This window comes from Galendromus occidentalis, unplaced genomic scaffold (genome assembly GCF_000255335.2).
Source record: "Galendromus occidentalis unplaced genomic scaffold, Mocc_1.1 scf7180000077384, whole genome shotgun sequence".
Lineage (NCBI taxonomy): Eukaryota > Metazoa > Arthropoda > Arachnida > Mesostigmata > Phytoseiidae > Galendromus > Galendromus occidentalis.
Window position 1 is genome coordinate 738,007 of NW_003805372.1, and position 69,896 is coordinate 807,902.

At 51.2% G+C, this 69,896-nt stretch overlaps 4 protein-coding genes across 4 annotated transcripts; 3 read left to right on the forward strand and 1 right to left on the reverse strand.

The window, feature by feature from the left end:
* Window positions 1-4,536: 4,536 nt before the first annotated feature.
* sl (small wing phospholipase C gamma 1) lies at window positions 4,537-36,553 on the reverse strand. The gene is made up of 20 exons (XM_018639167.1): window positions 36,316-36,553; window positions 32,006-32,155; window positions 28,462-28,637; window positions 21,693-21,838; window positions 19,754-20,038; window positions 19,478-19,633; window positions 18,139-18,358; window positions 15,445-15,714; window positions 14,672-14,848; window positions 11,151-11,329; window positions 10,745-10,885; window positions 10,477-10,614; window positions 10,134-10,271; window positions 9,254-9,632; window positions 8,727-9,036; window positions 8,389-8,540; window positions 7,280-7,394; window positions 6,577-6,824; window positions 6,257-6,426; window positions 4,537-4,720 (listed from the first exon to the last, which is right to left on the reverse strand). The coding sequence occupies exons 1-20, from the start codon at window positions 36,551-36,553 to the stop codon at window positions 4,699-4,701; spliced, it is 3,810 nt and encodes a 1,269-aa protein (XP_018494683.1). The 3' UTR covers window positions 4,537-4,698.
* Window positions 36,554-39,492: 2,939 nt separating this feature from the next.
* Window positions 39,493-40,677, forward strand: LOC100899551 (cytochrome c oxidase subunit 4 isoform 1, mitochondrial). Its single transcript, XM_003742395.2, has 3 exons — window positions 39,493-39,577; window positions 39,918-40,018; window positions 40,183-40,677. The coding sequence occupies exons 2-3, from the start codon at window positions 39,922-39,924 to the stop codon at window positions 40,593-40,595; spliced, it is 510 nt and encodes a 169-aa protein (XP_003742443.1). The 5' UTR covers window positions 39,493-39,577; window positions 39,918-39,921; the 3' UTR covers window positions 40,596-40,677.
* Window positions 40,678-42,503: 1,826 nt separating this feature from the next.
* LOC100903554 (multidrug resistance-associated protein 1) lies at window positions 42,504-50,337 on the forward strand. The gene is made up of 17 exons (XM_029111197.1): window positions 42,504-42,512; window positions 44,111-44,286; window positions 44,650-44,829; window positions 45,100-45,274; window positions 45,383-45,637; window positions 45,769-45,972; window positions 46,059-46,290; window positions 46,461-46,654; window positions 46,751-47,515; window positions 47,627-47,928; window positions 48,064-48,229; window positions 48,365-48,564; window positions 48,694-49,014; window positions 49,138-49,308; window positions 49,391-49,575; window positions 49,688-49,832; window positions 49,934-50,337. Exons 1-17 carry the CDS (start codon window positions 42,504-42,506, stop codon window positions 50,109-50,111), a joined length of 3,858 nt encoding a protein of 1,285 aa, XP_028967030.1. The 3' UTR covers window positions 50,112-50,337.
* A 10,123-nt stretch (window positions 50,338-60,460) lies between these two features.
* LOC100903697 (multidrug resistance-associated protein 1) lies at window positions 60,461-68,222 on the forward strand. Its single transcript, XM_018639170.2, has 18 exons — window positions 60,461-60,533; window positions 61,745-61,929; window positions 62,020-62,139; window positions 62,650-62,829; window positions 62,959-63,133; window positions 63,235-63,489; window positions 63,579-63,782; window positions 63,890-64,121; window positions 64,273-64,466; window positions 64,556-65,302; window positions 65,575-65,876; window positions 65,995-66,160; window positions 66,277-66,476; window positions 66,579-66,899; window positions 66,981-67,151; window positions 67,227-67,411; window positions 67,520-67,664; window positions 67,768-68,222. The coding sequence occupies exons 2-18, from the start codon at window positions 61,769-61,771 to the stop codon at window positions 67,943-67,945; spliced, it is 3,936 nt and encodes a 1,311-aa protein (XP_018494686.2). The 5' UTR covers window positions 60,461-60,533; window positions 61,745-61,768; the 3' UTR covers window positions 67,946-68,222.
* The last annotated feature ends 1,674 nt before the right edge of the window (window positions 68,223-69,896 follow it).

The following is a 69,896-nucleotide window of genomic DNA, read 5'->3' on the forward strand; positions in this document are numbered from 1 at the left end:
CCGACGCGGCTCGCAGGAAAACAAACGCGGCTCCCGAACTCGGGAAACACCACCACCGACTGACCTGCATCGCCTTGATGAGCATTTTTTGGATTCAGTCTCAAAATCAGCTCGAGCTGGAGCGCGTGGCCCGAATGAGCTCGTATTGTATGCCGACTGGATACATACGACGATTCACCTTACCAGGAACTATGCACACGCGACCAGATGGAGTATACCGAGCCGAGATCAATCAATCGAAGGGCACGGTGACCTGTCCCTCTCTCGGGTTCTCCGATTATCCTCCGTCTGTTCCTCCGGTGATTAACCGTCTGGCAGAGCATCCTGACTTGATTCCCGCGGCACAATCTGCAGATGACGCTGTGGTGGCTGATGAGTTAGCGGAGCCAAGCCGAGCTGGCCGAGACGAGGCCGCTGTGGTCTCAGCATCCTGTGGCAAAGTATCAAATCTTCTTATTGTTTCGCGGGAGCGGACGACTCAATCAGTCACGCAGGATAGCAATGACAACATCGACCAGACACACAATCAGCGTGACTCGTTGAGCAGCAGCCTTGATCTCCGACGTCTACGACGGTTCGGTATAATACGTAGCCTTCGAGGCCCGTGTATGAACCCGCCGTCATACTCGCCTGTGCATTCGTTTTGTCCTGGGGGAGCTCGTTTGAGATAGCTCGGCTGGTTCAATTTGAGATGAGCAATGTAGAGTTGCCGCAAGATAATTTTCCTAAATACCTAGACTCGAACAGGAACGAAAATCTGCTGCTGAAGCTGTTTTCGACGAGGCTTCTCGTTCCCTCCCATAACGACAGAAATGCCGCAAGCAATTCGTGGCAGAGGAAAGTAAGCATCAGCAAATAAGCGACGTCATGCACTCATTTATATTCGGCTCCCTTATCGCCGATTGGCACATACGCCGAGTCACAGCCACCTAGTTCAAACACGTGCCGAGCCAACCCCAACATAAGGTCCCGAGCAGCTTAAGCACACAAAACAATGGAAGCGACACGACCGAGGGAAGCGACTCAACAGACCAAGGAATCAAAGCTGAAGGCAATCAGACAAAACGGGGATGTGCCGCATGCGCAATACGAATAACGCGCTGGAACATAAAATCCTCGTGGTCATTTGGAAAGTTCTCGAAATGAATTTAACGACGTGACTGAGGAGGACTCGCTGAAGGCAACGGCGACACAAGCGAGAGTAATTCGACATCGAACTTGAGCTGTACGCAGCCGGACTCCGGCCTTTGCCCCTTTCCGAGCAGTAGCGGCCAACCGCCCACACACCCCTACGCAGTCAGTCAATCACTCGAAGCACAGCAATAACGGGCAAGCCGGGCAGCTGATCAGCGTAAGGAGGAGCAGTGGAGGGAAGCGGAGCACGGCAAAGCAACTTAGCAGAACTTTGCCCTCGAGACAAGAGCCTTCCGGACCCAAGGGGCCAACGGACAGCTTAAGCCTGGACTTCCCTGGTAATGTGCGACAGTATTGATGTACATCTAGTCTGTGCCATGTGGCCGTAGGGATTTGGCCGGAGGCGGCGCTATGGAAAAACAGAGCATCACAGCAGGCAGGGCACTCATGCTCTGCCCGGCTTTCCCGGATCCATGTGACTAAGGAACTCATCTGAAAGAACGACCTTCGATGGGGCTTTCATCAGAAGGACCGTTCCTCATATTCTATACCCACAGAACGTAGATTCGTAGAATTCAAGCCTCGTATGGCAGAAGATGAAGCCCGAATCCTCTTTCTCGGAAAGCAGAACCTCTCGAATTCGGAGTCTATTGGGGAAGTTGCCGACCCATAGGCGTGGGCGGATAAGGCGAGCTCGGCTTGTTTACAAAAGGGTTCCGATCAATGCGGCGCGCCGCTCAGACCTGAGCTGGGGGGGGGGCCACTCTCTCGAGCCCAATCTTTCCAAGGGGCGGGACCTCGCAGTAGCTCATTTCATTTTTGGATCTCGTATCAGGGATCATTCCTGTTAACGGATCTCAGAGATCGAGTTCCCGCGGTGAGGATCGAAATACCTATGTACGTCCATCCAACAGCTCGAGTCGGATGTTCTTGGACAACCGCCCCGGATATTTCCCACGTCGTGGAGAACTCTTCAATCAGGTGACTTTGTGTCGACGGAATTAAAAAAAAATCATCCCATGTGTACCTGACAATTTCAATCAGGACAATAGAGAACTTGGTGGCTAGTCCAACCGCGGGCCGTAATGACTGAGCAAGCCTGACTCACGCGGGTTCGGATAGCCCATCTGGAGTTCTCGGCTCCTGTATGCGGGCGACTAGATCCAGAACCCCAGGGGAGATTCGGACTTCTGTAGGCATGGAATGTCAAGACACGCTGGCAGTATCAGTCCTAGTCGTATCGGTGAGTTTTCTGGAGGTCTTGGCTGTCATTTCCGCTTCGTCCCGAGAGAGTTCCGATGCGAGAAGGGCGATCCGCGATTTTACCCCCGTGAGGCATTCCGGATGGACTTAAGAGGAAAGCATTAAAGAAGGCCCGCAAAGCACGTTCGCAAACCAGAGCGACAGGGAGCTTGACAAGGGACGAGTGCGTCGTCTGGGAAACTCGAAGCGTACGCTCGACACTTGCTCGTTTTTCGCCTCTCGGAATCATAATCTGTGAATATATTCCTCCCAGGCAGCCGAGACGCAAGAGTCACCCGCAAACTGCATGCGGCATTAGGGACTTATACCCCTTCAAGCCATCATGTCTAGCAGAACTAGGCACTTAGTCCCTCTTTTAAGTAAACCCACCAAAGGGACTTCGATCGGTGCCCTCCGACCTCGCAAACTTGCGGCAATGAGTTTTCCGGGACACTGGCGAGATCGTATGAGTATTAGCTGCCCCGAACATCAGCGTATCTCCCGTGAATCCTACGTTCTGACCTGGCGTGACTTGTGCTCTTCAGCTAGCGCCCTAGGTCTTTCGCAGCGAAGCGCCGGTGTCGGCCGAACTGGGGTATTCATCATGATGGGAAGAGCTGTGGGCCTGATTCAGGAGAGTCGGGCATTGCGAGTGCAGCTGTGCCCTATCATCATGAGAGACCAGGAACTTTCGTTGGTCCAAGCAGCAGTGAGTTCCTCGGAGCGAGCCCCGTTCTGGAATGGGTACCCGCCTTCCCGGCACTGCGGACGAACTCTTGCGCTTCTCACAGAACATGTACATGCAAGAAACATGAGTCGAATCCACTGAGCGCGTGTCGAGATTTTTTCGGGAGTCACGCAACACTTCTGTGTGTGGCGTAATATTTCGAGAGAAGTTCTGAGTTCTATCGCTTTGCGCGCGCCAAGGACCGAGACTGTGAACTCCAGTGGAGTACTCAGCCGGAGAAGCGCCTGGCGCTGATTTCAGCAGCTCCGCTCAGACTAAATCAAAAATGGAATGGTGCCCCTGAGTAACGCAAAAGTCATCCTACACAAGTTCAAGAAGCGATCTATTCGATATAACCTTGGATGGGCATTTCCCTCCATTTTTATTCTGCAGACTCCAATAATCCAATGTCAAGATCTACGGCGTAAATGCTAATCTGATTTTTTTTCAGTTCCGACATCGGTGATCAGACCCGAGACATGGAGAGCTGGTCATTGCTACCCGTGAGTAACGACGGTATCAAATTTAAAACCTCCATAACGGTCTAACCGATATACCTACATAGGCTATCCCAGGGTCACACACTGGGGGTTACGTCATCAGCATAGTCAACATGGTTTTTGGGTGCTCAGAGTGACAATAGATAGGAATCTCCCCACAATTCCATTCGGATGATGAGTGATCAGTGATCACCTTTCAGTGTGAGCGATAACAATTGCCAAGTTCCTGTCCTTTAAGAATAGTTTTCGAGTATTGTATCCATTTTCATGATGGTCGTCAGCTTCTCAAAATATTGAACTAAACCCATGGCTCTGTCTCCAGAAGCACGAATTCAGTTTTTTTTCCCCAAGCATGTAAACCCGATATCGAGCATCCGTCTCCGGATGCAGAACATGCGTGGACTCGGAGAGTCCTAATATTTCCCGCTCGGGAGAGATCATTTTTTTTGTACAGTCAAGGAAGAAGAGATCTCAGGCTTCGATAGAATCGAAGAATCGGGGAAGTCCGATCGGATTCGGATCTATCCTTTCCGAAATCAACTCAAGTCCAAACTACCTGTAGCCGCTCGAAATGATTGACCGTTCCAATAAATCTTTCGACCCATAGAATTGCGGTCCGAAATTTCATCGGATCGAACCACAAGCTCGGAATGGAAGTCACAATATGGAGCACCTCACCGAAATAACAAGACCTCCCGAAAGATTGCCGAACCTCCCTAGGAGACACTAGCGATCTTATTCGCCCGATGACTCCCCGAACCTAAATTATTCATTCTCATCCAACCCCACCTACTCCGGTGAACAGTCGCTACAGGAGTGATACGTATGCAAAACTGTAAGGATCAAACATTTGGCACCGTCAAACAACAATAACAACAAACATGGATCGTTGAATGTTTCCTCCACTAGAGGAAGGAGACGGAGACGACGATGTCAGCGTTTCGGTTTCACCGAAGACTCGATTCGTCGAGTACGGCACGTCGATGATAGAGCAGCATCGGATCATAGCTAGTCCATGAGGTTGTAACGGAATCTCCGCTTGCGAATTACGCGGTTTCGCTGTAGAGTCGTACTCGCGTTGATGTTGTATCCTTATCAACATTGTAGGAGCAGCTGCCTGGTAAAGAGAAAGCGGAAACAAGCCTAAGATTGGATCACTACATTTCGAAGCTGTCTTCCGAAGGGAACTTTCTTCGATTCGATTATTGTTATCATTCCATCATCAAATTGAGGCGGGAAGAGAAAGGTTATCGACATTCGAAGGCACTCCTCTCAGAGGGAAAAGTGTACAAGCATCAGATCGGTTCTTGGATATGTATACCCGCAGATTATCCGGATCCATCCTTCTACCCCGACCGAAACGAGATTCCTTCCCGCGGATTATTCAAGGCAGAGGGATGCGGAACGAAAAAGATAGGACGGGAGCCCAGGTATGAACTCTTCGCATTCGAATCTCATGCAGCAAGCGAGTCATCGAGTTCCGCGGGAAAAAAGTTCATCGATCAGCAGTTTGAAGTTCCCACTGCTGAAAAACTGCATCTAATCAGGCTAAGGGGAGTTCCACTCCCGGGACGTTTGACGCCGACGCTTGTCGTAGGAGTAGCCAGGCGGCTGGCGGTTTTCTGTATTCTTTCGCCCCCGCAATCCCCCGTCGAGCCCGCTTCTTCGGGCCAGATTGGCGAGCGGAGAAACGCGGTCAGAATATCTCCGCGTCCTCCAAACCGATATCCACTCCTAGTGCGCAGGTTACTTGCTTGGGCTCACAGCACGACAAACCGATTCACGCACTCTTCGGGCCCAAGCCACACAATCGCCGACTGACCTGCATCGTTCTGATAAGCCTCCTCTGCTCCAAATCTTCTTCACCCGCTCCGATCCTGACGATTCTCTCGTGAGAAATTGTCCTCTCTACAAGCTCTCAGCCCTCTCTTGTCCTAAACGTCATTTCTTCGAGGAAGCTGCAGGCATTGAGCGACATGGGACAGGCAGAATCCATGCCGAAAGCCGTCCATCGGGGCTACACGCGACCTCTCTTTCTTTACTCTCTTGATAATTTCCACTGATTGAGCGTTTTGCAGCGTCTTCCGAGTTGGCTCCCGCGGCATAGTCTGCGGATGACGCCGCAACGGCTAATGACTTAGCAGCGGCAAGTGTAATTGGCCGAATTGAGTCCGCTCAGGTCGCGGTATCTCGAAATAGAGTAACGAGTCCGCTTGATTCTTCTCGGGAGCAGGCAGCTCAATTAGTCGTCCAGGTAGTCACGACAACTTCGAGCGAGCAGACAATCACCGGGACTTGGCGAGCGGCGAGCTCCTTGCAGAGCTTCGGCGTCTACGGCAGATAGGCATCGTTCCAGTAATGCATAGAATCTGGTATAACTCACCTAAACGCCTACTTTCTCCTGGAGCTGCTTGCGTAATTTGAGATAAAACACGTTGTGAGAGCCCAAAATTATCATGAGTACCTAGCTGCGAGCAGTAACGTAGAACTGGGAATTTCTTCCCACCGATACCGGGAGCGATGCGCGCCCAGCTGATTGCACAACAGCGAATACCAAAAATCCACATTCTGCTTTGGCATCATCGACTGGCACATACAACCATTCGTAGTGAACTAGTCTGAACCCGTGTCCAGCCAGGGCCTTCGTTCCTACCTTCTATGGTCGTTTTTCGTTTTGAGTTGTTCCTTCATTTCCTGTAGGGTGTTCCGAATCTGGGAAGCAGTTTCAGCGTCGAGACCACCGTCAACACCACCGAGACGAGCGTCCAATTCGCGAGTTTCATCCCGCAGTTTTTGAATAGAGGCGTAAACTTCATCCTCGGGCTGGGGGGAAAATGAAGTTTACAACACCAGTCTTCCTCGAGAGCGTCGGGCAGCGTTGTCAGGTTGGAAACAACGTCTCAAATTCGACATCCGAAACGGGAATGATGAAAGGAGAGGCTAGGTGGCAAAAGTCGTACAGAGTTCACTAACCTTGGCGGGAATCATGTCGAAATGTATCAGTAGAGAGGCTAATTCTAGATCCTCACTGTATTCGTTTCTCAGAGGCACACTTCTGTAACCAGTCCGGAGACACAAGATTGGATATGTGGCTTGGCCCAAAAAGTTCGGGTCACCAAACATGTCTACGTCGAATACGACGAACCGGAGCAGAGCTAATTCAGGGTTTGCGACGTCCAGGAGGAAGGTTTCGTTCCATACAGGGTTCAAACCGTTGTCAGCTGGGAAAGGAAGAGAGTTCGATTTAGTAATTGTTTCGAGTAATTGCTGTGCATCGTCAGTGCTTTCGGAAACGCTTCTGCTGTGCCCCGAAAAACTCTTTTCGATACCACACAATAACGGTCATTCTCCGCTCGCCGCTTCGTCTGTTGCTGCGGAGGGAGAATTTTCGCAGCAGAAAGCGGAAGGAGACGGGTTTTCGATTCGGAGTCGAATTATTCTCGACGATCGGAGGCAACAGGGGACTCCATCGAAAGAAAACAATGCGTCCGCGGAGGAGACAATTCCATGAACCCGATTTTTCGCCCCTCGCGCTTCCCGGTGACAATCGTGCTGTCTGGCGTTCGAAGTCGCCATCGTTCATCGCTCAAGCACCCCGTCTAGCTCGATATCGTTTTCCGATGGCGCATTCCTGAGCGGAAGCGAGGTCAGACAGCTCTCTCTCTCCACAACTTACATATCGTGGCGGTCTTGACCTTAGCATTATCGTAGTCAGCTCCAACGAGCTCGATTTCCACGAACGGACTCACGATACCGCGACCTGGTTTCATCAGATGACGACCTCCAATAACCTGCGGAATCGAAGTCTCGTTAGTGGAATAATCGACACATTATGGCGCGCACCGCGGGTATTCCATTTCCTGGAATCTCGAACATGAAAATCAACGAATGGGAGTTATCGAGAGAGCCGAGCGTGTGAATCTGCGATATGACGTAAATGCGGAACGACGGACGCTTCGCCGTCGACACTTCAGGGTATTGTGTTTCGCCAGCGTCTAGGAACGATAGTGTCCTGGAAATTCTGATTGGCGAATCGAGTCTTCTGAAGTGGGTTCGCGATACCGCTGAGGAAATCTCGGACGTCATCGATGATGGCGTAGACTTTCGCGGAATCCAAGATATGTCGCTCGAACGACGGGAGCTGAGGATGGATTCCCCACGAATGGTTATCCCGGATAATGTCGGGAGAAGTTCGAACACCCCAGAAATCCGAAAATGGCTTAGTCCGTTCTCCTTCCTTCGAAATCTCATTTCCTTTGGAATCAGGCTCCTTGGAGTGGTTTCGCTCACGAGGCTCTGATGTGACCACCAATCAAGAATAGCACCCAGTATGGTGCCGAGAAGGTCTCTTGTCATAGGCGACGGACGGATCCCCAGCAAAATTATCCGAACGAGAGTAAGCGGAAATACAAAGCTCAAACTGCATTAGCTCCGGAAAGACAGTGTTCCGACTGCGGTTTAATGAGATGAAGCCGCCTTGAGCACTTCGAGGGTATCTCGATGCAGTCGGTTTCAGACCCTGTTTCGACGCCTAGATTAATGCGAGCCTCCTTCCCAAATATGACGTCTGCATGTCACCGCGGGAAGGTATCCGTCCAAGCTGTTTGTATCGCTGGACCCATGTTATGGGCGACGGAGATCGATGCAAAATCACGATCATAGTGGAACCCCAGCCGTAGGAACATCAAACAGAATCCGAAAGCCACGCAATCGGTCTGATTTCAGGGTTCGCCCCAGTTGACTTGCGATAGTATTGTGACGATTGATAATAATGCGGGGGTTTACCTTAATTGTGAGTGTATAAGGCTGCACGCTAGCGGGTAAGCTCTTCCGGTCATAAGGGTCGAAGTTATCGATGAACATATATTCCGGGCGGAGCACGTAGCCGCACTTTCCGTTCGTTATGAAACGACCCTCGTTCAGTTGCATGGGTCGATCTGCAATGAAAGCAGCGGCGAACTTGAGCGAAGACTAATCGTCATCGATGATGAGCGGGGTGTCAACTCCACCGTCCCAAGCAGACTCTCAGCATCGCGAACTCTAAGCAGGGAGGCGCCGTTGGCATTTATATCTCGACCCGAAAACCGAAGTAGATCAATATCGTATTTTCTCGAGAAACTTACCAGGGGTCTGATAATTGAGAGCTACCATCTGGCAGCCTACATTCCACAATCTAATGGGATCGTAATTCGACGAGTCGATTCTGCTGCCTTTGGGATAAACTCGACTAAACTGTAATCTATGATATCGCATGAAGAATTGCACTTGACCGGGAACCAGTAGACGTTCGACCTTGGTTTCGGGGAACGAGGACATTTCGGAAAAATTCCCAATCCGCTCTGGACACCATTGTACGGACCGACAATATATGATCAGGTTCGACAGCTCTTTCGCCAAACGGAGGCTGCGCTCCATCTCTTTGCGCTGCTCCAGCTGAAAGAATCCAATTCGTTAGGAACCATGGCGGATCAGGGAATCAGGTTCTCAGTTTGCAATATTATTCGAGTATTTCAACATCAAAGGCTTCAGGTCTGGGTGCCCCGGCAACGAGGTAACTCGAAGCTGCCCCAGGGAGAACCCCACGTAGCACGAGCGCACGGCGCGCGCCATAGCGGCCATGTACGTCGGCACGACGGGGAGCCTCACTCACTTTGTCATTCGCCGACTGGGCGATTTGTCGAATTTTCTGTACCCACTCCTCCATTTCCTCGTAGGAGGGCGCGGCGATGTCTTTCTGCATCGACTTCGTCGGTGAACTGATCCGGAACACGTAGGGACCTCTGCTTTGCAGAATTTCTACAGAGCAACCCGCGATGTCTATGAAGCCTTTTTGGAGGCTTCCCAGAGGGGACATTTCAGCCCCGTCCTCCTCGGTCTGGCAAGAGGGATCGACTTCTTCAACAAAGTTGGCCGGAAAATAATGCTCTTTCTTCCCTCCGTAGTCCCCCTTCCACCAGCCGCCGTCCTGTTTCAGAACGTTCGTGATGATCGCATGCTTTGGAAACGACAGTTCGTCGGGTTTTTGTGCTCTGCAAAGGAATTGGTGAGCATCAATTTCGCAAATTTTGCGGACCGCGAAATTCGAAAACGGACTACGGCGTTCATCGAGCCCAAGGTCGTGCGTTGACCCCGAATCTGGGGAATATTCCGAGCAGGAGAAACGAGGACCGAGATCAGCCAAGTCCATGATTAGCTGCGCATTGATTGAATGACGACGCGACCTCCCGAAAACGCGTGATCGGCAGAAAACGGACTCAACGGCGATTGGAAGCCTGTTCGCCGCATTTCTCGCTTCCAAAGAGTCTCGATAGCAGCGGTGCTTGCTCAAGATTTTCCGGGATTGAATCTGAATCACCAGGAGCCCTTAATGAGCGGAGTCCCGTTCAGATCCGCTCAGACCGTAGAGCGATATTTGACATTCAGAAACCGCTTAGAGCTTTGCTTTCCTTCCGAATTCTTGTGTCCGATGCATGCCGCAACGAGAAAGGTCAGGTAGTTTCCTCCGAACTACTAGTGAGTATGGGCCTAACCTGTAGTCGTAGAGAGCTTTCACTGTGATTTGGCTCTTGAAGTTGTTTGGGTCCATGTATTGACCTGCGTCTGAATGGAACGTTGAACTGGACGGCTCGTCTCTCAAACGGTTGACAGCTCCTTCACTTATAGGGTACCTGGAGGAATGTTCCATGAGAAATGTCTCTATCACTAATTCCCGGGGTTTCCGAATTCATATTATCGCCTAATACAGCCTCCTGCATGCCCCTTAGATTCGTCCACGAGAACGACGAGTAAAGGATATCCGAGTGGCGCGGGAGGATCTCGGTGGACGGATACTCCCCGCATTGCATATTGAACTATCCGAATCGGTGAACTTACTTGAGTTTTACTTTTTTGTACAGTGGATTCTTCTCGTAGTACGAAACTAAATCGACAAGACTCTCGAACTGGGCCGTGCCGATGAGGAAAAGTCGGCCTTCTTGTCGAATTCGGCAATGCTTGGTCTGATCCTCAGCTCTGGAAATTGCGCGTAAATTACTCAGTCCCGGCTCCGAGAAATCGTTCCAAGGCAGAGAAGGAATCCGAGCCAAGAGCGAACCGTACATTAGCGAGGATATACTCGCTGACTTCGTCTATGTCTAATCACCTAAATGAGAGTGCGAAGCAATTATCCTCCTTGTTTTCGGATGGTCGAACTAAGAAGCATCCGTCGCAAGGTGCTTTTTTCAGTAATTCGTCAGCTTTCGATTTGCTCGTTGTCGCGTGATACCATTCCTTTCCTTCGTGGCTGAAATGAGAATTTCCTCGACCATAAAATCACACCATCGAGAGGGAGGACTAAAAGTCGAGAACATACCTCGTCCATGCCATGAATTCGTCAAGGGAATGGGTGACCTTGCCTAAGGCCTAGCAAACTTTTATGGCTTCCGAGATTCGTAACTTGTGCGTTTCCGAGAGGGAAACTTGAGGCAAGCTCCCGCTGTGAATTCTCAACGGTCGCTGGGAACTTTTTACCCGGTAGTGATTTTCGCTTATTGCCGCACTTAGCTCACCTGTTCGGTTGCGGCACCGTTTCGTTCAGGTACATGTAGAATTCCTGCGATCTCAGAGAATGCGTTTGATAATGGGTGACCAACGAGTACAAAGTGTCGAAGCACATCGTGTCGATGAGATAATATTTGGTTTGGCCTCTTTCTTGCTTGGTTCGGATCCGGCTGTGGTACACTTTGCCCTGGAATTCCGAATGAGAAACCAAAATTACAACAGACCCATTACGTGACCAAGTTTCTCTTTCCGGGACCCGTCTCCCGCTTCTACCCCCGCAGAAGATGATGGATGCGATGCTGCAGATAACTTTTCCGAACTCGGCATCGTTGTGATCAGACTCTCGCCGGCCTGTTCTCATCACTACTGCCGCGTGGTAACTGCAAACCACGCATTCCCTCACGCGACCCGAGCGGAATAGTCTCATTCGGACGACTACGCAGGTGAATCGAGGAGAGGCTCCGTGCGCCGAGTCACCGACATTGACGCATTAGTCGACTCGACATCTGAATGCTGATTCAGAAGTTTTGTTGGAGAGCTCGCGAGAAGCGATCAGGCTCGGCGTTTCGAAGGGATGTCGCTTGCATCAGAAGTCGACAACTCCGAGCGGGGAGCTCACGGGCGACAGGCGGCTGACCGGCATCAACGAGATAGATGCGAGAGCAATGAACACTTGGGACACTCGGGCGCAAAGCGGATTGTTCTGATGCATCAGACGAACGGAAATGTGAGCGAAGCGAAATTAGTCCCATCACGAGCCAAATTCCACGGTGGCGAATGGAGAGCTCCGGTTACCAGACGAACTAGAAGTCCGAGTATCTCAGATTCTGAGGTGACGAGCGCGGCCGAAGTCACAATTGAACAGCGTTCGGATTCGAAATTTACCAGGTCCGAGCGACGGGTATTAGATTCCGAATTCTCTGCGCTAATGACTTGGACGAGCGGGCATCCGGCCTCTCTTTCCCTCGATTGCGAGTTCAGCCCAGACCCATTCTCAGAGAGTTCTTCGCAGGCTATCGGCACAGCAGATGGACACGTAGGTCTCATTGAATAGACGTGCCGTGTGATCTGCGTCGCAATCCACGGAAGCCTGCAATATGCTCTGATCGCCGAACAGGTCGTCGGATTGAAGCGCTACGCCGGGGCCACAGATCGGCGAGCGGTAAGTTCCGGACTCGCTATACCGAGCCACGGACCCACATGATTCGGCTCTTCGAAGCTTCGAACGACATTCGGAAACTTCATTGACGGAGATATCTCCGGGGAGACGGATCTGCTCGATCCTCTGTGTTCCCGATGAAGGACAGAGGGGCTATCCGTCTTGTTTCACGCTGAGTCCGCGGACTAGAGGGGAAGAAGAGGACTCTCTTCGAGGACGAGGGTTGTGTAAACTCGCCTCGAGATAGGCTGCGGTGTCGACTCGCAAAGAACAACATACAAGGACTGCACCTGGTCTAACATTGAGCCCTCGGGGCGATGTAATTCCCAGCCCACGAAGGCAATAAGTCAACATTGCCAAGAGAGGGAATACCGAATTCTTCCACGTGTAGCGCCGCAGATTCTATATTCTTCTTGCCTGGCGGAGTCCTCTTTCGCGTTCCCGTCAATACTGTGGTCGCCTGATACTCCTTACGTAAATACGAATTCAGACTGCTCAAAGAGATCTGCTGCCGAAGCCTCCTGCTTCAGAGACGTGTTCCTTCTAGACCTCTGGCAGTTCTTTCTCGATTAATGTTATTCCCGAGCCCTAATCTTGTTCCTTCCGACCGTTTCGTAACACCCTCACCCTTTTGCGCCTAACGCCCACCTCGCTGCGTCGCTTGCCAGATTTCAGTCGTGCCCTCTTTCTTGTTCGTTTTTCCGGCCCGAAAACGTAAAACGGAGAAGCAAAGAACAAAGCTGATCCCCTAGATAGATCGCTTATCAAGAACAAGATGAGGAGGTCTAACTCTAGAAGAGCAACGAGGTATATGGCTCGGCGATTCTTTCAGCTGGTTACTCCTGCCCGGAGATTTTCGAGAGAGCGACGACGCCCAGCGTGGAGACAGTGCTCCAAGAAAAGGAAAATTCTGTTTGCGGAAATAATGGGCGACTAGGATCAGGATGATAGAGAGCTACCTAATAGATGTAAACGTTTCGGAAGGAGGAATTACAATGAGCTCTCTATATCTTCTAACCCATCGCTGCTTCGCTAAATAATCAGGTAGAGACTTTCTCCCTCGACTTGGCCGTTGCGATTGTCGAGAAGCCACGGGGGCTTCTGAGCCGTCTCCTTCCCGGAACAACTTCCACACTTCAGCCTCTTATCCCGCTCCGGGTGCTCTCAGTGAGTTATTTGGGGAAGGTTCATCTATCTAACGAGTGTGACCAGTAGAATGCTTCACAGTGAAGTGGTTGCTTGTTGGAACAGTATGTCTTGTCACTGACTTGGCAAGATTCGTTCACCGCGGACTTCCACGTCGTATGCTGTCAAGTGAATGGACGCGAACTTTTCGAGCGAACTATTCTTCTGTAGGGAGTTGAACAAACAAAGCATCCAGCTCGCCTGTCACTGACAATGGATATCAAGTCCATTCGACGACAGTCAGATCGACCGTATAGCGAAGCGCGCGACTAGTGCTCGAGCCGGGCGAAGGGAGGCGACATGTCTTCAGAACTGCCGCAACTCGCATCTCCGACACGCTGATTCTAATATCAACCGAATCTCTGATAAGCTCTTAGACTGAGCCCGTTGAAGCCCGCTCAATGCGATTCACGTTCCGGGACGACTCGATTTGGAACCGCGTATTGACGGAAACGTTCCGCAGAGAGTTGAGGCATACGATTCGATCGATGTTTCGGACTTCCGAAATTTCTATACATAGAGAGGAATCTGTAGGGAGGGAAGACGATGGAGGAGAGAGGTGTTGGAATCGATAATCCTTTGGGTTCCCCAAGGGAATTGCCCGGGCGTGAGGCTGTAAGTGGTCAGCTCGCATGAAATATGAATCCAGCGATTTTCCCCGGTGGATGTTCGGAATTCAAATTGGCTCCCGGGGAATTTCGGGACGGGGGAACGAGCGGTCCGCCTCATATCGAGCTAATCCCTCACCAATCAGAGGATAGTCGCATCCGTGGTGAATCCCCAGCTCGTCAATAAAACACCGAAGAATAAATCGGTCAGCGGAACGGAATTTTGAAACGAGCGTAGCTCATCCAGCCAAATCTCCCGCTCGGGGAACGATGCTATAAGCTTCCAGAATCGGATGCCCGGGGATTGCTTCATAGTTCATTTCCTCAGACGATATCTTGTAAGGAATCTTGAGAGGAATAAGTTCAGAAAAACTTCATATAATCGAGCAAAGTGGGCTTTGACATCCCAAACGTCATCGAAGAGCCTGAATTCGAATCATGTCTCATTGGGCTAGAACGACGTCTGAGGAGAAGCTGCTACGAAGAGTTGCCGAGCAGTCGTGCGAACAAGGCCCTGGATTCTTCCGCCCTCCGAATTGAATTCCTCCCAAGACTCCCTCGCGGTTTCTGAACTTACCTGTCTCCAGAAAGACAACGAGTAATCTCCTACGAACGTGTCTGATTCTCTGACAAGGAAGGTTCCGTCGCCAAGGTACGAGTACTCTTGTAGTAGTTCCGCTGCCCTCTGTCGTCCTCCGGGCAGCTTCCCGTGGAACCAGCGTTCTCCGAAATGCAACTCGTCCGAAGTGGTACCCTGTTCGGATAAAGACAAAAAATGAGAACGATCAGAAGCACAACGGTGGCGCTAAGCTCCGGCGTTTCGAAAGTCATCATTACACGCCCGTTCCGGTACATGATCAATGATATCAGAGAGCCGTTATTATCTATGGTTCCCGATGGTCCCCCCGAGAGCTCAACGAAATGACCGGCTCTCGCAATGAATATGTTCTTCCGGACTTGGCTCGACTAACATTGATTTTTCACTTCCACCGAGTCGAGAAAACTCGGTGTCGCAGGCAGAGCCCAGGCGGCTTCTTGTAGTTTGTGGCATTGGTTCCGCTAATCAGATAGGGAGCGTTTTTCGCGGAAGACCTCGCGGAGGGGAAACTTAAGCCATCGATCCCGGCGAAGAGGGAGGGAGAAAGGGTCTCCTGGGAATCCTCTCAGACGCAAAAAGTTGAGCTACTACCGCTCATGGATCTTTGCGTTCGAGTCGTTCCGCACGATTCTCTGGCTGATGAGTGAGGCTGGCGTTCCAAAATTTTCAGGATCTATCCGTTGGGAGAATGAATGCCCAGAGCGCGCTGAATTCATTTCTGCGCGAGAAATGTAATGCTCAGGGACACGTACCTCTCTCTGCAGGATATTCTGCGTGGCCTGTTCCTTCTCGGCGTCCTCTTCCTCCTCTCCAGGTGCAGGTGAAATTTGCTCCTCTACGGCGTAGTACATCCTCGATTGCGTAAGCGTGAAGAAATGCGACTTCCATTCTTTTTCCGACGGATCTTCAAGATACAGAATCCCGTTTTTGACTGAGTTCGAAATGTCTGTCTCCTGAGGTCCGATCGAATCCTCCCTAGTCACAACGAACTTCTCATCACATCCTTCAGGGAGTTTTTTGTGCTGGAACAAAACGGCCGATAAGAACAGTATCATAAGATACGGATAGAAACTTGAAGAATCAATTGGAATCTGAATTCTAGCATGCGAATCCATGCATCCGCGCTCCGCATAATCTCTGGGGTAAGCTCCGACTTGGACTTCGAAACAGACTTCGATTTTTTCGAAGGGTAGGAAACGATTCTGAATCGTCCCGAGCCCGACCCTTCCAGGCTCGGGTCTCATCCAGATGAGGATTTTCAGCATCGCTCCCCTGCTGTCCCAGTACAGCGACTCTGTGTTGGACCAAAACGTAAAAATGACGAATCTCCCACCATGGCGAGGGGCTGCATGCGTCGCGCGCGCTAAACACGTGGCCATAAGGTGGAACATTCTTGAAAAGGAATCCGGAGGCTCTAAACCGACTGCTCATCCGTCGACTTGATGGCTGGATGGATAGCGTCGCTGACTTCCATCGATTGCGTCCTCGGCGATTCGCGGCTTCGAATCCGGACGCTGGCCGCGCCTGAATGCCGGGCCTGTCGGCTTGGGACTGTAACCGAGCCTTTCCGCACCAACAATATCAAAAGTTGGAGCGGATGCCGAGAAAATGGAACGGAAGAAGGTCGCGAGTCGCGACCCTTCCAGGCCAATCCTTCCCTGAGTTCGTACACAGCCTAGAAGACTGGCGCTGTAAGCGAAAAAATGGGAAACGCTCCGAGGATGGGCACGACGCGGCTCCTTGTTCACGGGGCTCGTCACCTCCGACCAGCGGGGCCAACCCGAGGGTCCACCGACTGAGACAGATCGTCCTCCGGTAGTTCGGTCTATCCTGAGGTATCGAGCGGTCCCCCCCTCTGTTGAATTGGATTGGATCGACCACGCAGTCGAGACCAGACATCCTCAGCTGCTTGAGCAGAAAGGAGCTAGGAGCTCAAGTCGTTTTCCAGTTCGCCCATGAGTTTACCGAAGATACGAATGAAGCCTGGTCACAACTATGAAATCTCCACAAGCATGAGGAGAGAAATTGAGGAAACCCCAACCGAGCGATAAGGATGACCTATGCACTGACGAGGTCGATTGAATGATGACAACGATAAAGATTAAATGAAATCAGGATGCGAATGAGCAACAGCTGATTCCCCATCTAGACTGGGAGCCGAGTTCGCGCTTGAGAAACTCGTTCTCCTCCCACGCGACAGTCATCTACATATATTGTCCGGTCGGGCCGCAGGCGTCAAGCACGAGTCTTAAAGGAAGTGGTGGTCGTCGAAAGTAGGCCCGGAGAGCATGAGATGTGTGGACTTTGAGCTCAGTAAGAACTCAGTCTGTTCCTGCTCGACGGACCGCGACCGGATTCGGAACTCCCTAGAGATAGTACGTCATCTCAGCGTCATGTCGATCCGACTCCTGATCTAAGTCGACGGTCTGATGAAGCCCTTTTGTTGGCTATTTTCGGAGCCCTAGCCGCCAGCCATGCATCCCATCTCCGATCTGTAACATAATCTCGTATCGGACTTCCGATACGTGTACATATTTTGTTGCCTTTCGCGGGACCTCGGACGTAGACTGCTGAAAGATGACAGTGAAATCATCTGGTGCGACGACAGGCGGGCACTAGGTTGGAGCAAAGAACCAAGCTGTCGCCGCAATCGTTGGCAGAGGAGCCCTGCCCGTGGCGGCGCGGCGCCAGGATTTCGGCTGTGAGAGTTCTATGTGGGATTTGGGGACTAGCTCCTAGGCTCAATGCCTCGTAGTAGCCCGTGGACGATTTCCCTGGCGCCGACACCGAGCCCTGCCCTGGGACGGCTCCCCTTGGACCTCTGTAACCTCTGTTTGAGCATGCCCAGGAGCTCGAGATCGAGAGATTCTAGAAGAACGGTCAGCTCTTCCGAACGACTCCGAGAGTTTAGTGGGAGTCGTCTGAGATTTCTGGAGCGTCACGGGAACGTTCGAATCGGGTTCTCTCATATGCTCAGCCCAGCAGCCTCGTCGATGCGTCGCGTCGAAACCTTAAACAATGCTGGCCCGTGGGAAACAGTGTTGGGCTCTCCATTGACGAGTTCTTGCCCTTCTGCTGCTCTCCCGACGCCGGCATTCCTTTTTCCCACACTAGCGCAGGCGTACACGCTCTCACGCAACCTTACCATGAGTCCTGCAGGCGGAGACATTCCGGTTCGGATTTGACGAAGACGAATCGTCTCCCAACCGAGATACATCGACTGCCAGCTCGAAGGTTGGCGTATCCTACGATGCCATCGTACATAATCCATGTTGACTCGGATGGCATACCGGGGATCATCACGACACTGAACTCGTCGCATTCTGGACTGGACGGGATTGACGAGAATGCTCCTAGCTCGGACCGTCGGTCAGTTCGGGATAGTCTGGGAGGTAGCTTTCGTGCCACGAGCGCACGCATTCTTTCTCTAATAACTCCTCACTCACCTTTATGATGATTTTCCTTTTCAACTGTAGAGGTGAAGGCATCTCTCGTGCGTCCCGCTCGATGGGCAGAATCAACAACATATCTCGGAAAACTTCTTGAAACAAATTGGCCATCTGACGCTGTTGCGGTAGTGTGCAGTGATTTTCAATCGACAAAATCAACGGGAACTCAGACGCAACGAAAGCGTGTTCCTTGATTGTGTGCAGCACGTCGATGAACCTGCAATCCGCGTTTGTTTAGCCAGCCAGACAATCAACTCAGTCAGACATTCAGTTATATTGGCTCCAGTTCCCTCATGCATCGATGCTTTGACTTTATTAACCCTATCCCTCTTTCATATATTATATCGACGATCATCATCACGCGAGTATGAGTCTTCCTAATTGTCCTCCGTCCCCTAAAAGTTCCCACGACTCCGTGGAAACAAACCAGGATCGGTCACTTCGACCGCATCCCGAGAGATACGAGAGGCAAGACAGAGACAATGAAAGGCATGAGTATGTCGAGGCCACCACCTCCATTGACAGCTCGTTATATTCGGGTAGCGGCCCCGTGATCCATATCGAAGGCAATGAACTGTCCATTATCAAATTGTCCATTATCCGAACGGCTTCGGCTGCCACGAGCGGCGCTCGCGAGCCGCGATAAACGGATAGATCGATTGACCGAGAGAGCGAGCCAACTGAAGATGAGCTGAGTTTCTGAGACACTGGATGACGCTAGAGATCTATTCTATCTTCCGCGGAGGGGGAGGGGGCATTCGAGCCAAAAGTAGGAAAACTTTCGATGGAAGAGATTGTGGCGTGAAACGGTTATGAATGATCCGCAGCTCAGGAAAGCGGAAGCTCGGGACGCTTCCGGATCGAACACGCTGTAACGCGCGGTCCGAAGGTTCCCTTATAACGACAAGACCATCTGTGACCATGAAGACAGATGGCGAATACAGGAGACGCGAGCATTGGTTGCTCTCTCGGACCGACGGAATGACCGGCCGACCAACCGACTGACTGACTGACCGAAGAGTCGTCAGACCAAACTAGCCAACAAAGTCCTGAGAGACTTCGATGTCTTCTGATTAGGCGTGGGGGCATCGGAGCGGAACATCTGCGGATATCTATCCGACTATCACATGATTTCCTCCTCGCTCGCGTTAGACTTCTCAGCGCCAGTTGTTGTTCCTTTGTGCTCCGCTTCCGTTCGCGTAGAAATATGGCAGCTGCCGTTCTTTTTTCCTTGATGCACTCCACACGTTCCCGAGATCCCCATCAGATCTCTCGCTCTCTCAGAAATCCGGTCAGTATGATGAGGCCATGCATCCAAGAGCGGAGGTATTCTTACCGAATTTTCGTGGTGAGCGTGTGTCCATGATAAATGTGAGGCATTCCGTCGGGCCCGTCCCAACAATCGAGTTCTATACATCGGCAACCCATCCGGAGGCATCTTGCATAAGCCTCACACGACGATTCACTTTTGACTTGGTCCCCTGTTAAGTACCTGGAAGTTTCCGAAATCTCACGCCCAATCCGAAAAATTGCTACGACAATGCGCCCCCTCGAGGCTCGAATTCGCAATGGACTTGGACTGGAGGATTCGTGATCGGGCGGCTCCACTCACGTATTGTGACTCGATGATATCCAATAGTGTGTCAAGGGACGAGTCATGTCCTGCTGGAGCTCGCATTTGGCTTGATCCAATAGTTGATTATCCCTCGAGAACAGGTAGTCGACGAATTCTTGCTGACTGAAGTATGGCTCCTGAGTGTCCCTAAGGGCATCTTGCAGGAAGTTCCTCATCCTCGCCGATATAACAGCATCTCCTATAGGCTCCTTCTGCACCGTCAACAGAAAATTACAAAACGACCTTAAGGTAACGTTCTTATTGTCTTCACTGGTGTAGCTCCTGGGGACGGAAAACGAAAAAATTACTTGATCCGCTCTTCTATGGTTTCATGCATCGACTCCACGATTCGTGGCTGCTCTGGATAGCATGCCGAAAGCCCCCGACGATAAGCTCCAGATTAGTGGTTCTCAGGCCTCGAATGCCTATTCAGGATCGCTAGAAATGCAATGAAACTTCCGTGGAATGTCATTAAGCTCGAACTCAGAATTCTCCCTCAAGGTACGGAGCGAAGAGGAGCGCGAGAAGTGATAATTAGAGCTCCAGACTTCAGGCCTTGTTCATTAATTACTGTCTATCAGTCCATGGCAGGAACGAATAATTTCCAGGAGAGCCAAAGCTCCGGAATCCGGGCATTATGTGTTCATCCGTTCATCGATCCTCATGGACTAATGGAGGTTTGACATCTCTGTGTCTATGCACTTAACTCCCACCTGCCGACCGACTCCGATCACGCATCTCGCAAGAGCTTCGTGATGCACTCGGGGAGCATGAGGGTATAGGAGTCTTTGCGTAAGTCTGCACAATATCGAAAGAAAGTATCGCGTCCCTTCCGCGCGACGCTATCAATCTTTCGACCCCCGGTCAGAACCAGAGGTCGCCGATCCGATCGCATTCTGGCATACCCGGCTAGAGGATGTTCTAGCCCACAATGCCCGAAAGAATTCCTGCGGGTCGACGCTTGTTCTCGGGAGCGGAATTTCGGCATGGAAGGGTCAGAACATCTTGCGTTCGACAGAATGGCTGGAGCAGAGACCGCCGACGCGATCGCGCGCCGGAACTCGATTTCGGACATCACCATCATTCCAGAAACAACCCCACGAGGGAACCTACGAGGGAATTGGGATGAAAGCGAGAGACGCTCTCCAGATATAGAATCCGCAAGGCAAACTTCGTTCCTCGGTCGAAGTCATGACAAGTTTATCCCTGCGACGGCGTCTGATATGCTTTCCTAAGGAGGTCAAGCCGGCTGATCGCGGCTCGGATCATGCTCTAATCGATGCTAGAGATTCCTGGCAGTCTCGTAGAGTTTTTTTTCCGATTCACATCGTTGGCGACATTTTGGCAGAGGAACGTTCCCTCAACTCCGAATAACGGACTCTTCGCGAGCTACTCTTGGAGTTTCATCGCACATCTCTGATAGAGTTCGCAACTCGTATTCCGCCGTTCTCTGTAGCAGCTCCTGCAGAATTGCTAGGGGGGATTGAATCGTACGTTCTAACTTAAGCCGCTTGCTTCCCTCCTTCAGACGAGTTCATTAGAACTAGTGCCGATTCGCCGGGGGAAACAGTACCGCTGAATGGAGCCGGGACTGGAATTCGTATGGCGTGGCGGCCTCATTCCTTTCTTAGAGAATATCTTCTTTCACAAGACTCTTTTCCCCATCTGGAAACAGCCTCAAACTCATAATGGGGATATATGTGGTGGTAAAATAAGATTCTCTCCTTCTGATTTTCTGCCCGGGGGAACTTCCGCTCTGCCACAGAAACCGAGCACGAGGGTGCTGAATCCATGAGGGATGGCTTTGCCGGGTGTCTGAATCTTCGAATTTTCTCTCCTCGATACCGCCAAATTCCTCCTGGACTCTCGACAAAAGGAATCATACGTAGCTCCTATTTATTATCCGCTAGTATGGAGACATATTCATCAAACTCACTTGAGCGTATCTGGCAGAAGCCGTTCCGGAGTCATAAGATTGTGATAAAAGTTAACAAATCCTTCATAGCCCACTTCCCCCTGCGATTTCGAGTCTACGACTTGGAACAGTTCCTTTAGTTTGTTCGTCGATAATTTGCAATTCACCTGTAAGACGAAAACAATTCAATTCACTCAATGGGATCTTTGAGCTATTGGGATAAATGCATCGCAGAGAATCTTTGAGCCTGATCAGCCTCTGAAAATTGTACAGGGAAAATCACTAGCCTATCGATCTTCTATTAGTATTCTATATCTTTACTGAAGTTGAGACTCTGCTTACAAATGCCAATAACGATCTCCCGATTCCTCAAAAGGTAGAATTCGCTCCGGATTCAGAAAATCTCGACAGCGTAGTACGATTCGCGACTCTGGGCGTCCCGATCCAGTCAGAGCTCAAAAGTGGATAGTCAAACGTCGATCGATTGTCGCGCGGAGCGGCGACGTCTTCGGTGACTTGATCAATAGCCCCGGTAATGATACTCTCATCGCACAAGACTGTATTCCGAGTGGGTGCTCGCTCGTCGTTCCGACAGCAAAGCTCAGAGAAACATATTGGACTTCAGCAAGCTCGCGGGTAGGCCTGCTCGACGCAGCGTCATGCCTCCGATTGGACGGTAAATTGAGTAAACATCATTTTGTTCCTCGCACATTAGCATCGCTCGACCCATTAGCTCGAAGCGTGCATGTTCGCGAGTGAGCATATGCATGGCTATGTCTCCAAGTGAATAAGAGCAAATTCTACACGCAAAAGGTCACACGCAACATCATAACAGTAAATGCCAGTGGTCTCTCCCGAAGCCCGGGAGCAGAACCAACCCAGGCGCGGAAGATGCTCCCGTCGACTCTCCGGATGATATCGCACCAATATTCGAAGAAGATATCGAGAAGACCCCCGGGGCTCACTAATGGCATCAGACTGCGGGGTTCCCTCTCCTGGTCGTGAGATTTGAGAATTCGAAAGGAAATTCCGTCTCCGCCTGCTAAGTCCCGCCGCCATGCCGCTCCTCGAGAACCCACAAGCTCAGGGCTTGCCTCGTAAGAGAAGCGAATGAAAGGAGTTGACGGAGAACGATGGATTTTCCGGGAAATTTCTTCCGTGGCGAACGCACCCGGGACTTATCTCGGCGCCTCGGCGCTGTTCCGTGGCAACGCTCATCGTCGCGAGAGCCGATGATGGAAGACGCCCATGAACAATACCAGAACTTCCGAACCAAAACTTCATCTCTTCGCTGCCGGCATGACTCGCATATCCGTCTCTTTCATTTGCTCGCAGAATACAATCACGAAAAGACGACCTACCAAGGTGAAACGTATGTGTTCTGCCTTCTGATATCGACCCGCTCGCGCCGCGGTACCATTGAAACCAATGGATGCAGGCTTCGCGTTGAGCCGCAGAACCCGCCGGAAGGCAAGCCGATCTGAGCCGAGTTGCACGTCCGGGAAAAAACGCGGAGAGCCGGAACCGAAATTCGAGCAGAATAGCAGGCGATTACCCAAATTTCCGCGGCGTGGTTTTCGAACGAAGCGAAAAACGCTCCTTCCGCCAGAGTAGTATGTTCGACGCTCGCATCGCCCCTCCCGTCGATTCCACTCCTCCTTGCAATTATTCCATCAGTCACATGCTCTTCTTTCCAGTAGCGTGGATGAGAGGGTCGGATACGAGGAATCGAGAATAAATGTCGCGAATTCTAAACAGACGTGACGCGGTGAATTTCGCTGACCCCAGTCGAGAGAACTGAGCCAGTCCAAATCCGATTCCTACATCCACTCGCGTAGACCGCTTCCGATGAGGGAAAAAAACCATGAGGGATTAAGGGAGGAAACACAGAGGCGAGTATGTGGTCGAACTCGAGCCTGCGAGCCAGCAATAACCGAAACAGAAGACGCCGTCGACGAAACGGGGAGAGACGTCGAGAGACATGTATGAAGCAAAAACCAATATGGCAAACTGGGTCAGGGGTGGTTGCTCGTTGTCGCGGCGGCATTGCTTGAACCGCTGTCGCCAACGAATGAATACCTTTGACAACCACCGACCGTGCCTGCCAACGGTCCCTTTCAGGATGAAGTGACCTCTTGGTATATGTGTCAGGCAAAACCTAACCAGTTCCTCTTCCGCCGAAAACAAGGAAGGTCTAGACGCCTTCACCCCCGTGAGACGAGTGAGACCATCGCTCCCTGCGGCAGATAAACGGCTTCCAAGTCCGTCGGTCCGACGTTCGGTCGGGAAGGCACCGACGCCGACGAGGGAGACGGAACCGAAGAAGCAGACGATTCAGACAGTGCAGCATGTGCATCGCGTAATTAGAGGAACATGACTCTGAGATTTCCTTCTGATGCTACGGGTGTCTATCTACGAGCGCTAATTAAAGCCCCTGGCCAGACGCCTTTCGGCCGCCGCTGGTTATTGGCTGTACCTCGAATGGCGATTGGCAAGCCTGCGCTGAGCATCCACTGACCGACTGACTGACTGACTCGTAGCATCATCATCACCAGGGGTAGCGGATGACTATCGGAGGCGGAACGAGCGCGAACATCGGATGCCGGCTCCCGCCGACGACGGCCGTGTTGGGTTAACAACGCCTCGTTCCGTTGACGACTCGGCTTTTCTTCGAGTCGGCCCTCGACGAGTCGGCTGCCACTTCCCCGTCACTTCTTTGGGTCCGCTCTCAACGCAAAGTATTAGCGTACAAGAGGCTCGTGGAAATTTTCGACGGGCGGAACCCGGCCGGGAGGCGTTGCCAAACAATGCTCGTCCACTTTCTGACGCCGCGCCGTCGAGCAACCAAGCAAGCAGCGTTAACGTCCTGCAACAGCAGCGGCGGGAGCTAGAGATCAAGAACAAATCCTCGGAGCCTGTGATAGACAGCACGGAAGAGCAAGCATTAGACGAGCAGACACGATGCTCCTCCGGTCCGCGAAAGCGAAGTTGTATTTCCTCACCGACCCGCCTGGGCCGACCAACATCACCACCACCACCGACTCCCCCGGTTTCGGATGACCTGCTCGATACGTCGGGTCCGCTGAGCACGTAGAGTCTTTGCAGGGTCTCAATAAATAGATCCGACTGAGGCTTGCGGGATTTGGTGTGGGATTTCTCAACAACTTCTCGGGGAGGAACTTCTGCGTCACGGTATCGGCTCGTTTGGACAGCGGAAGCCGCCGACCGGCCGGCCACCGAGAACCTCCAGCGACCTTCAAGCTTTTACCACACACACACGTGTATCTTGGGCTATTAACGATCAGCTTCTACAGCGAGCAAGCGAGCGAGCCATCGTGGTCGGCTCAGGATGCCTCGGACGGCTCCTTTGTGTTTCTGTTCTGGTTCGATGCCGGACTTGATTGATAGCCGGTCTGCGAGCCTTACATTAGACACGTCGATTAAATAAATTGCGATGGGCTTTCATTTAGATAGATCAATGCCAGCGGTTCCGTCCGTCCGTCTTGGCGTGAGATCCGCTCGGAGTCGGCGACGAGAAAAAATCCCCCGGCGTCGATCGCGTTGGACGAAGTGATTAGCACAACGCAAAGTTGTGAGGAACGATGAAACTTGCGACAAGTTTCCGAAGTCGCGTTCGTTCCTCGACTCGGAGATTTGAAGAGAAACGTGCTCTTGAAACGTCTCCGCGTCGGAGCTCCATCGCCACGAGGCGGGAGCTTGGGCGCTGCGGAAAACATATTGATCGTGAAGTGGCAGAGCTTACCAAACGGTCTAAGCTGAACAGTTCGCAAAGCGGATCGCGACCTCTGTCTGAATCCCGACGCGAGCAGTTCAGAGCCGCCCTCATCGAATCCGGGGAATCTCCTCGGCCAGAAGACGACTCGATCCGACGAAATGAATTTACCTCAAACGAGCGAGCAGCTGGTGTTTGAATGCACCGCCGAGACAACGGCGGATGCTCTGAGCTCCTCCTTGCGCCTCCGCGCGAGATAGATGAATATTAGGCAACACCTGCAAGTGCGATTTGTCTGCCGTTGCCGTGCCCCAGAGACGTGATAGGCTTGCGCCGGGATGCCAGAGGCAGAGATCCCGCGTCTTGCGCTCGCTTGTGGACTCCTCTGCCCGACCGTTCGAGCAGCTCGTCGGAGGGAACCGTCTTCCGGCACTCATTTACTTCCTTATCACGATCATACGAGAGAGAGAAACACTCATTCTGGCAAATGAGAATTCTACGCGGAAGACGGAAATTCAAAACCGGCCTCTTTCGTACTCTGAATATTTCTTCTCGGCCCACGGGGGAGAAATCTCTCGATCTGCCCGTTCGCATCCCCTCATGCAGCGTGAGTTCCGGCGACAACGGCGTTACAGAGTGCGGTCGCGGTAGTATTTGCAGCTGGGTGGAGTAGACGTGACTGAATCTTCGTGGACAAGCTACCGAGCGGGTCCGTCATATGGGCAGCCGGTCAACCAATGAGTCAGTCAGTCAGTCAGTCGGACAGACCACACGTTCGTTTGTCAGGGAACCAGCCGAGCAGCTCACCGAGTGAAAGGCTCAAGAATATATGTATGCTATAGTAATGCGAACAGGGGGTTCGTCAGAAGCAACATATAAGGGAGCAACCCGTCACTTTGAGAGGCAGCGTCATGAGAGCCGTTCTGCAGTTCTGTCCGAAGACCCGAAGGCATACGGTGGAGTCCACACGACCGATCGGCTAGGGCTCCGAGACGAATCAGACAGGACCGAGTTCATTCGACCACGTACGACAACGACTGGCCTAAGCAGCGGAGCATGCAAAGTCATGAGAGTTGGAGAAGATGCGGCTCGATCGCTTGCCGGCCTGATCTCCCGAATGCTTCGGCAAAGTCTTCAGAAGAGAGGACATTTAGTGATTGATATTCGTGTCGATGGCGTGCTTGTCCGAACATTCTAGGTCTCTGCCGATTGCATGCTCGGGAGGACGAAAAGCTCAGGAGACTTCCCCTAAGGTTTTTCGACTGGTCAGTTGATACGCAAGGGATCTAGTTGCTCCTAATCACTTCGATTGGAAGAACAGAGTTGTGGACCTTTTTCGACATCGGTTTCCGGAGTAGGTGAGTTAGGCGTGCCCCCTGTATACTCCTCTGGGATACCCCGCATATGCTCCAATCGAGCTTCGCCTGTTTCTATCCTGAACCTCCTCGTGTGTTCCAGGATCCGAATATCAGTCGCAAATACTTCCTCGCGCTCTCCGCTTCAGGTCTCTCTCTCCGCAAAGGAAAGACATTCGTTTCCTGGGCTCGTCATACGTGTGACATCATGCCCACGTGTCGTTGTCAATGAAGCCTCATGTGACAGCGGTGAGGAAAAATTCCAAGATGTCATCCGATTTGGATCTCTGCTCTCGGACCGACATCGTTGGACATCTCCCTCGCACGTCAAGCGGATTCTCAAGCTGTTCAGAGCGGATGGACAGCTGAAGCCGTGGAAGTCGTGTAGAGCCTCAAGACCTGCGTAAAAATTTCTTCTGCTCCGATCCGTTACAAATGGACCGAGGATTAGGCGGTGTAGGGATTGGCAGAGAAGGAACACAAAGTTCGAGGAACGGCCGAGCTTTTCTGGGAGATTTCCTGCTCCAAGCCGAGAAATGGAAACAGAGAAACCAGAGTCAAAATATAAATCAGGATAGGCGGCTGCTCCAAAGAGTTCCCTAACTCGTACAAGAATTCAGACTTTCGGAGCTCCGGAACAAGGAAAATTAAGACTCGCAACTCGAGGCCGCGAGGAAAAGTTTGTCGAAAACGGAAGGAAGTCCCGAGTAAGAACGAGGGAAACGACGAGGAATAAGGCGAGGAAGAAAACCGCGATCCCTCAACCAGTGGAATGGGCGGAATCTCTTTCGAGCAAGTCTCGGATGCGTTCCGAGCAAGAGCGCCTACAGCAGAGAAAGTAAAAAATGGTTGAGCAAAAAGCTAACACAGACAGTGGAGGACATTCCCGAGCAAGTCGCAGACAGAGGAGGGGCGCACACAGAAGAATTGAGATTGAGAATGCGATTCACTTCCAGGCCGGCGGTGTCGACGACTCCGGCGGTGCGAGTTGAGGAAACGAGGAACCGAAGCGGACAGCTAAATGAAAGGGATCAGAGGAATGGAAACCCGCTTTCGTGAACTCGCTTTGATACGGATGAATTGCGACTATTTCTAAGGGACGTTACATCGTGCCACAAGCGACTTCCTTCTGCAAAATCCTCTGTCCCGAAGTGCACCTACAGGAAGAGCTCTCAGACTGGAGCAGCAACGATAAGGAGCTCTCCTGCTTCATGAAGCCACGCGTTATCGTGACGACTATCATGAATGCTTATCCGGCCAAGTGTAGTATGAAGAGATGAGGATTAGCGGCGGATAGACGACATTCGAGACGGAGTTGCAATGACGAGACCCGTGTGCCGGAGGTCACTGGACAGAATCACTGGGAGGCTCTTTCCCATTCCCTCTCCTCAGTCGTTGGGTCGGAAGGGGGCAGTGGCTCGAGACCCAGCGTCTCTGAATCACTAGCTAGTATTGTGTCGCAAGCTCCGAATGAGAGAAATATGACGGATAACGAGGGCGTCGGCGGAGTTGGGAGGAATCGGGAGACGGGAATCTTGCCAGCGAGCGGCGTTTAGTACTGGCTCGTTGGGAATCGTAAGAAGGTTGTCGGAAGCAATCGAGAGTAATCTCTAAGCGAAGTTGGACTCGACAGCGTTTCTCCATTAGACTCGGTCAGTAATTTCGCCGTGAGTCATATAGACGTCTCCTCGGTATTACTCACTCTCGGAAGAAACGCCTTAATGTCTTTGAGACATATCGTGTCTCTCGTGTTGACCATCGTATAGAACTCTTTTCGGAGCCAACGTTCGACCTGAAGCGGGTAGCTTGCGCCGATCGTGTCTTCGACGAGGTAGCGAGAACCTCGAACCCACTGATCGCACTCCTGAAGAGTTGTCGCTGAAATTAATTGGGAAACAAATTAGAATTCGTCGGGCTGCCAGGCGGACGGCGCGCCGCCGCACGGTGAACTCATCTGAACTTGTCGACGGCCAGAGTAATAAACATAAATTCTATGATGAAGTGTCGGCATCGTAAATTCTCGAAGCTCCGAAGCCAACAAATATCTCCGTCGAATATTGAACACTTGCGAGGATATCCGAGCGTTTCATTAAAAGGCTTCACAGACCCGCTCTTGCACAAGGAAGAGGAAAAATCTTTTTTTTTGCACAGTCTGGCTCGAGGGATCATTCGTTTCCGGAACTAAGCGAGGAGAATGACGAAATCTAGGCGTTCCACAGCACTTGACGGGCTATCCAGTCGCGCTCAAGTGGTGTTCTCTCTCGACCGACCTCGCCCTGGTCGCATTCGACCCCCGACACAAGCGAAACCGATTTTCCTCCTCGTTCCCTGTCAATCAGAACGCGGAGCTTGGATTCTTCCGTTTGGTGGTCGATTCTCTCTTTTCTCTCCCTCCTCCTTGAATAATAATGATCCACGGAGGGGGCGCAGAGACCAGACGGGCGATTTGCGCGCAGAAATCATCGGCCGCGTTTGATCTTGCCGATTGCCCAGAGCGCGGGTCACTGACCTCGCATCGCAAGCTCCTTTCTGCGTTCGTTCCGAAAATTCAAGATCACTCAGATATCTTGCGCAAACGTCTCCGAATGCCATGCACGGGCAATCCTGTTCCGGTCGCTGTCTCGATCTCGAGGAAGGGGCTCGTGTTGCAGCGTCTCCCGTCTCGATTGGCAACGTCTCGAGCGACAGTTTGTCACATTACAGATATGATTAGGAGAATATGTTCAACCGAACTCGATTCCGTGGGACCGGCTCATGGTCGGACGAACAGCAGAACAGCTTGAAGCCATTCAGATCGCAGTGGCAACTTTCACTCGCAATTTCCTGTGAGGCCTTTGGCCTTCGACTCGATCGCAATCCTTGCCTTCCTCTTTATGTGGGCCACGATGCTACACCGGCTGAGCGCACTGCCCCTCTCGAGTCGCAACAGACTCGGTAACATCGTCATTCGCGTGATCCCGCTGGATTTGGCGAGCAACGTTGCGTCGGGCTCTGAAAACCGACCGGAACTCTACCGAAAGAACGGGAAGAACCACTCCTTGAGACCATTTCTCGGATGAGAAAGGCACACAGAGACACGCGGACAAACAAGCAGGCATGCAGGAACAGACTGTGATGTGTGATCGGAACGGAGCGCGAGCCCTAAGTTATTCTAGTCACGACACATGACGATCAAAATGAAAAACGAACTCGATCGGCAGAAACTCGGCTCAGGAAAGGCCAAAACGAGGGACTCCTACGCCGGCCAGGGAGCGAAGCGTTTCTCCTTTGGGGGTTTTAAAGGGAATTGTCTCCGCTGCGTACGGGGCTTACGGGTCCAGGAACTGCTCCAGGAATCTCGCCGCTCCTGGACTCTCGATATCTGAACAAAATTAACGAGACCCACTTCTGCTCGCTCGGAATCCATGAGAGGCTCTCGCTCAGTCATTCGGTCACCTCGAAGCTGCATACGCCTTCCAGTCGCCGCGTCGGAGCTCCGGGAGAACGAACTAACTATACAGCCCAAGCAGCACTGGGCTATATTATAAAAACTATTAACAATTCTCCCTAAGCCCTCGGTATCGTATCACGATGATCCCTTTTCCCTATCTCCTCTGAGCTGTAATAACAATAAAGGAAAGTGGTCAGCGGCGGCACCAGCAGCGACGTCACGGACGCTGGACATCCTTCAAGACGGCCGGTGGACGAAAGAGAGACCGGCCGAAAATTGTGTACTAAGAAGCTTACGTCGGCTCCTCGAGCGAAGGAGTCGAGCAGACTTCGTGGATCAAAAAAAAGGGAAACCGTCGCCTGAAAACCATCTCGTGGCAACTTGGACATTGACAAATCACACCGCGCCTCGCAATGCCATTCGGATGCCTCGCTAGTAAAAGCGAAAGTCGCTCTAAATATAGCAGAAGCCATGTGGGCGAGATTTGACGGAAAACGGCGACCTGATGAAGCACGGGGCGCGGGAGGAAGCTGCCACCAACTGTTAGGTAATTACCTAGCTAAATGGGCACAACACTTTGAGGTTGGTCGAACAGCGAGGGTCTAGGAGCACAAGCTCGTTGTCCACCCCATTAGCCGGAGAATTAAGCCGAGACTTCCAGCATCGGTGGCTAATTGATGTGCGATGCGACGGGAGGAATTATCGCTTCTTGCACCTCTTGCCCTCATCGGCGTTCCTCGTGATCCCGCTCGCGCGCCAAAGATGTCCGTTCTCCATACTAGTTGAGATAGGCAATGAGCGTCTTTTATTTCCTAACGCCCGGTTAGCCCCGGGGGCAGTAGCGGAACGCCTACTAGAGGTCACGACTCACGAAATCGTGAGCTCGGGGTACTCTCGGTGAGGGCTGATTCGCTTCTCAGCAGATTTGGATCGTCTCAATCCTGATCTTCTTCTCGAATTTCCTCGCATATGAAACCATGAGGTCTGATCTCCGGTTACGAGCCAATAGTTCCTCATAGTACTGCTTTCTGTGGCCGGAGAAAGACGGAACTCTTGAGCTCGATATCGTGCGGCGCAATGTGAAACTCCGAGCGGAGAAAGTGAAGAGTTTAGAATTTCAAACTTGCATGCTGTCTCTGGTATACTCCTCCAGATTCCGTACCTAAAAAATGCCATAGGTCAGAGAAGAACTCTAACAGGCGAAGGACACCCCGACCCACATCTGAGAGCGCAAAGTTCTTCTAAACAAGAGATTGGCTCCGTTGGTGGTCACCGTTTTCGCTCAGAGAAGTAAGTGGCAGCTTCGACAAACGCCGACGTTCGAATCCGGATCATGGAGGCTGACTATTCCCCTGCGACAGGCCGGATTCTCGAGATGGAACCGAAAGTCAAATCAGCACCTCTTATTTCCAAAGTGAGCGATGTTTCCGTCCTTATTACTTCCCTGTTGAAGTCGCTTCCTTCCTAATTCTCGGCTCAAATTGAATCGTTAAGGCGGCCGAAGACGCTAGCGAGAGCGTGTCGAGTTTGAACGCAGAGAGCAGCCCAAGAAATGAGCCCAAGAGCGATGCCCGATATTGCCCGATAATTCTCTACCCGTCTTTTCGATTTTTTCCATAACCACGTGCTCATCGACGTTTCCAAGTGCTGTAGTGGGTAAGATACAACTTTGATCTTCTCCTTCCGAAATACACCAGCGTCGAACTCATGACTCGAGCATGACTTCCACTCCACCGCTCAAGGGTTAATAAGCGTCTCCCTTTCCCGGCATCACGGTATTTGCTTAGGGAAGGAGAATGGAGAAGAGGATACTTACCCACACATTGAAGATACTTGAGTCTGAAAGTATTGCCGTAAAAGAAGGCAAAACAATTGTGAGTGTCCCAACGCTTGGCTTCATCTGGCCAACGCTCGAACATCTTTGCTGTGGGTCCATGTCGGAGTTCCTTTACTTCTCGTAGGTCCACTGGAACGGAAGAATATTCGGGTCATTCTCGAGCGCTATAATGAATCTGCGAGCGAGCGAACGCCTGGAGGGACAATCAGCTACTTCCAGAGATGCGCGAGAGAGGAACACATTCATCTCCAGATTGAGCTCGACTCCTTCGGGACGAAGCAAGCCAGAAAACTACTCTAGACAAATCCTCTATCGCCTCTTTCAAGCTTCCTTTATTCGAGCCGGAGACAAACGTCTCCCAGCAACTTGCTCGATGTCACTAGAGCTCCGAAACCTCGGTTCAGGACCGGGCAAATCCTGAGGATGGACTCGCGGCCAAGAGAGCTAGTATTGGTCATTGTGCGGCCCGCGTGAAAAGACGGACGCGCAACAACGCATCTCAATCTTCCCTAATGATCTTCGACTTGACGATCAATAAATCCACAAGCTGGCAACAATGCGCGGCTGGTGGTGCGCGGACGCATCCAGCCCAGGGTCCGCTCGCCAGCTTCGAGCTTGCTATGAGCAGGGGCCATTCTCACATAATATTATATTGTACTCCCGGCTCGATATCTCTGATTGCCCCAACAAACCCGGCAGCCCGGGCACTCCAAGGGTACAATCCACGGCACGCTCAAGCGTGGCTCGGAATGCTCTCACACTAGTCCGGAGCAGATTAGGTGGCGGGAAATCCGAGAAGCTTACTCTTCTGCATCCAGTTTTAGTGAATTGACTATCGCGTGTTTACAGCGGAAATTCGTCGATGCGGCCACTTCATGGGAACGGAAGTTGATGGTTCGCCACACCTTGCAAGCCGTATAGTTAACAATAGGACGCAGACTGGAGCGACGATCGGGCTCGTGCATAATGAACTCGCAGCGTCCAAGAGCTTGCGAGGATTCCGGAGGAAAACGTAAAGCATTGAAGTTGTCCCTCCAAACCTCAGGAAATCTTGGACCGCTCGGCCTTGAGGTTTCAGGCCTTGGGAACAACAGTTCAGGGGGGAGCACCACGCAAACGAAGCTCATCCGATTAAGAAGGACGCATTTCGGAAGTAACTCGTTGAATTATGCAAAACACCATCCGTTTCAGGTCGAGGTCGAACGAATCTCCTTACAACGAGGGCGTCTTACGGCGAAGGAGCTCCGCTGCCGCTAGACTGGGTTATCCGAACATCGCAATCAATCAGAGTTGAGTCTATCGTACGACCTCATGGAGTGAAGGTATATTCGCTGGCTACACTGACGTCAAGTTGATTATGAGAAGGCGAATGCCACCGACTCATGAGCATTAGTTAAGGTTCGTCTGACTGAAAGCGGCAAGAACGGGCGCCCATCCTGAGCGGGCACTTCATGTGGCTAACTCGTGCCGTGCTCGTCAGAGCGGATTTGACGTGGATAAAGTACGTGAACGTCCTCGTCGACGCAGCCTGGAGATGCCGTTGGAACGATACGTCGAAGGTTTGGCGGGAAGGCTTAACCCAATCTCGACGTTCTCATCAAGCGAAACTGGCGCAGCCTCCAATCTGTCATTCCACGTTTCCGCACAGGGCGTCGGTCATGATCTCGACTGAGTTCTACGATTGCCGAGTTCGCCGTCGGAATGCCTAACCGAGTCCGCCTTCCCGTATTTCGAACGCTTGCGCAGCGAGCTCCTACGCCGTCCCGAAACCGAGGATCAGAATTGTCAAGACGACCATATTGTATTAGGGAGAATCCGTAGTTACCTCCGCTCGCCTATTCCAAAGGGCCGAATTGATGGCGCAGAATTCCCCCGGATTTTGCGGGGTATGAGGCTAAAGAAGTATGGTGATTTTGACGCTTGAGAGAATTTCCGTTCGAAGAGCACCTCGACGGCGGAAAAGAGCAAGTTTATCATCGGCAGCCACATCTGCTTCGGAGCGAGGGGCAGCAACCAGAGTCCACAGAAAGAATATCACAGGCGTTATCAGCACCACTGACACGGTAAGCGACATCGACGACTGCCTGCACTCATGAGCGAAGCACAGATAGACGAAGTCATCAATCTATCCTATAGGAAACAGACGTTAGAGACCACGGTCCCCGTCCAGAGACGATCAGAGGAAATGGATTTTCCAGACACCTGAATCAGATAAGACACTGGAACGGAGCACACGGATCCCTGAGCATCGGACTTCGATGATGTTGAGCGAGAGAAAGGAGGATCTCACCACTGGGATATGAGTAGCTCTGAGAACTGCAGGAGCACCACGCGGTTAAATATTCAAAAGTCCGCATCCGGTCGACAAGTAAGATGCGTTCGATCGAGCACGAAGAACAGAAACGGAAGTTTCAGGGCTTAGGGCCGAGCTGATCAATTACCCCGAATAAAGGCGAGGAAATAACAGAGGAAACGACCGAGAAGCCAAAGCAATACAGCCCAACAAACAGCTCGCACTCGTATCCAGCGAGCGTTCGCCGCCGTGCCAGAAGGGCAGGCACTCCATCAAAAATCATCCTGCATCCAATCACGCCGCGCCGCCGATTCCGCGCCAAGTAGTCATCTCAGAAACCAGCACAGGGGAGAGAGCACAAAAATGGCCCGGAAACAAAGGCCGGGTGCCGGAGCGTTTCATTTCCAGAGGGACATAGTTTTTATGCTTGTCATTTCCTGAATGGAGGAGAACTCCAAGGATTTGATGAAACAGAGCGCCAAATTCACAGTTTTCCGGCAGCCAGACAAAGCAACCGGAACGCGAAATTTCTCCACCAGCGATCGGGTGGGTCCAGGTTGAGAAGAGTGTCTATCTCATCCCCCACGGTCCAGCGGTCGTTTAAGTAGAGCGCGACGTGTAACTTTCTCTTCCCGCTCTCTTGAGTGCGAGTCTCTGCAAGCAAGCTGAAGGGTCACCGGGAGTCTGAAAGATGCTTGAAAATCTCTAACAAGGCAGAAAATCAACAAGGACGCGCGCAAGAAGCTAAACCTCGCGGAATTCTGAGCGAGGCAATTTACTCCGGGACCACGATGTCGAGCCGTGTCGGAGCCGAGACAACAAATTTTCCCCGCAGACGAGCGGAAGCTGAGGAATCTCGAAAGAGATTCTCCAAAGAATTCTCGATTACCTAGGCACTCAGATGTCTTCTACATAAGGGAGCCGCTGACAATCACATACGGCGTATCGACTAATGGTGCCTGATCGAGCAGTTGAAAACCTGATTCGTTTGAATATGTTCAATAATTCACGCGGCCGACTGAAATCGTCGAGGTCGAACGTTCTCCTGAGACCAGACTCCAAACAACAGGTCAGAACTGGGTGGCGTACCCTAATGGCATGGCATGGAGCGCTTATCACGTGCGACGCGAGCCGTGTTCGGGACGCCCACGCGAATCCAGGGCCATTTCGTCATTTCACTACTTCAAGTGAAATGACGGTTCCCGTGCGCACGTCGCCGGCGCGACGGTGAGCTCGGCTAATCAACTCTCAGTCTGCGATCTCTTCGCCACTCGACTCCGACCATCGCGGCTTCCGAATCGGCATCGCCAACCATGATTGCAAAACGGGCGAATGAATGGCATTCCTGCCGGAAGCCCCACATGGGATGCGACTCGACAGGTGGGGGAGCAACTAGTGGCAATAAGGCGCTCGAATCGAACACGATCCGCGCGCGGGCAGAGCAGACAGTGGATGTTCGGAGCGGGTGAGCTCAGACTTGACGATAAGCACAACAGGAGGAGAGAATTTCCCTCGCGTCAACACTTGTGAGTTGTCGTAAGCATGTCAACCTGCATAAGAACGTCTGTCCGTGTGTGCCCCTTGGTGTTATACGGACCGTTATGCGATGCTCCGGAGCGGAAATTGTTTTGTTCGTAATTTGCGCCGCGGTGTTCTACAAGCGATACACCGGCGGGAGCAGATTCCCTCTCCAGTTGTCACCCGAATTCGAATAACATCGCGGCACGGAGAAAAGGGGAAAACAGCGAGACACGAGAGCGAGACACGCAAAAGTGTCCCGGAAGCTACGATGGGATAAGAATAATCGATGCCGGTTGTAAAATCACTCGGAGTTGAAATGTACGTACTCTACGCGCATGCGGTGGCACCGCCTTCGAAGTTCTCCGCCGGTGGTGGTCGCACAGCTGACAGCTCGCCGGAGCGGGCGCCGTAACCTGGCGGAGAGTGAGCGAGCGAGCGGGATCCGCTTAGAGAAAAGTAAACAGTAGGTACTCACGGCTTCCCTCGTCGATGAATCTTCCGTTCGGGCCTTCGCGACTCCAAAACAGTTGACGGGTTTCAACTTTGACGAAAAATCGTCGTTTCTCCGGTCTACCCTTCTGATCGAATTTGATCAGAGTCATTCCATTTTCGAGTTTGCGGACAATCTGTTCCAACTCGGAAATTCCCGGCAAGGGCCCGTTGTGTGCTCCCGAGTGAACATTTCGTGTCCTCACCGAATGGGTTGCCGCCATCCCAATGTTGTCGTTGTTGTTGTTGTTGTTGTTTTTCGAATCGCGTGATCGTTGTCCCGGGCTTGTTCTTCTAATAATGTTGTCAGCTCGGTGGAGGCGCTCTAACTGAGATCAACGCGGACTCACGTAGAGCTCACTTCTTCTAAAAACAGGTCCGCCGTTTAACTAAGGAGGCCGAGCCAGGATGGTTTGTGGCTCTGCGAGGAGTCGCGGATGAATCCTGCCGAGCCGAAGGCCTGCTGGAGCCAGGGGAGGGTAATTTCAGGAGGAAGGGATGGAGAGTAGAGCAAGCTCTCACTACCATCACCACTAGAACACCAACAATCTGGAGAGAAACATACACGCACGACAGACTCTGTCTGCCAGCAGCAGCAGCAGCCAGTCTGCCCCAGAGCAATAGAGAGAGCGATCACAAACAACCGACTCTCCCGATTCTACTGCTCCTTCTTCTATCGATGCCGTTGCTGCTCGAAGACCGTTGATGCTCGTACGGCGGCCGCCTCCTCCGCCGCTGCCGCCGCCATCGGCAGATTCTCGATGGACGGTGCCGCCGGAGCATCGAGTAGCCGCGCGGACATTTAATCTTTCGGTACGGAGGTGCGACGCCCCTTGCGGCACGTCTGACGGTACCCTTGACATACGTTCCCGTGGAACAGGCTACGGAAAGATACGGATAGTTGTTCCAGATACAGGAAGAGTAGAGTTAGCTGGCAGACGGACCCTAGCCGTATTCGCGATGATGGCGATGATCTCTGCTGACGAGAGGCAGGACATAAGTTTTTCGGTCTCCTCGCATTCTTTGAGCACCCATGCTGCGGGACGCAGGGCGATGAGGCATAGTTCCTGAGGCTTGGGCAATCCTGAGATTATTCCGATCCTGGGAGCTTTCATCCGATCTCTCATGTACATCGAGGAAATTCGGGGAAACCCGACTGATCGAAAGTGTCCTTCATTGCGGAGTGCGAAGTCGAAACCGGGCCTCGTCCCTGTATTAGAAGGTTCCATGCGCGGGGAAGAAATTTCCATAAGTTCTCGAGGAATTCTGAACCACGGAATTCCCTTCTCTCTACGATCTCGAGAAGGAGTCGTCTCCCCCACGCATTTCTCGTTCTCATTGGGACTTGTTCGTTGCTCGTGGTGACCGTCCACCTCCGTTCAGTCTCCCGGCTCCCGGTCACGATCAATCACCGAGAGGTGACTCGTGTGTCCCATCTTCTGCGTAGCAGGGCGTTGGGGAATGTTCCCAGTAGTCGGATTGTTATCGATCCAGAAGCGATGAAAGAAAAAACGGAGAACTTTCCCCCAAAGGTTTAGGACTCCATTTCTTGCGAAAGTTGTGGAATGTGATGCAACTGCCAGAATAGAGTCCATTACTCAATGAAGGACGGATCGGACGGGATATACGTCCAATGATTCCATTTCTCGTAGGTGGGAAGATCTGAGTGAAATCGATTCTCAATTGACCGATTGGCAGAAAGTTCGTTTGGCGAACTTACGCGATGATTGCTTCAATCTTGTGAACGACAGCAGCGTGAGTGCTGACCGAGTTCTTCGCTGCCTGGCTAAGCTTGTCTCACTCAGTCAGTGAAATGAAAGCCTTCGGGCCTCACTTCGGAGGGGTGGAAGGAGTTCTCGCACACGAACCGGGCCAGCTAAAACGGAAGGGTGTCGTAACCCTCCTGACGGCGGGCGGATGAAGTAGACGGCTTTAGCACCTCGTTGCCGGACCCTTTGCGAGGGCAAGGCACAAGCGGAGATCGCTACATTGCGATCCAAGACGTATCGAAGATCTACGATCTGAAGTATCGCGATTTCCACGTCCTGACTGCTGATGCTGTGGGCATCTGGATAAAATTAGGCAATCTAACCGGCGTCTGAGGCTCAATGCCGTCCCATGACCTCAACCTGGCGGTCTCGCTCACGCTGAGAGAGAGAGGTCACGAAAAGACGGGGAGCGTCGCGACGTTCGAGGGCGCTCCCTGCTGTCGCCCCCGCGTCGGCATCCGGAGAAGAGGAGCCTTCCGAGTCAAACTTCCATGGACCCATCCGATCTTCTTCCCGATTTTGCGCTCGAAGACTCGGAGCGTGCTCCCGAAACGCGAACGACAAATGGATCAGGTTTGGTTTACCTCCAGGAGGTTTATCGTGAATGAAGCCGAACATCTCCAGCACATTCATGCTGCGAAGAGCCGTCGAACACGAATCGTTTGAAACTTGTCGAGCTCGGACCGGATGATTTAACCACACAAATTGCTCCATACAGAACTGCCGCGGCGAAGCATGCGACGGCGCGACCGTAACGGCCGACCAAGCACGAGAGGCGCGAGCGACGATTGTAGCGATCGATCCGGTAGCTCAAGTCAGATGGGTACGCAATAACTTCTGGAGGTCTCCCGGGAAGGGATCAAGGGGCGGGAGGCTGACAAGAGACTTCGGAGCTTGGTGAGATCGTCGCGGTCTGATGAAACACCTGATGAGGCTTCAGCCGATCTCTCAGTGAGTTTTGCTCGACCAACGAACACGAGATACCTCCGAGAGGTCCGACCTGAACAATTTTGAGGGAGAAGTATCGCCAATGTGAAGGTGCGGCAAAAGCAAAGCACTACCGGCAAATCAGAACAAGCGAAAATCGGCACGGGAACGGGTTCCCGATGACTAGTGACTGGCGTTTCGTCTGACCACACTCTTCAGAGCACGTCTGACGTTTGGAGCGAGTCCGCGCGCGGCTGTCGATGTTGTCGACCAAACGATAGATAACCCTGGACTTAGTCGGAGTACTCCTCGGAGTTCTTGAGGAGATTAACAGGGGCTCGAGAAAATCATGGGAAAAATCGAATCATTCTCTCATCGACTTCGTGAACTTCAAGTCACAGAGGGCGCCATCCTCGGAGATGTGATCGTTTTTGAACTTCGCGCCAAGCGGAGTCCTGAGCCGCGGCGTCTTCCAGCGGCGAGTTCTGTACGAAAACACCTTCGGACTGCAAAGGTCGTGTTGGGACATTGCAGGTTGCGTCGGAAAACCAGGTAAATGATACGTGATTATGGACTAGTAGACGATTCACGAGGGAGATGTAAGATCGAGATTTTCCGGGGGCGCGCGTCGCTTCGGTCTGCTCTGAAGCCTGACACCTTCCAAGCATGTCCCCGATATTCTCCACGATACGCGGCTTAACTTGAGGGACTGGTCTTTGCGAAATTCCGGGGATGGTTCCGGCGGGGAATACATTCAGCGTACGTGAGCGTACCTCTCCGCCTGCGCGGACCGTCATGTAGAAGTTCCACAGACTTTATAAAGGCTCCTGAAAGATCAGTGTCGACCTATTATCCATGAGATGGAGGCATAGCTAATGAACCGTTTCTTCAGAGAAATGTCTCTACTGAAACCAAAACTTCTCTGCACTTTGCTGGCCCGGAGGACTTTCCACGGACGTGCCCAGATCGGGAAGCGCGAGGTCGTCGGACACGGTAGGTGTATGCACTATGGCTGGTAGGATTGATTTTATGCTCAAATTCCCCATTTTAGTTTCTGGTCCTGAGGGGCTCCCATCAAGCGCATCTCAAAATCGCCGAAGCAATTATGCGGATGATGCTCCAACGAAATTCCATCATCGAATCTCCTTGATTTCCAGGCCTGAACGGCACATACAGTTACCTCGACCGAGCCGACTGCCCCTACCCTGCAATCCGTTGGGAAGAGCCTGGATCCCATATCGATGCGCTCCTCCAGAAACAGAAAGGAGACTGGAAGAATCTCTCTCTCGAAGAGAAGAAGGCTCTGTACAGACACTCGTTCCGTCAAACATTCGTCGAGTTCGACAGTCCTCGCGGCGATTGGCGAATCATCACCGGAGGTGTGATGTTCGGGCTCGCCTTCGCGCTATGGATGTCAATTCTCCTGAAGAAGTTCGTCCTCCCACCATTGCCTGAATCATGCAGTGAGGAGTCCAAGCAGGCTCAATTGAAACGCATGATTGAAATTAGAGCGAATCCTGTCGAGGGTATCGCCTCCAAATGGGACTACGAGAACAACCGTTGGAAGTAAATTCTGTCAAGTCCGCTGGAATTATATTGTGTAGTTTTAAAATAAAGGAAGGCTTCACTCACCGCGTACTGGGAACTAGGGGACTAATGCCTTCTTCATAGATCATTGGAGCTGTGCACCGCGAGCTGGGAAAGCCTAGTTCTCCCTAGTATCGTACTCTATATCGAGCGGACAGGGCTCGAATCATTTACGAGGGCGACCGGAATGAAGACTTTCAAATATTGGGAATCGCACAGTGGTCAAAAATCGATTTTTAGGTGGACAAAATTATTTGAACGCTTTTTTCGACTGACTCGGATCATTTGAATTCGGAAATGAGCCCGAGAGAGTTTCTGGTCGTCATCTTGGCCCTAGACACGGAGTTCGTTGGAACTTGCTTATCGAGAGCATTCCACTAGTCAAGACAACACTACGGGTCGCATCCCTCATGGGTCTCCCACTCCTCAGCGCTGAGACGGAGGACGCTGAGGATGCGGCTGAGGATGGAGGAAAAATCAATTTTTGACCGCTGTAAGTCGCCTCGAGAAGCTCTCCCATAGGGAAACCTCGAGAAATCGCGGAGGAGGGCTCAAGCGACATCAATGTTGCTCGCAACCCGTGTTGAAGAAAAGGGCCGCATTCCCTGATTTCCTATTGCGCGGAACTTTTCATAAAACGTCGGCTGCCGGCTTGAGCATGTCTGGCTTTCTCCGGATCAGATTGAGTGGATCAGATTTCCGATCTCTGAGGAGAGGGTCCCGCTCAGAGAAGCTGACCCGATTCATCGAACGGACGGCCGAGCATGACATTCTACCTACCGAAAGCGTCGATCATGTGGATTGATTGTTTATTATTCATTACTCATTACTCGTATGTATACCGGGTTGTGCCTAAATCGGTTTTCCAATTCTTCTCCCGAGAATTCAAAGGATTGAGAGGAAGAAGCGCGACGGATGACCCCCAAATTTTACACGGAAAAAAAAAACTATTCTGTCTGAGGCTTGATTACCTCGAGGAATCGCATGAGACTCAATTTTCCCCTATTGGGATTAAAATTCCGTCCCGTTACCTGTGATGATCCCCTTGATTTTGGATTCCGCACCCGAAAGTTATGTCTTCCCTCTCTTTCACTGGGACTCGCGCTCCAGGACTCTAGAGAATCGTGAGAAAACATTGAAGAGGTAATTGATTAATAGTTGATTAATCCTTTCGCTTTCAAACTCCGGACGGCGGGAGCTCAGCACATTATGACAAGGCAAAGGCGCCCGTATCCTCAAGCTGATTCTATCATGTTTTGTCTCAGATTCTAGGCAGATACGGAATAATTATCATGGTGTCATCGCACCGTGAAATGCTCCCTGGACAGACGATGAGAGACGCCTAAGCATGGGTCCGCGGAAGCGCTTGTCGAGGATTTTTTCGCTGTCGGAGTCGTGAGCAGGTCTTTCTGTCCATACAACGGAGTTCTCATCACTCTACATCGGAGCGTCTCTAGAGCGTCTTCTTACTTTAATCCCTCGCAATTATTTTTGCCGGGCCCGTTGGCCTTCCATAGAGGACACTGCACCTATGCCTATTCGTGGGTAAACGAATAGGAATTCAGAGCAGAAACAATCGCTTCCAGCGCGAATAGATGGAGAGATAATGGCGGTTGCTCCTGCTATGCGCTCCGTTATACAGGTCAAACCATGCTCATCGAAGGCATGAACACAGATTTAATCTCGGAAGCTTCTGCGCCTGAGTATCTTTCGGTATATGTCCTCATCATTTGAGTCATCAGATCGCCCTTCAGATTCCCGCAGGTCTTCGAACTTGACTGAATCCATCGCCCATTACGATTCAAGAACGTGGGCCAGTCGAGGTTATTTCACTCTGCTATAAAAAGCTTTCTTCGCCCGGAGTGAGTCTCTCCCTAGGGAAGGGTAAAGCATGTGCAAAGTGAGAGTACGTATGACGGGGGTGTCTCTGAGGGTCTGCCCTAGCAAGTGACCGGCTGATTGTGTGCACACAATCCGCCTTTATCGGGCTTCCATGCTACGGCAGCGTACCCGCATACAAGGATTGAAGCCTGTCAATTTACCAAACAGCCGCCGATCATCCCTAGGAAACAGGACCCGCGGGACGAGAGAGACTTGGAAAGCCCGCCTGCTCGAAACATCAGCCTGAGCGACCGGCGCGTTCGCCTGAAGCGAGAGGTCAGTACCAATACAACGAGTCGGTGTTTGTAGATGCGCTTAGCCAGGATTACTTTCCGAACCCCAGGTTTCATACAGACTTTTTTGACGGCTCTCTATCAGCCCCTGCAGGGTAGATTAACTCGAAATGTGTTGGAGAGACACGGGATGACGTGTGAAACGAATGATCTTCGTGCAGATTATCTTCGAAGCCGCTCCTTTGTGATGAGCTCTCGGCACTGATTCCTCGTTCGTGAGATTTCCCCGTTATACGGAGAGAAACGAAATTAGACGGTTGAGAGACTGCTCTCGACCTGCTTCGGCTCTCCGGGTACACGAACTCGACGCTGATTTCGATTCGAGCGCATTAGAATGAACAAGAGCCGCCGAGGCAAGAGGCAGCTCCACCGATTCGACTGAACAATCATGGAACCGCGCGTTGACTCAGATTACATCGAGCTAGCTCGAAGAGGTTTCCGCAGGAAATGGTTCTCCGGGAGACTTCCCCTGAACATGCCTGCTCCGATGAGTATTCTCGTGAGGAGGCTGAGTCGGTCAAAAGGGAAACTATTTCCGATCAACAGTGCGATAATTTAGCGCATGCTTGCAAAACAGTCTCGCGCTACGCGTTGATCATCAACCCAGTGCTTCTATCTGTCCCACTCAACTTTACGATCTCAGCGGTACGCCCTGTTTTCCGGCCCCAGTGCGGACCGCTGCCAAAATCGACAAGAGGAGCACGCGGTGTACCTCCTCCTTGAATCGCGTGAGAAGCACTAGCATTTCTCGCCGGATTCCCAATCTTGGTCGCGGTTTTTCTCGAACGGAGCAAAGCGAGGCAGACCGACGCGACTCTCAGTGAGTGGCCGAAGTTTACCTGATATTCTCGTAGATTGCAACGACATTCCCTTCACGAAGATTTACTACGCTCAGTAAGAGGCTTAGAAAAGCGCCTGGCTTGGCCAGGTTTCCTAGCGGCCTCGACATCTTTCTGAATTACTGCGAGGGAGCGCATCAATCGTTCATTTTCTCAGTTTCTCTCCAAACCCTCGGCACAGAGCGAGAATATAATTGGAGAGTGCCGGAGATCTTTGTGGCGCGAATCAACTGCACTTAAAGCCCTTGCAATTATCAGCTTCAACGCGCGATGCCCCTTTGTCAGTCCGATTCATTGAGCTTATGATGGAGATATAAATATTCTTTGATGATCCTGCGGACCGCGATTGTCCCACGAATCATTCGCGGCATTTCCTGGCGACTCCCCGCAGAAGTACATACAGAGAGGGCCTGGAATGCCACGGAATACGCCGGGAAGCGTCGCGAAAAATTCACGGCTCAAGCGATGATTCATCTTGTTTCCAGCTCTTCGACGCGACCAGAGACATGACCGATGACAAATCTGAGGCTCAGAGCCCTCCGCGCGGGGAGAAGCCTGCGGACCCAATAAAGAAATACACTTTTCCCAATGAAGCTCAGACGGAAATTTCGCGAGAATGGCCGAACATATGGACTTTCGCTACCTTTGGAAATTACACACGGTGAATGAACGCTGTGAATAGTAGAGAGGCATAGGGCTTTACCGATTTCGATTTACATCCTAACTCCTGCGACCTCCTGCAGCATAATTTGGAACGGCTTTCGGAGAGTGATTCAGCTGAATGAACTGGTAGCACTGCGAGAGGTGTATACCACCCGATATTGCTGGGAAGCATTCGAGGCTGCTTGGAATCGGGATACAAAGTCCGTATGATTATTATGTGGCCAAGTTCTACAGATCATCCCAAATAGACTAGGGAGCCTCTCGGAATCAAAGAATTTCTACAATTCGATTCATCGAGCCTTACAGTCTGAAGGACTCGATCGAAGAATGCGGCGGATAGATTGACAATCGGTTTTTTCAGAGACGGGAAAGGTTCAACCACTAATGGTCACGAGGGTGAATCGTCTCCGAAGTCGTCGGAGCCGCCCCCGCGCTCAATGTTCAGAGTTCTCTCTAGAGCCTTCAGGACTTTCATTCTCTACAGTTCCATCTGGGAGCTTGCATTCGATATAATTCGTCTTCTACCGGTCTACGTGCTCAGGTGGGGTTGGGACAGGTTAAGTGGGTCAAAACCGGGCGAGCTTATTTTGCTCGCAAAAGGGAAGGGAGGGGGATGATGACGCCCCATTCCCGTACCCTATACTCCAGCCTCGCGGCCGAAACATTCTGGAAGGCATCGCGCCCTCGACCCGTCCCTCTTTTTGTGAGCTCCGGCGACTAGGGGTATGGAGATACGGCACTCGTCTAGAGAGCTCCCGATCCGCAAGCCGTAACATTCTCTCGAGGTTTCTGATTCGAGAAAAAATTTCAGTAAAATGATAGCTTTCGTGGAATCAACAGACCCACAGATTGTGGGCTATCAGTATTGTGGTTTACTCTTCGGGATCAGCGTGATCGCAACGTGTTCCTCTAATTGGATGATATATAGCAATGGCTCCGGAAGCATTCAAATACGTTCGGCCCTGATCGGCGCCGTTTACCACAAGGTGAGCAATCTAATAATAATTTCACTCTCTTCGGCAAATGATGCATTAATTGCGGGAGATGCGTGCTTCAGTCACAAAGAAGCTACTGGTGTATGATTCGATTTACAGAGCCTTCTCGTGTCGAGTGAGGCAAGCCAACGATATACAGCTGGTGATCTTCTGAATCTGATGTCGGTCGATATAGACACCGTTTTCGAACTCATTCAATTCTCATCTTTGATATGGGGGTGCTTCGTCAGAATCCTTAGCTCCCTAGCCATTATTTGGTTCCAATTGGGACCATCTTGCCTCGCCGGACTGCTTGTGATTATCGCTTGCTTGCCTTTCACTGTGTTCCTGGGAAAAGCCACCGCACAATATCAGGTGAGCAGATTCTCCATATCCTCGGCTTACCGAGTCAGACTACGCGGGGCATTCATCTCTGGGGTGGAAAGTCCGTCATTCGTGCTGCTGCGTGGTGAAACGGCGGTAAATATATCTTTCTCTTCTTGAAGGACCGCCAGTTGAGTGAAAAGGACAAGAGGCTGGATGCCTTGAATGAGATGTTCTCCGGCATAAAAATCATCAAGTTGTTCGCCTGGGAGATACCCTTCCTCAAGAGAGTAGAGAAAATCCGTCAAAGAGAGGCCGGCTGGATCCGGAAATATCTCTTCGGCCAATCCGCCATTATGTTCCTCTGGTACTGCAGCCCTTTCTTGGTGAGCTCCTCTGAACTGTGTGCGGCTCCGTTCCCCTCTAGACTTCGCCAATCGACCAGGATACCTGGACTTGATTTCTCTTCCAGGTAACGGCGGCAGCGTTCGGGACTCACATAATGGTCGACAAAAGGAACGTGTTGACCCCTGAGAAAGCATTCGTTTCCTTGTTCTTGTTCAACAATATGAGGTTCGCATTGACTTTCCTCCCAATTCTCCTCACAATGCTCCTGAGAGCCATCGTGTCCTTGAAGCGCATCGGAAAGTACCTCCAGATCGATGAAATCTGTCGAAGCGACATCACCGATAATGTCGCGGAAGGTTAGGAGCGATGAGATCGGTTCCGATATTTTTTTCCGAGTCGGGCAAAAAGCTCTGGGAGTGAATGCCATCGCCTCGCTGTTCTACCACTGATATGATCCAATCATATATACATCAATCGATATCCGATGGGGGCTCCTGTTCCGAGTGCGGTTTCTTGTCGTTCCCAGGCGAAGATATACACTTCCGGGGCGCGAGCTTGAGTTGGGGAGGCGATACGCCTGTTCTATCGGCTTTGAACCTCGCAGTGAATTCGGGAGAGTTAGTCGCCATCATCGGCCGGGTCGGTTCCGGTAAATCATCTCTGTTGAGTGCAATCCTCGGTGAAATGAAGAAACTCGAGGGTTCCATAGATGTTGGAAATGTGAGTGACCCACCAGTGGTAAGAGGCGCGTCTGAGCGATCGCCGATAGAGCCGAGGTAACCCGACTCACCAATCGTTATGTTGAAATGTTCGCAGAAACGCATTGCGTACGTTCCGCAACAAGCCTGGATCCAAAACGAGAGCGTGCGGCAGAATGTCATTTTCACTGGAACCTACGAGCCCGGTTGGTACGAGGAGGTCCTCAAGAAGTGTTGCATGAAGCCGGATCTCGAGATCTTCGAAGCGGGTGATCTCACGGAAATCGGCGAGAAAGGTGTAAATCTGTCAGGGGGACAAAAGCAGAGAATCAGCCTCGCACGAGCCGTCTATCAACGAGCCGGAATCTATCTCCTCGACGACCCTCTGAGTGCCGTCGACGCTCACGTTTCGTCGGACCTCTTCGATGAGATCATCGGTCCCCAAGGTCTCCTGAAAGATGTGACTCGGGTCCTTGTGACGCATTCTGTCACGGTCCTGCCCTTCGTCGACAAGATATTCGTGCTCGACAACGGTAAAATCACACACTCGGGCTCATTCCAAGAAATCATGAGGACCGACGCGGCTATAAGGTCTTTCCTCGTCGAGCCGAAGCTCCAAAACCAGGAATCCTCGAGAGATTCCATGAGCCAAATCGACGGCTCGAGGAGTTTGAGTGAAAGTTCCTTGACTCTGGAGCGAGCCACGTCACATATGAGCGCAGATGCTGGTGGCTGCGGTAGGAAAATTGGAGCTCTCATCGATGAGGAGACCGTGGCGAAAGGATCTGTCAAGTGGTCGATATACATGAATCTCTGGAAGCTTTTCGGAGCGATCAACGGTCTATGTGTGTTGCTTGGGCTCTGCACCTACCGTTTCTTAGAAGTGAGTGGGTCCGTCAACCGTTGCTGTGCTTGCCGTGAAGATCCATCCGGCCCGAGACCGACGCATCAATGACCTGACCTCTGCTCAAGATCTCTCAAATCGTATCTCCAGGCTTATTCATCGATCTGGCTCGGCTACTGGTCCGACGATGCCAAAAACATCATCGAGAGTCATAACCTCACTGAAGCAAGCTCGGGGATTTTGGATGAAATTCGCGATGCCTCCCTGTGGCGCATATCTGGCTATCTCTATTTCGGGGGAGGACAAGCCGTTGCGATTGTGGTCGCCTCGATCTTCCTCGCCGTCGGGTGCCTCGCAGCTTCCTCGAAACTCCACTCTGAAATGTTGTGGTGCATCATGAGAGCTCCGATGCGATTCTTCGACTCAACGCCTATCGGACGAATGGTGAACAGGTAAATCAGACGCTCGCAGGAAACAAGCGAGGATACCCGCTATTTCTATTCGCCTGAAATTCCTGGCACTTCCATCTTGAATGCAAGGGACGCCGGAGCAGCCCTCGTGTTAGCCTGATGTTCAATTCTGATCAGGTTCGGGAAGGATGTCAACGTTTTAGATCTGGAACTTCACCTCCATCTCGATGGCTGGTTGGATTCTGTGACCCAGGTCATAGCTACGGTGATCTTGATCAGCATCGAGATCCCCATGTTTCTCTACGTGGTGATTCCAATAGCCTTCGTCTACTTCATCCTGCAGGTAAGACCTCTCCCGGAAAACGGTTCGAAGTTTTCAATTCGATTGCGAGAGATTTTTCTTTTACTCGCGAATCCGGGATTAGCCCACTACGCTGCTCGGGACTCACGGCATTGCTCATGAACATTTCCCGTGCAGAGAGTCTATGTCGCCGCCGCTCGCCAGTTCCGCCGACTCCTGTCGACCACTCGGTCTCCCGTTCTCAATAACTTCTCCGAAACCATCAGTGGGGTTTCGACCATCAGAGCATACGGTGCCGAAGATTACTTCATTGAAAAGTGTCGTATCCGTTCGGACCTGTGTCAAAACTGCTATCTACACTCCATCATCGTTTCAAGGTCAGTGAGCTCAGTCCTCCTCAAATCGCATCTTTCGACTTATTCCCTTGCGGTCCCGGAGCCATGAGAGAAGAATAGATAATAATAATAATCAGGCGAGAGCTTGATCGCTCATTGAGAGCCTTGCAGATGGGCCGCCATTCGGATCGACATGTTGTCTACCATAATAACGACCAGCATATGCTGTCTGGTCGTTTTCTATCGGGAATCAATCAGCGGTGGAGTTGCTGGATTGATCATCTCGTACTCTCTGCTTTTCTGCGACGCTGTCTCTTGGATGATCAGGGTCGCCACTGACGTTGAGAAGGCTGTCGTCGCCGCGGAGAGAATCAAAGAGTACACTCAGATCGAAAGCGAAGCCCCCTGGCAGGTCGACAAAGGTCCAGTGCTTGATGGGAACTGGCCGCACAATGGGGAAATCAGACTGATAGACTTCAGCACAAGATACAGGTTCGAGTTTTTTACCTCCGACTTTTTTTGGAATTCGTGGCGGCGGGCTCGCTGTCCAGCCCCGAAGGTGCTGAAAAATGTCGAGCGCAATTCGGGTCATGCCCACCGAGGACCTTCTTTTAGGGAAGGCATGGAAGAAGTCCTGAAGAAGATCAATCTCGAAATTCACTGCGGCGAGAAAGTCGGTGTCGTAGGTCGGACCGGAGCAGGAAAAAGCTCCTTGACGCTGGCGCTGTTCAGAATAATCGAAGCGAGCCACGGAAGAATAATTATCGATGACGTGGATACATCTCAGTGAGTTCTTAATGTCATCTCGAGCTGTTCATCCCTGAATTCCTACGGACCGCGTGCCATTATCATTGGAGTTGGTTTCCAGACTGGGGCTCCATGATCTCCGGGGGAGGCTCACCATGATTCCGCAAGACCCAGTGCTGTTCAGAGGGAGTATCCGTTCGAATTTGGATCCGCACGACCTCTATACAGATGAACAAATATGGGCGGCTCTCGAGAGAGCCCATTTGAAGAAGAACCTGTCGAGGCTCGACTATGAAGTCGCTGAAGGCAAGTGGCCTCAGAGCTTATCCGAGAAGCTCATGTACCTCTTCGGAATAGTCCGCTCCGACGTTTTGCTCGATGCTGGGAGCTCTCAAATCTTAAACTGTATCCCATCCAGGTGGAGGCAATTTTTCTCTCGGCGAGAAACAGTTGATTTGCTTGGCTCGGGCTCTGCTCCGGAAATCTAAGATTATCCTCTTGGACGAAGCCACGGCAGCCGTGGACGTGCAAACCGATGCGCTGATCCAGGACACAATCAGAAGGTGCCCCAGTCGAATGCCTCTGCTCAATTATATCGGGGATGTTCTTTCCCGATTACTCGGAATGGTATACCTGTATGACTAATATTTCAAATCTATTCTAGGGATTTCGCTCACTCTACCATCATCACCATAGCTCACCGGTTGCATACAGTCATCGACTATGACACGATTGTTGTCTTGAGCCAAGGCCGGATTGTCGAAGTCGGAAAACCCAAAGAACTGTTGAAGGATCCGAAATCTCACTTTCATACGATGGCCAAAGATGCCGGCTTGGTATGAAGTCAAAAGCGGAAATCTTCGACCACGAGCCTTCATCGCCGACTTCTGACGGCAGAATCCTCGCCCGAATTCCAATCTCGCAAGGGAGCTTCCGTTTCTTATTTCGATTCCGGAGATATCTTGATCGGAATGATGCATGCAAATCATACTCCTTCGTAGAAGGGAGGAAAACGGTCGTGATGCACACTCTGCGATTCGCTGGAGTCTAGAGGAGCTTATGCCCAAAGCTCGATGTATCCCATTGAAATGGTTGTTTGAAGGTGTCCAGAGAAGTGTATAATTCCCACGTAAATCCTGTGAAATGTTCGATACAGTTCTCCACTGCCGGCAGCGTTCTCACGGCTGAATGGATCTTTGGAGAGGCACTCCGCTTCGGTCTCATCTCGAGTGCAGGAACTTGATATATACATATATTTTTTCGGTGGAACAGCTCGCAAAGAGGTGACCCTATAATTCTCAATAAGAACTGCGAGCGCGAAAAGGGGCAGGGGAACTGAGGGGAAGGTAGGAGGAGAAGGTAAAATAGCCATAGGAAAGAATGCATTGACGCACTACCCAGAAGAGTGGAGAATTCAACTGGAGTGTGGGGCTCATATAAATAATACCCCTTGAAAAACCCAAGGCTCTTTACCTGAAGGAAGAGGGCGGACAGTGTAAGATTTGAAGAGTTTAGGATCATACGTTGAGGGGAAGACATGAGGGGGAAGGGCATTCCATAGACGGGACATTTGGCTCTACAGAGGAATCCTGTTTTTTTGGAAGCTGACTTGGCCAGGTTCGCTATGTAATTGAGCCATTTTAGATTTGATGAAAGGCACACGCCTAAAATAGAGATATTCGCAGAAGGAAGTGGCGTTTCGTCTCCGAAAGAGACGGTTGGACTAAAGGGCTTGGTTTTCTTCGTGAGAAGGGTAAGCTGCGTCTTCAGGGAGTTGAACTGGACCAAATAAGTTGAGCCCCATTGCAGAATCTCCCGGAGATCGCAATCAATGGAGGAGAGCGAGGTGCTTCGAGAGGAATTTGTTTGGGCAGAGGTCGGCTGCTCCTTGAAAGAGTAGCCAGTAGCCAGCATGGAGTGTACTGTCGTCGGCAACGCTGTGTATGGGATTTGAGGTGGAGGCGAGAAGATCATTGATGTGCTACAGGAAGAGAGTTGGAGAGAGAACTGAGCCTTGGGGTACACCTGCGTTCATTGGGAAAGATCTGGAGAGGGCGCCATCGGCCATAACCTTAATAGAACGGTGACTAAGGAAGCTTCAAATCCAGTTGCAGAGATTGGGTTGGAGACCAAAGGAAGGGAGCTTATTGAGGAGAGCGGCATGCCAAACCCTGTCGAATGCCTTGGAAGTGTCCAGAGCAACAGCAAGGGTCTCGCCAAGATTTTCATAGTGGAGCTCCAAGATGGGTGGTGTAGAGAAGAAGATCGCCAGTGGAGCGGTTCACTTCCAGAAGCCATACTGCCGATCACTAATGAGGGAGGACTGTTCGAGATGGCCTTTTTCATAACCTCGGATAGGATGGAGACGAGTGAAATGGGACGATAATAATTAGAGGGCGAAGATTTGTCGTCTTTTCCGGGGACAGGTCGAACGAGGGCAAGCTTTCAGCTATCGGGGAATACGCCTAAATCGAAGGAGAGAGAAAAGTCTACGGAGTACAGAAGACAGAGGTACAGAGGTTCTGGGGCGCATTTTTCGAGAACTATTGCTGGGATACCATCAGGGCCTGGGGCCTCAGCTTCCAAGGTGCCGAGGATTTTACGGATCGAGGACTGGTGGAACGTTGGAGTTGATTGCCGGGATCAAGTTTCAGAGTTTTCTGCAAAGACCTCAGCGAGGGTATCGGCCTTATCTTCAGGAGTTGTTGCGAGGGAACCACCGGGCTCAGAGAGGGGCGGGAGAGTGCTTGTGGATGAATTTCGGCGGATTGCTTTTGTTAGTGACCAGAATGGGCGGCTGCCACTAGGGCATGAGGTGAGTTTTTGAGCGATGGAGGAGATATGGGGGTTCTTAGATCTCTCTATTTGAGCTTCGCAGGCATTACGAGCCTGCTTGGAGCTAGAAAAAGTTGACGGCTTAGGCTAAGATTCCCATGCATGATATGCCGAGTTTTTGTTGCGAACAGCTGTCGAGCATCGTTTGGTGAACCACGGTTTCAAGTTGGAAGAAGTTTTGCGGGTAGAGTGATATGAATAGCTCCATGTCAAGGAGGATAAAGTCAGTTATGGTAGAAGCGCATCCGGAGACATCTGCAAGTTAAATCAGTGAGAGGACCAAGGAAAGGAGGAGAAGAAGGTGCGCAGCTCGTTCCAATCAGCTGACTCGAAGTGCCAGACATTTTTACAGGTTGATTTTGATTTGACGAAGAGGAGAAATCGGTCGGATTGCTTCGTTGAGGCAATGATCTTATGATGTCAGGCAATGATCTCAGTGGAGCGGATGAGGCAAGTGAGTTTCCGGGTCACTAGTCAGGAAGAGCTCTAAGGTGCTAGCAGATTGCGAAATTCTAGGTGGGATTCTCGTTGGAAATGTAACCAATTGAGTAAGATCATGAGAATTGAAGAAAATTTCGGCCTCGCGGCCTGCAGCATTGGTAGCTCCGGAGTGTCAGAGCAAAGCAGAGTTGTGGACGTTGGAATCACCGACTTAGATAATTTATGAGTTTGGATAGGTGGTGTTGAATAGGTCGATTTTACTAGAGAATTAAAAGAAGAAGGAAACGTGATCATTGTCGTTGGGGGATCTATAGAGACAACAGAGAAATATTTGGGTGCCGGAGCTAGAGGTTTTTAGCCAGAGGGCATCGAAAGCGGCCACACCACGTGGTGTGGCAGCTTCCGGATACTATCCAGTTCGGGCCACCGTAATTTATGGCGGTCAGCTCGCGGAAACTGTTTCACTGCTGTACCCTTCCCACTGCAATGGTCATGGAGGGCCCATGGGCTGAGCCGGTCAACTTCCCCTGCGGATTCGATAAGAAGAGAATAAGAGGAAGGTTGAGAGTAGTCGAAGAAGTAGGATATAGTAAGGAAGGTAAGGTTGAGCGGGACAGGAGGGATAGATAAGATAAGCGGATACGCCAGCCTGGTGACCGAACATGGCAATGCCATTTTGGGTCATCAATGGCATATATCGGGGCTGTCTTTCTGGGATACGGCAAGTGAAGACCTCGGCAATATCGAACCAATTTGTGACACCTCCAGTTTACTCCACACTCTCAATGACCGCCACAGCCGACCTCTCGTCGCTGTGCGACCGTGTTCTCCGACTGCTTCTCGCACACTGTACACCTCGCACATCTGACCATCCGTCTCACACCTCAATCGACAAACGTCCATCTACACCACATTTTGACCACGACATCCGGTTACGCTACCTAAGCTGACTTCTGACAGCTCCTCCACCTCCAACGACCGCCGTATAAGTACTAATTCCTGACGGCATCTTCACCTCGCACATCTGAACATCCGTCTTACACCTCAATCGTCAAACGTCCACCATCTACACCACATTTTGACCACCACATTCGGTCAAGCTACCTAAGCTGTCTCCTGACAGCTCCTCCACCTCTAACGACCGCCGTATAAGTACAAGTTCCTGACGGCATCTTCACCTCGCAACGACGGTCTGGACGTCGGACATAACGGATTCCGCCTTAACACCTTCGCGAGACGTAGATAACAGAAAAGATGACCGCACTTCGTTGTCTGCGGATCATCCGGCACCGTCAGACATACCGCACATTTATAATGCGCCGCCATCCTAAAATTGTGCACGTCTTCTTCGGTCCAGCCGGCTGGGTACTGCGGACCAGCCATTTTCACCTCTGCCGACTGTTCCTCCGCCGCCATCGCACGTACACTCCACACACGCCTTCTTCTTGCACTGCAATACGGCGACCCTGTCTCATGCTGATTTTCCAGGCAGTCCGCTCACGCTCATTGTCGACCGGCTCGTAGCACACCACACGCTGAAAAGACTGCTGCTTTGTTCGATTCGAGCCTTCCGATCTATTTTCCGTTGGGGGTGTCTTCTTTCCACCGATTTCAGCGTGCATCGCCCGCTCGCTCTGCCATCGCTACCTCCTAGTCGTCCTCAACTTGAACGTCCTCTTTCCACTGCCTACCGGCACATTACCACCTATATATTTTTCTCTAATTTATCATCTTTTCCTAATTTCCTCCTTGCTTTTTCCGCCTAACTATCTACTTAGTATATTCGCCTCGAAAATGCACTGTTCGCTTCGGCCGAACTCTTGCTTCACCCTCTTTTCGGCGTTCTCGAGCCTCTCTCCTATCAGCGGTGTAACCTAAACCTTCTGGTGATTTCGGGCCCGTTCGCTTTTTGATTTCGGCGCCCCGTCTTTTCTAGAATCGTCGCTTGATTCCTCCCCAACCGCCTTTCTTGTTTGTCTGATCTTCGGCTCCGTCTCCTCTGCTTGGATCGACATGTTCAGACCCTCGAAATGTTGTGACAACTCGTCGACTCGAATGTCCTCTTGTTCGCTCTGCTCGATGTTCTTCTCCACCAGCGACTGCTTCGATGCCTCCGCCCGTTAAATATTCTCTGATTTCCGTCGTATCTTCCTTTTTGATCGCTTGCATCACTTGGGCCATCACTTCTCCAATCGTTCTCGCATCTATCGCACCAACTTCTCCTTTGGTTCTGTCCGAACCCTGATACGACATTAGCTTCGTTAGCTCTGCTTCCCAAGATCTTCGCCGCAAATCCCACCGCTGCAAATATCGGGACTGTCTTTCTGGGATACGGCAAGTGAAGACCTCGGCAATATCGAACCAACTTGGGACACCTCTAGTTCTAGTCTTACACCTCAACCGTCTGGTTTGATAGACGCTCTAACTAGCGGGGCTCTTCGGGGGAGGGGTCTCCGAAGTTCTCATAGTTGGGCCGATGGGCAATCGGGCTTAAGGATCCGTGCTGATGTTTGAACTCATGTCTGAATATCAATATTCGGCTGGAAAATATATTGCAAGGTATCGCGTAGGTTCCTCATCAAATCACGATCGGAATTCTCAGGAGAGGAATTGGCTCGAGGCATGTCGGCAGTGATCGGGAAACGTCGGCACTACACGCCTGCGGCTCGTTCCAATCGCAATGTGAAGGTGCCCCTGCGATACATGCAGCCGTGCGCCACGCGCGTACACAGCCATCGACGGGGAAAGGAGGTTTCCGGGTTCTATCCCCTGAGCCGGCCGTTATTACTTCTTGGGGAATTGATGTTCTCAATGGAAGGGGGAGTCCTTTGGGTCATCACCGAAGGAAGTCAGGAAATTCGCAGTTCGGATCCGCGAACATTTCGGCGCCGCGCTCTTTGAGAGATGATGGTATAGACGGTAAGAATTGGCTTACAGCCTTCCTGAAGCGGAAACCAAGCTTTCCAATACGCACACCTGAAGCCACGGACCTCTCGAGGGCGATCTCGTGCAACAAGACAATGTCGGCAAGTTCTTCGATATATTGAGCGACCTTTATGAGCGCGGGAGACATTTGGAACTTTGAAAAAACCGCCAGAACAAAGCTGCAGAAGACAGATCGTGTGGTCGGTGCTCATTGGATTGAGTGCGGCGCCGGCGTTGATTCAAGCGCGCGGACAACTGTGGTGGAAGGCGGAATACAGCGCACCGCAGTTTTGAGCGCGGAGGCGGATTCGGGCGCATGGCTATCGGAGCGCAGCGTTTATTCGTGCCCTCGGGGCGATGGGAGCGCGGTCCAAAATGAGCGCAGCGTTTATTTGAACTCCAGAGATACAGGAGACCTCTTACCGCTCAGTTTCCATTTTCAAAATTGAGAAATGACCCGAATCTCGATGCTCCATGATATCCCATCATACATTATTGTTTATAGTGTCTGCAAATAGATCGAGCTTCAAGGGCTGAATGATGGACAAGTTGGATTTTTCCCTGATGTACATGTTGTCGAAAATACGTCGATGAGCCCGGCGCACATGACTTCCTAAACTACAGAGTTCTTTTGAGTTTCTGCAAAATCCTAATTCCTCATGAATCTGTGACTTGGTAGCAATAGATTTTAAATGAGATATTGTGCGCGATCGCTTCGTGAAAATCCAGCGTCCGCCGTTGATCATCGGATGACACAAGATTTTCGAGCCTCTCGATATGGTCTCGGTATCGCCCCTTCGGCAAGGTGTCAGATCCCTGAGCGAGGCCATTGTTCACCATGAAGGCCGTCTTAGCTTGTTCAGTGATCAAGATTTCAAAATATCCGACCAGAATAGGATATGGAGAGCCTACTCTTTCAGAGACCGCTGAGTCCCGAGCCTCTACTGCGTTATCAGTTCGCGCTGTACCCTCCAGAACTGAGCTATGAACGTTCCACGATTCGTGCTTCATGCGAGGTTTAGTGCGCTCCCGCCCCACCCATGCGCTTCCGAAATATGGTAATGTGACGAAACGCTGCGCTTTTCGCTAGGCTGCGCTCATATTCGCCTCAGCGCTGATTCAAGCTCCGCGCTCGGAAACAGGGATCGCTAGAGTTCGCCACCGCACTCAAACTAACAGCACGGTCAAGGTGACGGCGCGCTCAAAATCGCTCTCACGCTCAATTCTATGCTCGCGCCTCGTCTAAGCCGCGCTATATGGAAGAGACACAACACTCGTGACCTTGGCGATCGCAGTTCCCGCGACGTGGAACAAGATTCCACCTTTTGACGTGAGAACGTCTCCGGATTCATTCGAGTTACCACACGAATGAACTTCGTCCTCCATGCAGCGAAAGCTTTATACGCTTTGCGGCGCCAGAAGTCCTTTGATGCGCGACGCAACGCGACCGTTGGGAGCTTCGAACCTCTTCTGTTTGTCTCCACACAGGATATTTGTCTTCTCAATTTCGGAGTGGAGCCTCAGTGGGTGGCTGGGTCTTCCGCACCGATTTCTGCATACATAGCCCGAAAAGCTCAGGAAACTCGTATGAATTGGCGATTCTGAGAGCAAAGATGAAATGTTTACAGTCTGCGCCGTATTTCCCGGATTACTGAGAACTCATCAGAACGCAATCTGCCGATGCATCAATGCCAGCCCCTATTGATCGAAGTCGTTTAGTGGAAGGGGAGTATGAGGACCAAGGACCGAGGTAAGAATGCTAATCTCGCATTTTCCGTCCGATGTCTGCAGTATCGCTCACTGATATAGTCTGTAGGCGGGCGGATAAGTTGGTGGAGTCAAGTATGGAGATCGTCCCTGTTGTCGATTGTCGCTGATGAGGATATCAGCGTTTTCGAACCCTGCCGAAACGATTCCGAAGTTTGTAAGACATTCAAGATGCAAGCAGCGTTCAAGGGTGAGGGGATATAGTATCCGCCCGAGCCGACAGTTCCACCGAAAGATGACTTTGCGTTCAGCAAAATGCTTGAGAAAAACATCATACTTAAGTCGTCGTATTTGAGTGGATCCGTGAAGGAATCCGTTGTCAGAGCTTGGCTCACACTTCTAATAGATCAGCCCTCAACAAACCTTCAGGCATAACTGTCGAATCACGAATTCTTCTCATTTTAAGGAGCCGATGGACGTCTCCGATGATGGATTAGAGGTTATTGATTCGAGTACGGGATCGGATTCGGCGTTGCGGAGCGCGCTCCAACACGCAAGGTTTTGGAATGAGAATCATTGTTTGGACTTTGCTCCCGGTCAGCATCGAGCGCCAGAGAGCCTCCAGTATAGAACGCACGCGGAGGAATCGTCTATACCTGCAATCTATTCCGGGGAAGGTCGCCAAATCTTGACGGAGAGTCTCATCGTCCTCTCCCGAAACAACCATCGTATCCGATGATCAGAGTGAGGCGATCAAAAATCTTGAAGAACGGTGGATGAACACAGGAATCGGACAAGAACTAGACGACTTATGTTAGAGATTGTTCGCACGTGCACCGATTCCCCTGCAGAGAATCGCGAAGCGCATGAATATATGTATATCGAGAGTCCCATTTTATTCCCGCAATGAGCATCTGTTTCCCACAGCGAAGTTCTTGGACCTTTTCACGCAATAAGTAGTGTCTGAAAGACTGCTCCTCTAGATTTCTTTTCCGTATCCCAGCGTGTCCATTCTCCAAGGATCATTTGCTCTCAACCGCCCCCACAAGGGAGTGCGGGATGCGCCAATTCGTCCGCATGGATGGAAGAGGGACATAAACGGCAGTTCGTTCTCCACGCCAAATCCTCCCTCGAAAATCCGCGTCTGCTGCGGATTGATAGCGACAGCCCGTGGTTCAAAGCATTTATAACTTTTTTATTAATTTTGAATAATTAACGATTTTATTTTCCGAATCTTTCAATTCTTCTTGTTCTTTTCCAGCGAGGAGACGGACTGAAAGAAGAATCGGAGAAAAATATTGATACATGATAATTAATGAAAAAAATTTAAACGCTTCAAACCACGAGCATGATTGATAATCATCGATCGCACCTCTTCCCGGACAGACCTAATTCCTTGAGAGCAAACGGCGCGGGGTCGCGGATCTGGCTTTCCCCGCACACTGTAGTCAGAAACTACAACGCCTCGAGCAGAACATCGAGTCAAGCTCCTCCGTGAGTGGCGTTCCGGCATTCAACCCCAACACGTTCTGCGATCGCCGCTAGACGACGTGCAGCCACCGCCGAAAGCAGCTCCTGAGTTTGCAACCCACGGCGGCCACCGGAGGCAGCGTGCGATTCTCGCTGACTTTGAAAATCCATCCGAGCAGTGAGCGGCGATACTGAATCGGTGTTTCGCATCAAAAAAATCTACATATGATCAGTGATCATATGAACGTCTTATCGTCTCCTTCGCAGAGAGCCTCCCAAGCCCGGCTGTCTCTCGTCCCGCCGGCGCCGTGTTTCATAGGGTCCCCGCCAGAGGTGAGGAGAGAGAAAAAAACTGAAACTCCCGACGGGGATCCGATGCTGACGAGCGGGGTGAAGCCAGTGGGAACGAGCAATTGGGAGATCATCGCTCTCAGGATATCACGCGGGACGTCATGTCATCGAGGACAATTCAGAGGTCCATCTTCATTACAGCCTTCGGTTCAACGCTGCTTTCATGACGGGAGATGGACCCTACCTGCTGACGCGGACGACGAGCTCAGAAGTATGCTTCTCTCGGAAACCTCGCCGACTCGCCACATAGCCCCGCGTTATAAGACACGTCCGAATTCGTGGAGAATGATATCTGGATGATAGCGATCAGCTCACCGCTCGGTAGAGTATTTCCGATTGCTCTTATCAATGTCAGCAATCGAGGACTTTTTCGAGTGTGATTTCTTGCCCCCCCCCCTTCTAGAGGCTTTGAATTATCCGCGGACCGCGATTTTCCCCGCAAATCTCCCTGGTATTCCCTCTCTACGTAGAGATCCGATCAAGGCCGTGAATGCCGACGGAAATCGCTGCGAAAAATCAAGGCCCCATCCATGGTCGACGATTACCGATAGCTGAACGGAGCCTCCTGCGTTGAGCCGAGAGGAGGTGTACCAGTCTCTCGTGGGGATGGTGTCCTCTGCAACGAAGTTGACATCGATGGAATGAAATGATATCGCGGGAAGAATGGAGCCACAGAATATTCGAATTGAAGGGTCATTCCGCATCAGGGGCAAGGCCAGATTTCCTTCTCGACAAGGGTGGTTTCTTTCTTCTCTGTAGCTCGCCGCGATTGGATCTTTTGGGATTCCATGGCTCACCGCTAGCTCCTCGAGCCTACTGAATGTGCTGAGCTTGCCAGAGACTCGTACTCGATAGCGTATCTCGAATTTGCTCTCCTGCCTCATTCCTATCCGCGGGCACTTCCATATCTCTGTTTTTTTTAGCTGGAGCCGTGGGGCTTCTTTAAAAGTCAGATGCCGATAGATGAGGTGATAAGCTTGCCGGGAGCGGTCGGGATATGCTGCGGGGAACTCAGCCCTTCTCCTTCCTACAAGCTGCCTTCAGATCCATCGAGCCGGTTCCGGAGCTCGGACGGAAAGCTCATGTCCTGGTTTGACGGCCCTCCGACTCCTGAAGAAGAAACCAGGATGCTCCTCGCCGCATTGATCTGTAAATCACCCTTCCGCTATCCTTCCTTGCCACCGGTTTCTGCACTGCGCTCCGATTCCTCCCCATTGTTTTCGAACTCATCGACGTTCCCTCCTTGCAGAGCTACCGTCTTACAATTAATTATACACAACCGTGATATCATGGGCCCCAGACTGAACCAATTTCCGGCGGTCGATCCCGTTCTGTCAGTTCGGATCGATGATTCATGCAAAAAGAGAAGAGCATGGCGACTGTGGGAAACTTTCGCGCTCTCTCGATGTAGGTGGAAAGGACGCTACAGGAGCTTCATATATCCAGGTGTGGTTCGTGAATAGTGAAACTCGAGAACTACTCGACAGGTTTGCCTAGAAGCTTGCCGGCCGACCGGAATCCTCCTGGTGGGAAAGGTCAGTATTCCGATAGGTCGAAAGTCGTAGAGGTTCTCGGCATTGGTTATTGGTTATTGCATAGCCCGAGGACGCTAGGTCGTGGCTCAGGCGAGATGGATCTCTTCCTCGCCTTGGACTCGGTCGGACGTCGCGAGTTCTGTAAGTCGTGTGCAAGCGACGTGGTGTCACGACGAAGTCAGATATCCTCCTCTGTTCGAAGTTTTCCCCACAACTCATCATCCGCTGAAATGTGTCGCATGAGCTCGTCAGTCCCAAAAAGGCGATTCCGGGAGGATCGATGCGTCCTTTTTTGGACGGCGCCGGCGGTCTGAATGTACCTGATGTGAGGAAATCCTCCCAACCTGATCGATGAAATCTTTGTTCATCTCAAAATATGGGATCCCGCCCGGGAGGATAAGTTCCTTTGAGCACTAGAGAAACAAGAGGCACAGATACTTTTGATAACTCGAACAGTCGCGAGCTATGCCCTACACTTCACAGAGCTCGCTTCCGTGTATTTATGTTTGGAGTGCTGTTAACACACACAGAGCAAAGCGCTCGTCGCTGCTAAGTGGATTATGGATCGACATCGAATCATATCGATCCACTCCTAATAGCATTTCACTCGGACGGACGAATGAAAAGTGTTGTTTCTGGGCGACTCCCAGAAACACTGCCCCGTCCGCCTGAACTCCTCCCATTCTCATGGAAATATCGTTGATATCGCAAATCGAATAATAATAATTTTATAATCAGTGCTGTCTCCGAGCATGTTGGGCGGAGGCCTCTCAGGCCCTTGGATGGACTCGCTCCTGAGCCTCTCCCGGATATGGTCAAAATACTGGAGCTCTTCGCGAATCCCCTTTCTCGATGCTCGACGACGTCATCCTCGGTATTCCACAGAGAATTCTCGAGAGACGATTCCCGACCCATAGATAAAGTGCGGTAATGGAAGGTGCCCTGTATTTTCAAAGCATAGACAGGCATGGGAGTCTGATTTTTCCTGTCCAAACCCTGCGGAGAACATTTTTACCCGGGTCGTCTCCGCACTTCTCGAGATGCAGGAGCATCCGGATAGCTTGAGACCTGATAGCGCGGCTGTCCATCTTTGTCTATAGCCTACGCGTCCATAGCGCCGAGAAAAGATTGAACACTCGTGAATCTTAATGAATAATGGAATCTCTTCAGTTGACATCACATAGATTGTTTAAGTTTCTTCTCGTTTGCAGCATTGAGAAGACTTGTCGGGCAGCATGACGGGAACCGATCACAAAGCTGGACTCAAAGACTCAGTTCCGAGGGAGAAGCTCGCGGGCTCAACGAGAAAATACAATTTCCCCAATGAAGTCCGGGCGGAAATCTCACACGGGCGGCTTGGATTGTGGACCTTAGCCACCTTTAGGAATTATTCACGGTGAACATCATAAGTCCGGCAGTAGCTGAGCGGCGTGCATAATCACAACTTTCGACCTTGACTCTGACTGAGCGAAGCTACATCTTGCAGGATAATATGGAATGGCTTCCGCGGAGGAATCCAACTCAAAGATCTGGTGCCGCTGCAAGAAACGCATTGCTCTAGATACTGCTGGGAGGCGTTCGAGGCTTCTTGGAATCGGAAACCAAAGTGGGTGTCATGGACGATCTTTGTCTAAATTCAAAGTACAGCTGCTGGGCACCCCCGATGTCGACGTCTGAGCGCTCCATAATCGCGTCCTCATGAGCTGCGAAGATCGTTTGTTAACCGTTTCGAGCTCGGAGAAATATTGGTCCAGCTTTGTGAAGCTGACTAGCTCATGAGGAGGCTTTCAGAGTCGACATTGGGGAGCCCGGTCTATCGAAATATCCACCGTGACTGAGTCCGACGTATTCCCCCCTGGAATAGACTATCCCAATTGACCAGACGCCCAGATGGGGGCCGTCACTGAGTTGAGACTCGCATGAGGCCCATTAAGTAGAGCATGCTTGTGAATATAAGCACGGCCTCCATTCCGAACAATTACGAACTACGATATTCATGCTCTCGAGAATTGATGAGCGACCTCGATGACCGCGGTATGACATGAAACAGGGCGAGATAAGCCGAGACTCCGCATTCATTCAGAGGTTCGGCACTTGAAAGAGACGGACTTTGCAGGGACGAGACGGGTCTTCTCCTCAAGGATCCCAAGGGCAAATCATCCACGGGTTCGTCGGTGCAGCCTTCACGGTCCATGTTCAGAACACTTCCGAGAGCTTTCTGGGATTTTATACTGTACAGCTCCCTATGGGAGCTGGCTTTCGATATCGTCCGTCTACTACCCGTCTTCGTGCTCAGGTGTGGCCTAAGATCTCAAGCATGTGACTCAAGCGCGATACTTCTGCGATAATTCTTTCTTCATTCTTACGGATCTCGCCCCATGATCTCTCTCAATGCTCGAGGGATTTCGACCAGCTTCCTTTTCAGTAAAATGATTGAGTTCGTCGGATCTACAGAACCTCAAATCGTGGGCTATCAATACTGTGCCTTGCTCTTTGCAAATAGTGTGATGGTGTCCTTGACGATGAACTGGATGATGCATGCCTGTTCCTCCGGCAGCGTTCAAATACGCTCTGCTCTGATCGAAGCCATATACCGCAAGGCAAGTTACTTGGGATTCGCCCGGGGGTAGGGAGGCTGAGGGAAATCCTGCCCGAGGTTCTCATTGAGGAAATGTCCCATCACTGATGATTCAATTTGCAGAGCCTTCACTCTTCGAACGCGGCCGGTCAAGGATTCAAAACTGGTGATCTCTTGAATTTGATGTCGGTCGATGTGGATACAGTGTTCGAATTCGTACAACATTCGACTTTGACATGGGGGACGGCTGCCAGGATCCTGAGCTCTCTCGCCATCATTTGGTTCCAACTGGGACCGTCGAGTCTAGCTGGACTTCTCATGATTATCGCGTTTTTGCCACTTACTGTGTTCCTGGGCAGAGCCACCGCGCGATTCCAGGTGAGCCATCGATTCCGTCCTCTCCCCTTATCTCCGGCTACCGCGAATACGCGTGGAGCGCAGCCTTCAGATCTCTTATTGATCTCTAGCAACGACAGTTGACCGAGAAGGACAAGAGGTTGGACGCATTGAGTGAGATATTCTCAGGGATAAGAATCATCAAGTTATTCGCATGGGAGATCCCTTTCATTGAGAAAGTGGAGAAAATTCGTCGAACAGAGGCGGGTTGGATTCGGAAGAACCTCTTCGGTCAGTCCGCCATTATGTTGCTGTGGTACTGCGGTCCCTTCTTGGTGAGTTCCTTCTTCCTCGAGATTTCTGAAGTCTTCGTTTCGAAATCCAAAAATGAGAGCCCTCCGAGGTTGAGAAACGTATTGCTCGAGGATGAGTCTCTTCAAAGGTTCCGGCGGCTGCGTTCGGAGCGTACATCATGATCAACGACGAGAACATATTGACCCCCGAGAAAGTCTTCGTCTCAGTGTTCTTGTTCAATAACATGAGGTACGCACTCACGAGATTGCCGATGATCCTCACCATGCTCCTGAGGGTCATGGTATCTCTGAAACGCATCGGAAACTACCTTGAAATTCAGGAAATTAATAGAGACGACATCACTGATCACGTAACGAATGGTATGGCACATGGGGAGCATTCACACGAATTAAAGTTCTCTCTTCTCCGGAACAGCGCTGATTCAGAATGTCGTTCCGATATGCCATCAACATTATCCTCTAGATTCTCCGCGATACCTACATATCAACTATATCCTCCTCCCGGTTCCAGGCGAAGATGTACGGTTCCGGGACGCAGACATCAGCTGGGGCGGCCTCAAGCCTGCTCTGAGAGAGTTGAACCTCACGATTAAATCGGGCGAGCTCGTCGCAATAGTCGGCCGCGTTGGTTCCGGCAAATCATCTTTACTGAGCGCGATTCTCGGCGAAATGAAAAAACTCAAAGGTTCTATAGATGTCGCGAGGGTAGGCGAACCGTTTTCCTATTCCACTCACGGACAAGCTTCAACTAGACCTGACCTGATCGTTGAATTATCAGGCTGTCATATCCTCAGAAACGCATCGCGTACGTCCCGCAACAAGCCTGGATCCAGAACGAAAGTGTGCGGCAGAACATCCTCTTCACTCGATCTTACGAGCCGAAATGGTACAGGGAGGTCCTGAAGAAATGCTGTATGGAGCCGGATCTCCAGCCTTTCGAAGCAGGCGATCTCACGGAAATCGGAGAAAAAGGCGTCAACCTATCGGGCGGACAGAAGCAGAGAGTCAGCCTAGCTCGAGCCGTCTATCAACGAGCCGGCATCTATCTTCTCGACGATCCTCTCAGCGCAGTCGATGCTCACGTTTCATCGGACCTTTTCCATAATGTTATCGGACCTCGAGGTCTCTTGAGAAATGCGACACGGATCCTCGTCACTCATTCTGTAGCGGTTTTGCCCTTCGTCGATAAAATATTTGTACTCGACAATGGCAAAATTACGCATTCTGGCACATTCGGAGAAATAATGAACACGGACGTTTCGATCAAGTCGTTCCTCACCGAGCCCAGGCTCGGGAACGAGGAATCCGTCAAAGAGTTGGCCGACACCGTCCGCCACTCGAGAAGTTTGAGTCAGAGATCTGTCACATCGGAGAGAGCCTTAGATGCCGCCAGAGATGAAAAATTCGGAGCGCTCATCGATGAGGAGAATGTGGCGACAGGATCTGTACAATGGTCGATATACATGAATCTCTGGAAGCACTTCGGAGCGATCAACGGCATTTTCGTGTTCGTCGGCTTTTGCCTCTACCGTTTCTTAGAGGTGAGTCTTTGCTCACAGCGCCCTCTGAAAAGTGCTCCAGATATAGTGATAATAATGCACCTTAATTCGGAGAATGAGGGGGGTGGTTTGGCGAAGAATATAAGTACAGACTTGAGAGTCTCGTCACCCTCGATGATTCTTCTAACGATACGCCCGGCGTAGAGATTATTGACGATGTTCTCCGATCTTCTCGATAAGGACCCATCATTCATTTGTTCGGTGCATCCCGTGCTTGTCTCAAACTTTGAAAGTCATTGAACTTTGATTTCCAGACCTACTCGTCGATCTGGCTGGCTCAGTGGGCTGACGACGCCGAAAACATCATGAATAATCACAATGTGACCAGGGCGAATCCCGAAGTTTTGCATGAAATCCACGTTATGTCTTTTTGGCGCATCACGCGCTACATGTACCTCGGGGGAGGACAGGCTCTTGCGATTGTAATTGCATGTGTATTTATCGCTTTTGGTTGTCTCGAAGCCTCTTCGAAACTGCACTCCGAAATGTTGTGGTGCCTCATGAAGGCGCCGATGCGATTCTTCGACTCTACACCTCTCGGTCGAATGCTGAATAGGTGAGTTGGATCAGCCATCGTGCACACTCGACAAAACACGGAAATTCGAACGGATGCATTTTCATCAAGCGGTTCCAGGGGAAATCTTCTCGTCCTTCACTCCTCCTCTGCTTTCCAGATTCGGGAAGGATGTCGATGTTCTCGATCTCGAACTGCAAATACATCTCGACGGATGGGTTGATTCTTCGATCCAGGTTGTGGCGACCATGATTCTGATCAGCCTTGAGATCCCCATTTTTCTCGTCGTCGTGATTCCGATAAGCTTCGCTTACTACATGCTCCAGGTGGGAGCACTCTCGGGATAGACGGAAGAGAAGTCTGGACAGAGATAATGGGAACGGTTTCCGGATATTCTTCGGCGGAGCCTCCTCACTAACACTGCTGGTCATCTTTTCCACAGAGGGTTTACATCGCCGCTGCTCGCCAGTTCCGCAGACTTCTTTCAACCACTCGATCACCCGTCCTCAACAACTTCTCCGAGACAATCAATGGTGCTTCAACCATAAGAGCATACGGTGCAGAAGATTACTTCATTGAAAAATGTCGGATCCGCTCGGATCTCAATCAGAACTGCTATTTGCACTCGACAATCGTTTCGAGGTCAGAGAAGTCTCTCCTGTATCTTACACCCAAAGTATCTGCACCTGTACAATGGATAACAACAGTGAATGATTCACGAGATCCTCAACAAATCTTCGACAGATGGGCCGCTATCCGTATCGACTTGTTGTCTACCTTCATAACGACGAGCATATGCTGTCTCGTTGTATTCTATAGAGATTCAATGAGCGGCGGAGTTGCCGGTCTGATCCTCTCGTACTCCCTGCTCTTCTGCGACGCTGTCTCTTTTTCGATCCGAGTGGCGACCGACGTGGAGAAAGCCGTCGTCGCTGCGGAGAGAATCAAAGAGTACACTCAAGTCGAGAGCGAAGCCCCTTGGGAGGGAACCGAAGGTGCGAAACTCGATGGCGAGTGGCCACGAAATGGAGAAATCACGCTGACGGACTTCAGCACCAAATACAGGTGAGAGTGGCTCCACTTAAGACGATTTGAGAACACAACGAGAAGAATTCGAGTCACCCTCTTCGCGGAATGACTTTTCAGGAAGGGCACTGAAGAGGTCCTGAAAGGAATCAATCTCCGTATAGGAGCCGGCGAGAAGGTAGGTGTCGTCGGCCGCACCGGAGCAGGCAAGAGTTCCTTGACTTTGGCGCTGTTCAGGATAATCGAGGCCACTCATGGGAAAATCGTCATCGATGATATCGATACATCGAGGTATGTTGACTAAAATTTAGGTCTCAAGAGAGCGTTTATTGTGCCGGAGCGAAGATATCAGGATTCGCCCTCCAGGATTGGACTCCATGATCTCCGGAAAAGGCTCACGATGATCCCGCAAGATCCCGTGCTGTTCAGGGGGACGATTCGCTCCAACTTGGACCCACACAATCTCTATACCGACGAAGAAGCGTGGACGGCTCTGGAGAAAGCCCACTTGAAAAATAATCGATTGAGGCTCGACTTCGAGGTGACTGAAGGTCAGTTAATCCGAAGGAACACGTGACTAACTGAGTGTTGCTCTTCGAAGTATCGGTGCATCTCCGTCCGAATTCCGTTGACTAATCCGTCCTGGCTTTCCGCTACAGCTGGAAGCAATCTATCGGTCGGTGAGAGACAGTTGATCTGTTTGGCTCGCGCCCTCCTCCGCAAGTCGAAAATCATTCTTTTGGATGAGGCAACAGCAGCCGTGGACGTTCAGACGGATGCGCTCATACAGGAGACTATCAGGAGGTATCTCAACGATCCTTCCTACGCATGAATGGGAGATTTCTTCCCGTCAGCTTGTATCGTATCTAAGCCGTTGCTCATAATATGTATATCGGATATGTTTCAGGGACTTCGCTCAGTGTACCATCATAACCATAGCCCATCGATTGCACACTGTCATTGATTACGACACAATTGTTGTCTTGAGCCAAGGTAGAATAATAGAAGTTGGCAAACCTGGAGATTTGTTGAAAAATCATGAATCTCATTTCCACTCCATGGCCAAGGAAGCCGGCTTAGGATGAACGAGACAACAACGATCACGACATGAATGATGATTTCCGTCATGATAGCTCGCTGACTGAGTGAAAATCGTTGGTCAGGGAGAGTCTTGGCGAAATTCGAGCTTGACTGCAATTCATCGCATGAGAACTTTCTTAGCATCAGTTGTTCATTATCATCCACGTTCGGACCCGTCCCTTAGGTTCATGCATAACTCACCGGAGACTACCTTCGGTAGCTCGGATATACCACCTTGGTGAGCGCTTGAATCCGAATGTTGATGGGATGTATGTCGCAGAGCGGACTGGGTATAAAGGTTTTTTTCTTAAAGAGCTCAGCATTCTGCAAGCAGGGGGTATCGCGATGGACATTGTGTACCCGGGACCTGTATTCTAGAATCAAACAGTATTGGATTGAGAATGAGTCTGCTCGTGAATGAAATGTTTCGAGGATTGTGTTGTGGGTGCGTGCCCAGCGGACATTCTTGACGTTCGAAAATAGCCTGAAGCTGTTCGGCGCAAGAACTAGGCACTCCAGTCTCTTAGGTTTTGGAATTGGGCAAATAAATGGGAGGGCTCCGCCGAGCGAAAGGAGAGGTCCCGCAGAGCATGAGAAGACTGATGAAGTGATATGTCTTGATTCTACACTTTACTAGCGGTATCTCCCACCTGAAATGCAGAATATTGGGGGTAAGAGAACTGTTGGGGGAAAGAATGTACGCAGTCCGACCGGCCGACCGACTGGCGCGGGAAGTATCGGGCAGGAAAGAATCACAATTTTCCCGAGATGCGTTAGTGAGGGATTTCACGGATTTCTTTGAGGTCACCACGAGATCGAATGTTCCTTCAAGTCAAACATTCGGTATCATCTCGTCCTGCATGGAACCCTCGCTTTCATCGAAAGAATGCCCCCTGGCGAAGAGCACACCGACTCGACAGCACACCGAGATGGGTTCGGACTTAAAGGATATGAGAGAGAGAGATAGACATCCAAATTGCACGAGGATTCGCCGCTTTCCGAGCGATATTCATACGTTTCCGAACTTGCACATGAGTCCCGGCATGGTTCCCGTTCTAACAGAAAAATACAGCCAGTCCCTCTTTGACCCGTTCAAGAACGGCTTCGAAAAAACGGGTTCCTTTTTCGCGCGGAAGGGTTCCTGAACGAAAGAGAAGAGAGAAGGGGCATAACCAGAGGCCTCGTACGAGGACGAAACGGTGTCAGAACGACATCCCGCTCTTGCTCGATTAATATGAACACTGTGAGGAAATTGCATTCAAGCATATATTTAGGCGTGACAATCCATTGTTCGGAGAAAATCCGCGTCATTGAAAGCTATTCCTCCGAGCTGATGACTCTCTTCGAATCAGCGGAATCATCGACTCTATTGGCGGCGCTCCTGTCTGCCTCGGATTGATTCGGCGTCAGTTAGGCGGATGTATTTAGTTTCTCTGACTACCGACGGTACGCACCAATCTGGTCCGAGAGGCACCTCTCTGGGCTCCCGGATCGCACTACCTATGTAAATAGAGTTGAAAGTATTCTGAAAATGCCGAACGTTTCCTTCCACCATCTCTGCTACAGTAGAAGCTCGTTACTACGAACACGAAGGGACCGACGAAATTGGTTCGTTGTACCGAGTTTCCGCTGTGACGAACGCCGCTCAACACTATCCCTATGGCGAGTTGGCCAAAGGAGGAGAAATTCCTTGTTCGTTGTACCGAAAATCTTGTTGTAATGGGGGTCGTTATAACGAGCTTTTACTGTATAACCACGGCCTGCACCTTGCGGTGACAGACACACTAGAAACGGCAACAATCGGACCCGAGAGCGGGACCAGAGGTCTCATTGAAATTGTCAGGAGCCTTTGTAAGGAGACGAGGAAGTCTAGAATAGCGAAGGGACCCGGGAAAAAAATAGGTTTGACCGCTATTATAGATGTCGCCATCAGGTGGAATAGCACATGCGACATGC

Excerpts from the sequence above, each read along its gene's own strand:
- sl (XM_018639167.1), bottom strand. The coding sequence starts at position 36,553 with ATGGCGGCAACCCATTCGGTGAGGACACGAAATGTTCACTCGGGAGCA. Across the intron at positions 32,156-36,315 it reads ATTCATCGACGAGGGAAGCC|TGGACCTACGAGAAGTAAAG; the intron begins GTGAGTACCTAC and ends CTTCCGTTCCAG. Across the intron at positions 7,395-8,388 it reads CTTATACACTCACAATTAAG|GTTATTGGAGGTCGTCATCT; the intron begins GTAAACCCCCGC and ends TCGATTCCGCAG.
- LOC100899551 (XM_003742395.2), top strand. The coding sequence starts at position 39,922 with ATGTCTCTACTGAAACCAAAACTTCTCTGCACTTTGCTGGCCCGGAGG. Across the intron at positions 40,019-40,182 it reads GCGCGAGGTCGTCGGACACG|GCCTGAACGGCACATACAGT; the intron begins GTAGGTGTATGC and ends CTTGATTTCCAG.
- LOC100903554 (XM_029111197.1), top strand. Across the intron at positions 44,830-45,099 it reads CTACCGGTCTACGTGCTCAG|TAAAATGATAGCTTTCGTGG; the intron begins GTGGGGTTGGGA and ends AAAAAATTTCAG. Across the intron at positions 49,833-49,933 it reads ATCCAGGACACAATCAGAAG|GGATTTCGCTCACTCTACCA; the intron begins GTGCCCCAGTCG and ends AATCTATTCTAG.
- LOC100903697 (XM_018639170.2), top strand. The coding sequence starts at position 61,769 with ATGACGGGAACCGATCACAAAGCTGGACTCAAAGACTCAGTTCCGAGG. Across the intron at positions 63,490-63,578 it reads GAGCCACCGCGCGATTCCAG|CAACGACAGTTGACCGAGAA; the intron begins GTGAGCCATCGA and ends ATTGATCTCTAG. Across the intron at positions 67,152-67,226 it reads GATGATATCGATACATCGAG|GATTGGACTCCATGATCTCC; the intron begins GTATGTTGACTA and ends TTCGCCCTCCAG.